The 72089-nt window shown below is 45.3% G+C and overlaps 1 long non-coding RNA gene across 1 annotated transcript; it reads right to left on the bottom strand.

The window, feature by feature from the left end:
- Positions 1-35619: 35619 nt before the first annotated feature.
- On the bottom strand, positions 35620-61618 carry LOC141141491 (uncharacterized). Its single transcript, XR_012244100.1, has 3 exons — positions 61408-61618; positions 54449-54515; positions 35620-35739 (listed from the first exon to the last, which is right to left on the bottom strand). It is a non-coding gene; the product is annotated as an uncharacterized lncRNA (long non-coding RNA).
- Positions 61619-72089: the final 10471 nt, after the last annotated feature.

The raw sequence follows: 72089 nt of genomic DNA, 5'->3' as shown, positions 1-72089 counted from the left end.
AAAAGTATGTTTGCTGTAAATGATTATAAAGTGTTAGCTGGAGTTTGGCTTCAGTTTGTCAGTGTATTTAAATCTGCTACTACATTTAACCCCCTCCCCCTGTGCTCCTTTATCCAGAGTGAGGCACTCTTATGCAGGAGGTGTCACTGTGTGTTGCGGGTTTGGCAGGAAGATGGTGGTTGGGAAGAGGGAGCTGCAAAATGCACCTTTGCAGCTCTACCGGCATCCCCCCTTCCCTCTCCCGCCGGCTGCTGGAAGGGGCCGAAAGATATGTAATTTATCTGCCCCTTCTTTTTCCTTTTCTGAATACAGAGCTATTCTTGTCCACTCATTCTATGCAGCTGAGGCTGCAGAGATGGAGATGAAGAACTGTGTCCTCAATCTCCTTTCTCTGTCTCAAAGGTAAAACATCAGAGGTTTGTTTAGACCCCTGATATCTCAGCAAATCCCCTCAATGGGACTCCTAAAAAACTGGTAAAAATAAATAAAGTTTAAAATTGTAAAATAAAATGGTAAAAAATAATAATAAAATAACAAAAATGTAAAACTACTGACCCTGTCCACTGTCCTACTGACCCTGTCCACTTTCCTACTGACCCCATCCACTACCGTACTGACACCATCTACTACCCTACCGACCCCGTCCACTACCCTACTGACCCCGTCAACTACCCTACTGACACCGTCCACTGTTCTACTGATCATGTCCACTGCCCTACTGATTATGTCCACTGCCCTACTGATTATGTCCACTGCCCTACTGACCCCGTCCACTGCCCTACTGACCCCGTCCACTGCCCTACTGACCCCGTCCACTGCCCTACCGATCACGTCCACTGCCCTACCGATCACGTCCACTGCCCTACCGATCACGTCCACTGCCCTACTGACACCATCCACTACCATACTGACCACACCCACTGCCATACTGACCACATCCACTGCCATACTGACACTGTTCACTACCATACTGACCACATCCACTGCCATACTGACACCATCCACTACTATACTGACCATATCCACTGCCATACTGACACCATCCACTGCCATGCTGACAACGTTCACTGCCATACTGACACTGCCCACTGCCATACTGACACCATCCACTACCATACTGACACTGCCCACTGCCATACTGACACCATCCACTACCATACTGACCACATCCACTGCCATGCTGACCACATCCACTGCCATACTGACACCATGACACCATCTACTGCCATACTGACAACGTCCATTGCCATACTGACACCGTCCACTGCCACACTGATAACTTCTACTGCCATACTGACAACATCCACTGCTCTACTGACTGACACTATTCAAAGCCCACACTGACACTAGTAGCGGAACTACCAGGGTTACACAGGTCGCACTTCTGACTGGGCCCTGGCTTTCCGCCACCATGGCAGGGCCCAGGAATGGGGTCCGCTGCACAACATTTGAAAGGGATCCGCTGTGGGACCGTAAAGGCTCCTGGGATCAGTGGGAAGGGCTCTGGGCTTGGAGGGAAGGGCCCAGGCCGAAGGACCCTTAATGGTTTCTTGCACCAGGGCCCTGAAGGTTCTAGTTGGCTTTGGGCAATGTTTTGCTGTGAAACCTTGGGTCCTGCCATTCATGTGGATCTTACCTGACACGTACCACCTACCTAAACATGGAAACAGTATTCCCAGAAGAAGAATTTTAGGAACATAATTAGGCTTTAGGTGATGAGCTGTTAAGGTTTTTAATATGTTGCCAATTTACAGTTTTGGGTAGAGTCGTTTTTCTTGGTTTCACAAGTGCACGGGATATTGAGGATAGATATATTCATTATTTACTAATACTAATTACTTGTGCTTACTAAAAAAAATGAGTTAGTGTATTTTGCACAAATATCATTGTGTGACATAAAAATTAAGACTACCATGCTTTTACTCTATAAGTCCTCCTTCTTCAGAAAGTGTAAAATTTCAGATCAATAATGTGCATTTATAGTATGTTTGTGATAAAAGAAAAATTGTTCCGACACGGTTAATGGCTTAAACTTTTAGTCTCTTCTTTAGGACCCGATATCATATACGTATGTGTGTTTAGAGAACTGGAAAGTGCCACAAGAAGAGGCATATATGGAATACTGTATATGAAATATACTGTGTGTATATATATATGGTATCTCACAAAAGTGAGTACACCCCTCACATTTTTGTAAATATTTTATTATACCTTTTCATGTGTCAACACTGAAGAAATGACACTTTGCTACAATGTAAAATAGCGAGTGTACAGCTTGTATAACAGTGTAAATTTGATGTCCCCTCAAAATAACTCAACACACAGCCGTTAATGTCTAAACCGCTGGCAACAAAAGTGAGTACACCCCTAAGTAAAAATGTTCAAATTGGTCCCAATTAGCCATTTTCCCTCCCCGGAGTCATGTGACTCTTTAGTGTTACAAGGTCTCAGGTGTGAATGGGGAGCAGGTGTGTTACATTTGGTGTTATCGCTCTCACTCTCTCATACTGGTCACTGGATGTTCAACATGGCACCTCATGGCAAAGAACTCTCTGAGGATCTGAAAAAAAGAATTATTGCTCTACATAAAGATGGCCTAGGCTACAAGAATATTGCCAAGACCCTGAAACTGAGCTGCAGCACGGTGGCCAAGACCATACAGCGTTTTAACAGGACAGGTTCACCTCAGAACAGGCCTTGCCATGGCCGATCAAAGAAATTAAGTACACGTGCTCAACGTCATATCCAGAATTTGTCTTTGGGAAATAGACGTATGTGTGCTGCCAGCATTGCTGCAGAGGTTGAAGGGGTGGGGGTGGGGGGGGGGGGTCAGCCTGTCAGTGCTCAGACCATACGCTGCATGCTGCATCAAATTGATCTGCATTGCTATCGTCCCAGAAGGAAGCCTCTTCTAAAGATGATGCACAAGTTAGCCCGTAAACAGTTTGCTGAAGACTACTGAAACCATGTCCTGTGGTCTGATGAGACCAAGATAAGCTTATTTGGTTCAGATGGTTTCAAGCGTGTGTGGCGACAACCAGGTGAGGAGTACAAAGACAAGTGTGTTTTGCCTACAGTCAAGCATGGTGGTGGGAGTGTCATGGTCTGGGGCTGCATGAGTGCTGCCGACACTGGGGAGCTATAGTTCATTGAGGGAACCATGAATGCCAACATGTACTGTGACATACTGAAGCCGAGAATGATCCCCTCCCTTCGGAGACTGGGCCGCAGGGCAGTATTCCAACATGATAATGACCCTGAACACACCTCCAAGACGACCACTGCCTTGTTAAAGAAGCTGAGGGTAAAGGTGTTGGACTGGCCAAGCATGTCTGCAGACATAAACCCTACTGAGCATCTGTGGGCATCCTCAAACAGAAGGTGGAGGAGCGCAAGGTTTCGAACATCCACCAGCTCAGTGATGTCGTCACGGAGGAGTGAAAGAGGACTCCAGTGGCAACCTGTGAAGCTCTGGTGAACTCCATGCCCAAGAGGGTTAAGGCAGTGCTGGAAATAATGGTGGCCACACAAAATATTGACACATTGGGCCCAATTTGGACATTTTCACTTAGGGGTGTACTCATTTTTGTTGCCAGTGGTTTAGACATTAATGGCTGTGTGCTGAGTTATTTTGAGGGGACAGCAAATTTACACTGTTATACAAGCTGTGCACTCACTACTTTACATTGTAGAAAGTGTCATTTCTGCAGTGTTGTCACATGAAAAGATATAATAGAATAATTACAAAAAATGTGAGGGGTGTACTCACTTTTTGTGAGATACTGTGTAGATATATATGTATTGTTGATTCTCACTAAATGGACAGTAACTGTATTTTTCTGTTGTTCTGTTCACATCCAATTGCCCAAGTGCTGTGTGTGAGTGTATTACAGCTATCATAGCACATATACTGAATACTGTATAAATATATGTTGCACCTGTTTTTTTCTATTTATCTTTCCATAATACTCTTTCCATGTAGTAATCTCAGTTTACTACAGATTCTCTTGAAGGAACAAAATGAGTGTAATCCCCACAAGCATTCAACAACAATTATAACCATTTGGTTATATTTGTCTCCTTAGTGCTTGTCTCCTGGCGTTTATGCGTTTTGTCTGTGTCTGCTAGCAACAAGGATGGAGCTAAAAGAAGACAGGACAACTGTTCCTCTGTTAGTAGGATACAAGTATATTAGAATATGAATAAGAGACTAGTTTCCCTTATTCATGGTAACTATCACACTTTACAAAGATTCATTTAAACATGGCATTAGCATCCAATTACATTGTTCATGTTGAAAAACTTTGTATAGATTGGAAGTGGCCACATTTTTCCAAATTGCAGCATGTGGTTTAAATGGATAATTGCTTTACACTCAGGAACAGAGAAAATATTAGAAAGCATTAGGTGGAATCCATCCATTCGTGTACACTGTAAAAGCAAGGCAAGCATTTTAGTCCCCTGATGATGCTGTTTGATGGCGAAATATGTTTGGTGGGGCTTAACTTGTGACATCAGAGCGCTAACCGTGTGGCCAGCGGCAAGGCATCAGTACATGCTGTGACATGCTTTTACCTCTGTTTGGTGGTTTAACACTGTGTGTGGACTCTATGAGTGAGGATGCAACCTGATCTGACATGCTGATCCTTGGAATCACTGAAACCAGAAGTTGGTGTCCTGCTTTTGCCATTAATGAATGTCTGGAGGTCTGTTAATTACATGCCTGGCTGATCTCTGTGGTGGGGATCTTTCATATTTGGTAAGAGGCCAACCTCATTTGTGGTGAAGGGCACGAGTGTCTTGGTTGTCTCTCCAAGGTACATTCACAAAGTGGAGAAATGAATGATTTCACATGTTCTTGGACTTTACTGTTTTTTAGAAGATTTGCACATCACTGATGTTTTCACTTGATGTTTGTTGACTTTTATTTGTGTGAATGCACACTCATTGTATGTGTATAAATAGATTCTGACATCCAATATTCTGATGTTTAGTGGGTGCTGCTCAGTATATATTTTTTCACACTAAGCGCACAATAATATTTTTATATTATTGTAAGCATCTCATTAACACTTGCTGACCGTCTAACAGGGAAAATACATCATTACTTTGATGTTCAATACCGGGGTTATGGCTGCAGCTAGATGCCATAACCACAGTATTAAAATTTTCAGATAAATGTGATCTGAGCAGCTGATTAGCCGCTGGATAACTTTTAGAAGCAGCGGGAGGGGTCTTGGCCCCCCGAAGCCCTAGATCTGATCCGGCGGTTGTGGCGGCGGGCCATAGGATAAGCAGAAGAAAGATACTCATCTCTATTGCCTAGGAGGCTTGGAGTGATGTCATTATGTCAATTCCAGTTCACGGCCGATGTAAACAAGGTCTTTTTTTTTTTTCTACAGCAGCAGATAATTTTTATTTTTGATCTGATGCTCTCCATTGTAGAAGAGAGATGTGGGGTCTTACTGACCACAGATCTCTCCATAAAGAGGACCTGTCATACCTTATTTAAATGTGATTAAAAAATAAAAATAAAGGGACAAAAATTTAATAAAATAATGAAATAAAAATTTCTTAAAGCACCCCTGTGCTTGCCCGCAGAAGCGAATGCATACTTAGATCATGCCAGAATATGTAAACGGTGTTTGCACCACACATGTGAGGTATCAATGCAAATGTCAGAGTGAGAGTAAAAGTTCTAGCACTAGACCTCGCCCCAAAAATTTGCATTTGAAAAACCAATACGCAAATACATGTAACATAAAAAATTTCCACGACCTCCATTTTATTCTCTAGGGGCTCTGCTAAATAATATATAATGTGTGGGGGTGCTAAGTAATTTTCTAGCAAAAAAAAAAATGATCTTTACTTGTAAACAAAAAGTGTCAGAATAGGCCTGGTCCTTAAAGCAGAGTTCGAGTCATTTTTGTGTTTATTAAAAGTCAGCAGCTACAAAAAGTGTAGCTGCTGACTTAGAGGCTGGGTTCACACTATTGCAAATTGGATGCGGGTTTCCCTGCATCCAATTATCATGACAGGACACTGTGACCGGTTCTCAATGGAACTGGTTCACACATCTCCAGGGCCACCGCAGAACATATTGCACAAGAGTCCTGTGTGTCTTTGGCTCTGTTTCAGGTCCGAATTCAGGCAAAAATTCAGGCCTGATTCCTCCCTGAAACGGAGAACAGGGACGCACCGGACCCCTACTGTGAGCCACGTCTGCACACAGTGTGAACCCAGCCTTAATAAACACACACTCACTTGTCCCACTATCCAGCGGTGTGCTCACCCTAGAAAAATCGACGACGCTGGCATCTTCACTATGGGCACCTGGCTGTGACAGCTTGCGGCTTCACAGCCGGGTGCCCACTGCGCATGTGGCGCTGCCCTCTCTGACTGGCCCCGAAGCCTTCTAGGACCTGTCTTGTGTCTCAAAAGACTTCAGGAGGGAGTGCGGAAGGAGAACTTCCTCTTCCGATCGGCTAAAGCGACCGGAACGGAAGCGGGAGCGGGTACCTGTCAAAATCGGGTACATGCTCCCCCTCTCCTCCCCAAAAGCTCTGTTTCACAAACAGGAGTCAGGGAGGAGGTCTTAAAGCAGAACCTCCACTTTTGGGTTGAACTCTGCTTTAAGTGGTTATATACACATGAAGTTTGCATATAACGGGCAGGGGTTGTCCTGGAAAGGAAAATAGTAATCGACTAGGGATATCTACCCCGGTGGATCGATTCTTCTTTTGAACAGGCTTGGCCATGAGGCATTAGGAAAGGGCTACAGACATACAAATGTTTCCTTCGCCAACAATAAACAGTCACATCAGGAGAACATTCCTAATATCTGTAGGTACATTTACTGCACTAACAATGCATTGCAAATGAAAGTGCATGTAAATCCTAACAATAAACTTCTATTATTTGCTTCTTTTTTGTTTTGTTAAATATATCATTTAAAGTGTTTAATTATATCTGCTCAATAAGTGCAAAAAAATACCTGTCGATCCTGCTGGATATCTAGTGAGCTGATAATCGGTACGCTCTGCCTCTACTGCATAAAGTTTGCATTGTGCCCAGCTAGCTCCGTAAACTACACCTTCCCCCTATGTTATGGTGAAGAAGAGAGGGAGGTTTCAGTAGTCATGTCCTGTTTCTGTTGCCTTGATCTAGTATGGTGAGTGAGCATTGTTACCTTAAGGCATAAATTGTATTGCTGGCAGGATCCCCAGGTGTAAATAGAGGGAAAAAATGTCTGGGGGAAAAAAAAGAAAGCTACTGCAGTTACCATATCTAAGGACTGGTAAGCTGTAACATTCTTGTTCTTCGGCTTAGATAAACTTTACTCAAGGGTCTCATTTGCAAGTAAGTATATATGTACTTGTTTCTGCTGGTAAATCACTCTCCAGTATGCAGTAAGGTGTAGAGCAGGGATATGCAATTAGCGGACCTCCAACTGTTGCAGAACTACAAGTCCCATGAGGCATAGCAAGACTCTGACAGCCACAAGCATGACACCCAGAGGCAGAGCATGATGGGATTTGTAGTTTTGCAACAGCTGGAGGTCCTCTAATTGCATATCTCTGGTGTAGAGTATGATGTTTGCTGGGTAAGACCCAATATCATGAAGTAGTCAAGCACAAAAGAAAAAGATGGCCACAGTTGTTAGTTGGGATCATACCTACAGCATGTGTGTATTTTCATACTGTCCCAGTATTTGTACATTGAACTGACATATCTTGGCTGGCCATATCTTGGGAAACAGAAGTAATCAGTTACAAACATCCAGCAGAGCTGTCCCACGGGACATGTCAGTCTATGCCTGCTCAGACCTAAAGGGTGCCTATAGTCATTGCAAACACCAAATTACAACTAATCCTGCCAAAATGGTCTTCTGTATATCATGCAACAATTTATATCAATTGCCATGCAGGAAAAACACTACTACTAAGACAAAGTAAAATTTCCAGGTAACGCATAAAATGGATAACGCTCTTAAGCTGATCATTTTTTAGGTAATGCGATGTTTAGGTTAACTGAAAGCTATTAAGTGTATTCTTTACCCTGATAAGGTTCGACTTTTTATTTGCAGGAATTTGTTCCTTAACCACTTCAATACTGGGAACTTTTACCCCCTTCCTGCCCAGGCCAATTTTCAGGTTTCAGCGCTGTCGCACTTTGAATGACAATTGTGCAGTCATGCAACACTGTACCCATATGACATTTCTATCATTTTTTTTCACACAAATAGAGCTTTCTTTTGGTGGTATTAATTCACCACTGGGTTTTTTATTTTTTGCTAAATAAACAAAAAATGGCCAAACATTTTGAAAGAAAAAAAAAAAAAAGGTTTTTCTTTGTTTCTTTTTCAAGATTTTGCAAATAAATACGGTAATCCTTTCGGTAATACGGTAATCCTAATTTAGGCCAAATTGTATTCTGCTACATTTCTTTGGTGGAAAATAACCCAAATAAGTGTATATTATTTAGTCTGTAGGAAAGTTATAGAGTCCACAAACTATGGTGTATATCTGAAAATTGGTCAATCCTGATGCACTGACGGCCTATCTCATTTCTTGAGGCCCGTAAACGCCAGGACAGTACAAATACCCCCCAAATGACCCCTTTTGGAAAGCAGACAGTCTGAGGTAATTAGTAATAGGTATGGCGAGTTCTTTGACATTGTAATTTCTTGTCACTTTTTTAGAAAATGAAGAATGAAGAAAAATTTTTTTTCACATTTTTTTGTTATTTTATACATACTGTCACCAATGCAGTACAGTGTCATCATGTAACTGGTGTGGCGGGGACCAGGGACACTGACTGGTGATAGTATGTAAAAAAAAAAAAAAAAAAATTTTTTAATATTTTTTCTTATTTCTTTTCTTTTTTTTCCATTTTATTTTAATATACTGTGACCAGAGCAAGACAGTGTTGCCATAGTAACACTATACCACTCTGGGGAGTTGATCAGGATTTTTTTTTTTTTACATGCTATGTTTGCTTATAGCAGTGAATTTCGCTGCTATAACCAAATCTTTTTACTGAATAACAGTGTGTAGACACTGTCTATTGTGATTAGCTATGATTAGACAGCTAATCACATGGCTGTGATTGGCCCTGTCTGTACCATGTGATCACTGTGACCAATCACAGCTAACAACATAATTGTATACAATGAGTATACAATGAGTGGCATAAAAGGAAGCCATTCATTGTTTACAATTGTCATGTGGTCTACTGTGATTGGTCACAGCAATCACATGACACTGGCAGCGGGCAGGTATAGTGATCAGTCATCCCGCTAAAGTGCAGCCCGTTCTCAGGAAGACGTCATATAATGTCCTCCCAGAACAATAGAGTTCCCGCCCACCCATCATTTTACAATGACGCGGGTGGGAAGCAGTTAATAAACTAAACCAACCTTCCTCAACCTTTTCAACACAGAGGAACCTAAAATAACTTTCCGGTCTCAGGGAACCCCTGCTAAAAATGACAACTCAACAACTACAATTATATCTACAACTCATGATACATTAGTGTGAAGGTCAGTAGGTCAGTAGGAGGAATGCTCCTTACAGTACACCTGTGGACATTGGGAAGAATTACCCCCTTACAGAAAGCTTAAAAGATCAACGGTGTCAGTGGGAATTTATCCGAGAGGAAGAAATCGATCTTTGCTCACTGGAACTTCTAGCAATCTCTGGAGGAACTCTGGTTGAGAAACCCTGCACTAAACTCTCTCTGACTGGGACACTTATCTCTGGTATTCAGGTATGTATTCTTAAAGAGGTTGTAAAGGTTCATTTTTTTTTTTTTAAATAACAAACATGTCTATACTTACCTGTTCTATGCAAGGGTTTTGCACAGAGCGGCCCCAATCTTCCTCTTCTGTGGTCCCCCAGCAGCGCTCCTCCTCTTCTTGAGTGTCACGTTGGAGAGCCGCTTTCCATGCTGCTGCTGCGTCCATTGACACAGACAGCAGGACTCGGCTCTGCCCCCAGCTCCTGTGTCACTGGATTTGATTGACAGTAGCGGGAGCCAATGGCTATCAATCTATCCAATGAGGACCCGCGACAACGGCTGGAGCTGCTGTGCTGGTCCCCGTTGATGGAACGATCGGGTTCAGGTAAGTAAAAGGGGGGCTCTGGACTACAGACGGTTTTACACCATAATGCATAGAATGCATTACGGTGAAAAGGCTGAGGGTTTACAACCCCTTTAACTCAAAATAGTCCCTTCTATTTCTCTCAGCCTCCTCCAAAACTCCAAATTCCTTTTTTTTTTACTGATCTGACTTCCTGTTAGAGGCTACGTTTTTTTCTCCATAGTCCTACTGTATGTAGAAATGTAGCCACCCTCACTTGCTCATTCTGATACAGACTATGGACTGTAGGATGTGTAGTGTGCATAGAGCAGTGCACTGCTGGTTCCAAAGAAACGAAAGTGAGGGGAAAAGAAAAGGTTCAGGAGCTCACAGAGGACTTCACAAGGAGGCCGAAAAACACAAAAAACTATTTCATGAAAAATAGATTACAAGGCTATTAGTAGTGGATGTGTATGGATTATTTTTAGAGAATAAGAATATTGTTTAGTGCAATTTGAAGTTTGCTAGTAATGTATTAAAATGAGAGTGGGACATGCCTATAAATACAGGCTGCATCGTATAGTAAGAGGCCCTGGGATGTCTGATGGTGGGGACTTTATGTGAATTATGTGATTTCTTATATCTATTCTGCCATAGCATATTAGGAAAGTAATGACACTTTGTTGCAAAAAGTTTTATTATTTGGTGTAACGATTTCTAATTTTGGTAATAGCCGACCAGCAAATTGAGTCATTTATTTGCAGAATGTTATTTTTTACTTCTGAAGACGATCATCTGGAGAAAACTGACTAGAATATTTAAACAGATAAACCTGACTAGAGAAACTGTGGGTGTAAGAGAATGACAACTCTTCACAGAAACTCTGATGTAACATACATGTAGGTGGCCGTAAAGAAAATGTTGCAGCTCCTTGACAAAGAAAAGACAGCAGTAGGGAAGATAATTCAAGGTAAAAGGCAAAGATGTTAAAGTAATACACATTACGCACTCTGATAATAGTGGTTAAAGTGTTTGTTCACATTTTTTTGAAATAATAAACATATCATACATACTGTACTTGCTTTGTGCAGTGGTTTTGCACAGAGCAGCCCAGATCCTCCTCTTCTCCAGCCCTCGCTGGCGTTCCTGGCTCCTCCCTTCTGCTGAGTGTCCCCATAGCAAGCTGCTTGCTCAGGGGTCACTCATGCATGCTTGCTCCCAAGCTTCCTCTGTGAGACACACAGAGCGCAACTCGGCCCCATCGTCAGCTCCCTCCTCACTGGTTGTGATTCGCAGCAGCAGGAGCCAATGGCTCCCACTGCTGTGTCTAAGCCAATGAGGAGGGAGAGACCTGGGAGAGCTTCTGCTCTCGTGCATTTCACTGGATTGGGATCAGGCTCAGGTGAGTATAAGGGGGATAACTGCATACTGAAAGTTTTTTTACCTTCATGCATAGACTGCATGAAGGTAAAAAAACTTTTAGCCTTTAGAACCACTTTAACCATTTCCCTACCGCTGACGGCTACAGCGCGGTTCTCCAGTTCTGGGAGGGTGTCCATGGAAAACCTCCCAGAGCCACGCCTCCTGTGCACCCCTTGTCCTTTGGACACAACTGATCACAGATCGTGGTAAAGGGTCAATCACAGCGGCCCTTTACTATGTGATTAGCGGTGTCCAATCACAGTTGTTCACATGTGAACAGGCTTGCAGGTTATCAGCATTTCATTTCCTCACACAATATCTCTGTCCTGTCCTGAATCCTGTCCCTCTACTCGCACTGCCCTTGGAGTTTCTCAAATCTAGTATTTGCAACAACTTAGACCCCCCCCCCCCTTGGGCCTGGCAATAGGTCATTCGGCAATATGAGGGGTGGGGGGCCTTACTAAATTTGAGCTGCAGGGGACAATGATGATAAAAGTACCATCCTGAACCCTAATGTGTCTATTTGTTCTAACATATTTTATGCAACTGCACGTTCACTTTACATTGCCGATTGTTCAACAGCACAAGAGACTTCGCTTTACACTTTTTACAGGATTTATATTTACTTTCCTTTGTGTTGATCATTTAGTTTGTGTTATTATGGATATTTAAGATGGGGTATATTGCAGTCCTGCAAAACGTTATTTTCTGAAATGACATGTTAACGTGATACTAAGATTTGGCTAAAAATATATTCTATTCAAGTATGCATTCTTAAAGTGGTTGTAAAGGTAGAAGGTTTTTTACCTTAAAGAGTAACTCCACTTTTGTTGAGAAAAATACATTCCCCTCTGGGTGATCTATGTACATTGCAGGGGTTTTAACAAACTTTGTTGCAGATTCCTACCTTTTGTTATTCTGAAGAAATAGCTGTTTGTGTCTATGTGCAAAGTGTATGTGAATGGGAGTGATTTTATAATTATCAATAAGCTGCTGCACCTGCAGGGCGCTAATGAAGAAAGTGGTAGGATCTGCATCCCTTTAGGTGTGATTTCACCATCGGGATTGACCCCACATGAGTGCCCCCATAGCAAGCGGCTTTCTATGGGGACACTCAGAAGGAGGGAGGAACCAAGAGCGCTGGCGGGGGAATGGGACCTGATGGAAAATCACAACATTCTAAAACTATTCTGTCTCACCCCTACCCAATACGGCATGTCCCATCACGTGCACTCTGACAATTGGAGCAAGGAGTTGCAATAATCAAGAGAGGAAAAAAGGTCCGGATGGCTGCACTCCCAAAATGAGGTCCAAAAAATGCCTTTAATAAAGTAATAACATGAAAAGCACAAAATGTCATGTTAATACTTTAAAAAGGGCATTTTTTGGATCTCATTTTGGGAATGCAGCCAGACTTTTTTTCCTCTCTTGATAACTGCAGCTGTGACTGGGCGGCACCCTATACACAGAGATCATGCCATTTGTGCCGACTCACCTTAGTGCAGTGTATGTACAAAAGTTGTGTAGAAGTTGTGTAGACTATGAATGGCCGATATGCCGGAGCGGACCTGATGGGAAACTAGGACCTTTTTTTTTTTATACAAGGAGCACTAGCTCCTCCCCCACCATCCCCATTGAATGAATGACTCATTTGGCCAACATGTAAAATCAATATCGTATAATCAGCACTGCTGACTTACACATTGTTGATATTTACAAATCGGCCCTGAGCAGCACAATGGAGTACTGTACACTGTATGTTGGTATGGATGTAAGCAGTGCACAAATGCATACATGCATACATTGGTTATTATGGCAATATGCAGTTCAGATGTACGCTGCAAGGCACAGTTGTGTGTATGGTCCCATACACATCCTTAGTACTGCATTCTAGTGCATACACAACTATACACTGTACTCATCTGAATGCAGCATTTTCTATGTCCTTGTGAATAAGCCATTTAGGGGAACTAGCATAGGATATATATTTTTTGATAAGTGCATGCATGCTAAGCAATTTGTGAGGGTCAGAGCCACCCTCAAGGCAACCTAGGCAAGATGTCAAAGCAGGCCCAGCTCCAACCTTCATGACCCTGTAGTAAACCATAGGGATAGTACAATTGGTCAAACCTGTACACCTGCTTGTAGGGCTGCTTTTAGAAACCACGGGGCCCCATACAGCCAACCTGACAGGCTCCCCCACCAAATAAACACAGTTTACTATGCTACAGTTATGAATGAACACAGTGAGTAATTGGTACCGATCACTCATTGTGTTCATTCAGGAAAGGAAGGGGCTGGTAAATATGACATATTTACCAGCCCCTTCCCTTACTCTCCATCCTGAAGAATCCTATTGTATGTTTGCAACTGCCAGTGAGAAGGAGAGGAGGGAAGCCAGCAGCGTTGTAGGGGAAGGGGAACCTGGGCGAGGGGTGAATGTATAGTGCACAGGGAGGGTGATCAGTGCGGCAGGGGAGGAATTACTGGAACCCATTGCTTGTATGGCTCTCTTTGCAGCAGCTGAAAGCCAACAGGAGGGAGAGGAGAAGATGTCAGCTTTCAGCTGTTGCAGAGGCAGCCATACGAGGGGGTCGGTTCCAGTAATTACCCTTCCTGCCCACATCCAATTCACTCTGCTGCCTGGGCCCCCTGCTGGTACAGGAGGACTGGTGGTACACCCTTATCCACAGCCCTGCCTGCCTGTCACTCTACCAGGGGGAATGCACTTGTAGGCAGTTGTCTGATGGGATGGGTCACCCCAGTACAGAAAATGCATGCAAATGGGGCAGCTTCCTTCTGACTTTTGTAATCCTTATCAATGGCAATCAAAACTGCCACATTACCTAGATAGCATTTACAGGTATTTATTAATTCTCATAGAGAATTACTGGGCGGCACAGTGGTGTAGTGGGTAGCACTCTCACCTAGCAGTAAAAAGGGTCGCTGGTGTGAATCCCAACCACGACACTACCTGCCTGGAGTTTCCCCCTGTGCCTGCGTGGGTTTCCTCTGGGTACTCCGGTTTCCTCCCACACTCCAAAGACATGATGGTAGGTTAATTGGCTTCTGTCCAAAAATTGGCCCAGTATATGAATGTGAGTTGGGGACCTTGAATTGTGGGCTCCTTGAGTGTGTGATGTATGTGTGGAGCGCTGTGTAAATTGACAGCAATACCAAAAAATAATAATAACAGGGACAATTGTAGACATGCATCCACACTCACCCAGGTTGAACTAGATGGACTGGTGTCTTTATTCAACCATAATAACTATGTAACTGTGTAACTATGTAAGATCATAGTGTTCCCCTTTACATTGTCTTCGCCTAGTTTTCTCTTCAAATGGACAGCCTCATCTTTGTTCAGGCGTCATCTAGGGTCAGTATCTGCTTCCTGGACAGAAACGCTGTGTCAGAAATGACACAATCACATATAACCTGCTGACTGTACAGATCTTGTCTGTGCTCACAAATGTCTGACACAAATCAGCCCCCTGTTGCAGCATCTCTCTACAATATTATAATGTTACAGTCTGGTCACTTGAGGAGAGGACTGAATCCAGTATACTGATGATGCCATTGAAACCAGCTGCCTGGGACTCAAGCACTGGTTAATTAATAAAAAGGTCAGCTTTTTTGAAAAATGTTACTGTTGCTCTATATCGAGACACAGTAGCAAAGTATTCATGCAGAATTATAAAGTTACATTCGTCCACTTTAACTCCAAACATCTTACATTCATCTATGTCTGACATGGTACAAAACTTTGCTAATAATGAAATGTTCTATAAAATGATTAATGATGATTTTTATGCTTTATAGCATAACCTGGGTAACAAACAGGATCTTGGCAAAAATCATTTTCAAACCTTCAAATTATTTCAAATATTATCCGGTGATTTTTGCAATTATTTTCTTTCTTCGCTGTTTCTGTGCAACCAAATCATCATGTAGATATTAAGGTAATCTTTCTGCATATTTGGAAATGTATGTCATTCCATAGACACAGTCCACTATAACTGTGCAGTTTTTACACAAGATGCACACATTTTTTCCACATAAGATTTAACTAGAATGTGTGACTATTGGCTGAAAGTTATGTCAATATTTGGTGAAAGTTGCGTGAATCTTGATTGAAAACATTGATAAATAGACTTCCTAAAGTTCAAACATTGCTAAAATAAAAAATAAAAACATCAAGAACAAGAAGTTATTTTTTAAAATAGTCGTGTGTTATGTGCTGTTGGGTGGTTGTTAATGGCCTTCTCAAAATGCAACTGTTAAAAAAAAAAACAAAAGACGGGATTTAACTTGCAATGTCTATAATTTTTTTCCAAGCGTTTGTCTGCTCTGAGAATAATAGATGGAGGTTCTGCCTGTCTGTGTTCATCTTTATATTAATTCCACAGTCATTAAAGAAAGAGATCTTGGAACCCCAAAAGATTGGAAAGCGGTGTCAGCAGAGGCGCTCGAATGTAAAGGAGAAGCCGATTCTTTAGAAAGTTGATATTATCCATGTAATAATATGAAAACAAAGGATCTGCGTTCTTAGTTCAATGTGAAAGGAGTAATACGGTTTGTGATTGGCTTTATAGCAAGAGAGTTTTTGGTCTCTTCTTTACTCATCAGGAAACTCAACCCACTTGGTGTAACTATAGAGCATCAGATCTTGCTGTTGGAAGCTCAGTGGAGTACAATGTAGACATAACTGACAGCAGAAAAACTACTTCTGTGCAGGAGAAGCAGAAATGATATAATATTCCACATGATATAAAACATGCAAAAATGAAAATAAATAGCTAAAATAAAAAGAACATAATTGATTGAATGTAAAACACAGATTTAAAAGCCTCTGTATGCTAATATACTAGAAGTACTGAATTCAAACAAAACAACTGACAAGTGTATCCATTTAAAGCTTGATTCTAGGCAGATATAAAAGCTGCAAATTAACACAGCTATGTGTTTGTAATAAATCATGAATGTTTTTAATTGTACCTGGTGTAACTACTTAAAGTGACACTAAACTCAGGTTAACAAAATATTAATTATATGAATATTATTCAAATATTAATCACTTGCCTATTGGGCACTTTCACCCCCTTCCTGCCCAGGACAATTTTCAGCTTTCAGCGCTGAATGACAATTGTGCAGTCATGCAACACTGTACCCATATGACATTTTTATCATTTTTTTCACACAAATAGAAATTTCTTTTGGTGGTATTTAACCACTTGACGACCGCCTCACGCCGATGTACGTCGGCAAGGTGGCACGGACAGGCAGAATCACGTACATATACGTGATCTGCCTTCCGCGAGTGGGGGGTCGGACCCCCCCCCCCCAGGTGCCAGAGGCGGTCGCCATTTCTTCCCGGGCGATGAGAGGTGAGGGGGAGGCCATCCATTCGTGGCCACCCCCTCCCGATCGCTCCCGGCGAATGAAAATCCTTCCTGTGCCTCTGTAATGTAAACAGAGGCAAAGGAAGTGATGTCATCCCTCCTCGAGCCGGTCTTTTCGATCCGGCGCCGAGGAGAGAAGACATCCAAGTAAGTGCACCAACACAACACGTTCAGTAGAACACGCCAGGCACACTTTTCACCCCCCGATCAACCCCCTGTACCCCCTGTCACACTGACACCAATAGCAGTTTTTTTTTTGCATTGGTGTCAGTTTGTGACAGTTATAAGTGTTAGGGCAGTTAGGTTAGCCCCCTTTAGGTCTGGGGTACCCCCCTAACCCCCCCTAATAAAGGTTAACCCCTTGATCACCCCCCGTCGCCAGTGTCACTAAGCGATTGTTTTTCTGATCGCTGTATTAGTGACACAGGTGACGCTAGTTAGGGAGGTAAGTATATAGGTTCACTGTCAGTGTTTTATAGCAACAGGGACCCCCATATACTAACTAATAAAGGTTTTAACCCCCTGATTGCCCCCTAGTTAACCCTTTCACCAGCGATCACCGTATAAGTGTTACGGGTGACGCTGGTTAGTTAGTTTGTTTTTTATAGTTTTAGGGCACCCGCCGTTTATTACCTTATAAAGGTTTAACCCCCTAATTGCCCGGCAGTAATATAAGTTAAGTTTTTAGGGTCAGATAAGGTCTGCGTCGCCCCAGGCAGCGTCAGGTTAGCGCCAGTACCTCTAACACCCACGCACGCAGCATACACCTCCCTTAGTGCTATAGTATCTGAACGGATCAATATCTGATCTGATCAGATCTATACTAGCGTCCCCAGTAGTTTAGGGTTCCCATAAACGCAGTGTTAGCGGGATCAGCCCAGATACCTGCTAGCACCTGCGTTTTGCCCCTCCGCCCAGTCCAACCCAGCCCACCCAAGTGCAGTATCGATCGATCACTGACACGTACAAAACACTAAGTACACATAACTGCAGCGTTCGCAGAGTCATGCCTGATCCCTGCGTTTGCTAACAGTTTTTTGGTAGCATTTTGAATCAGTCGCTGACAGTCAGGAGCTTTTTTGCCTGTGAGTCTCACTAGCGTACCCCTAAATTTAGAGCCCAAAATGGCAAATCGAAGGTACACTAGTGAAGAGGCCTACACGTTTCCGAGCATGACAGATAGTGAAGAGGAAGTCACTAATCTGTCAGATTCAGGCTCAGAATACGATCCTGTAGAGGACAGCGGCTCCATGACAGATAGCTCTGACGACGGAGTTGTGGTCCCTGCTAAGGTCAGCCGTACCAGACCCCAATCTTCTTCTTCTGTCCTTGAAGTGCAAGAACCGCAGGTCCCTCGTATGGAGCAGAGAAGTACTAATGCCGCTATTCCTTCTGGTGAACTGGCAAGCACCAGCGGCCTAGTACACCCTGGTCGTATATCCAGCACTGCAGTAACACTTGGTGACGTGGCGAGTACCATAAGTGCAGTTCAAGCTGGCGAGGGGGCAAGCACAAGTAGTGTCCCGCTGCCACCAAGAAGACAAAGACAAGCCCATCGTGCCCATAGTGCCCTTCCTGCTGCATTCCCCAATCCGAATTGGGAACCCACCACTTCTGCAGCACCCGTACTTCCCCCATTCACTGGCCAACCCGGAATTCAGGTGGAAACAGTTGATTTTACGCCACTGGATTTTTATTCGCTGTTTTTCATCGCAGATCTCTATAGATCTATTGTGGACCGAAGCAATTTATACGCTGGTCAATTCATCGCCGCTAATCCCCAGTCCTCCCTTGCCAGAGATTGGAGACCAATTACGGTCTCCGAATTTAAGATCGTTCTGGGCCTTTCCCTCAACATGGGCATAAATAAAAAGGGTAAGTTGGGGTCATATTGGTCCACTGACCCAATTTACCATATGCCCTTGTTCTCTGCTTCCATGGCCAGGGCACGATACGAGCAGATTTTGCGGTTCATGCACTTCAACGACAATGAACTCTGTCGTCCTCGTGGAGACCCTGGATACGATCGGCTCTACAAAATTCGGCCCCTCGTAAACCACTTCAACCAACATTTTGCAGACTTGTTTACTCCCCATCAAGTTGTCTGCATTGATGAGTCCCTGATTAAATTTTCTGGCCGCTTGTCATTCAAACAGTACCTTCCCAGCAAGCGTGCCAGATACGGGGTCAAGATGTATAAGCTCTGTGACAGGGCCACAGGCTATACATGTAGATTTATGGTTTACGAGGGCAAAGATAGTCACGTAGAGCCGACAAACTGCCCTGACTACATAGGAAGCGCTGGCAAGATAGTGTGGGACTTGGTGTCACCCTTATTCGGAAAGGGGTACCACTTGTACATGGACAATTATTACACGAGCGGGCCACTTTTTAGTCACTTGTTTGATCAGCAGATTGGAGCATGTGGCACCGTGCGACCTAATCGCCGGGGCTTTCCCCAGCGGCTTGTAGATTCCCGTCTTAGGCTGGGGGAGAGAGCCTGCTTGAAGTATAATAATTTGCTCGCTATGAAGTGGAGGGATAAGAAGAATGTTTTCGTTCTTACCTCCCTTCATGTAGACACGACGGCCCAAATTACTACGGCGACTGGTGTTGTGGAGAAACCCCTCTGTGTCCACGAATATAATCAAAATATGGGAGGGGTGGACCTCAACGACCAGTTGTTGGCGCCGTACCTAGTTGCCCGTAAGGCCAGACTCTGGTACAAAAAAGTGTCTGTTTATTTATTTCAATTGGCTTTGCTGAACGCTCATGTGCTATACAGAGCTTCAGGATGGACTGGATCCTTCCTTAAATTCCAGGAAGAGATCGTCAGAGCCCTTCTGTATCCAGACGGTGCTCCACCTCACCATCCCCAACCAAATGCAGTAGGCCGGCTGCATGAGAGGCATTTTCCTTATGCCCTCCCGAGTACCCCTACCCAACGAGCCCCCCCAAAAAGATATTGTGTCTGTAGCAAGTGCGGATTTAAGCGTGACACCCGGTGTTATTGTCCCTCCTGTCCTGGCAATCCTGGTCTTTGCATGGGTGAATGTTTTGAACGCTATCATACACTAGTTGAGTATTAGCGTAGGGTACAGCACTGCACAGACTAGGACACACTTTCACAGGGTCTCCCAAGATGCCATCGCATTTTGAGAGACCCGAACCTGGTACCAGTTACAAAAGTTAAAGTTACTAAAAAAAGTGTAAAAATAAAAAAATAAAAAATAAAAACAAAAAAAAATAGTTGTTGTTTTATTGTTCTCTCTCTCTCTATTCTCTCTCTATTGTTCTGCTCTTTTTTACTGTATTCTATTCTGCAGTGTTTTATTGTTATTATGTTTTACCATGTTTGCTTTTCAGATATGCAATTTTTTTATACTTTACTGTTTACTGTGTTTTGTTGGTAACCATTTTATTGTTTTCAGGTACGCCATTCAGCTGCAGAGCGGATTTATTTATCTTGACAGCAACAGCGTTTGCTCCCACGATACATAAAGCCGTGACTCCAGCTCTGTCGGAGGTGATTTCACCACCACAGTTACATACTTCAGCATATATGCCGAAGCGTGGGGGCAGCAGTGGGTGGAGGAGCGATTTGCTCCTGCCTTTTGTGGGAGGATGCCCCCATGCTTCGGCATATATATTTTAGGCACAGGTTGCGTTAAATGTTTTATTTTTTACTATGTTTTTTTTTGTATTTGCTTTGCAGGTATGGTAAGTCTTACTGTTATACTGTAATGTTACTTTGTTTTATTGTTAACCATCATTTGCTTAGCAGGTACGCCATTCAGTTGCAGCGCCGATTTATGTATCTTGACAGCAACAGCGTTTGCTCCCACGATATATAAAGCCGTGACTCCAGCGCTGTCGGAGGTGATTTCACCACCACATTTACATACTTCAGCATATATGCCGAAGCGTGGGGGCAGCAGTGGGTGGAGGAACGATTTGCTCCTGCCTTTTGCGGGAGGATGCCCCCATGCTTCGGCATATATATATTTTAGGTAGGCACAGGTTACGTTAAATGTTTTATTTTTTACTATTTTTTTTTGTATTTGTTTAGCAGGTATGGTAAGTATTACTGTTATACTGTAACGTTACTTTGTTTTTTGGTTAACCATCATTTGCTTAGCAGGTACGCCATTCAGTTGCAGCGCGGATTTATTTATCTTGACAGCAACAGCGTTTGCTCCCACGATATATAAAGCCGTGACTCCAGCGCTGTCGGAGGTGATTTCACCACCACAGTTACATACTTCAGCATATATGCCGAAGCGTGGGGGCAGCAGTGGGTGGAGGAGCGATTTGCTCCTGCCTTTTGCGGGAGGATGCCCCCATGCTTCGGCATATAAAAATGGTGTATGTATGCCCATCATTAGAAGTGGGTGGATGAAGGGAGGTATTCTAATGGTGGGCATACCCACCGATCAATATCTTTTTTTCGTTCAGCCCACAGGCTGCATGAAAAAAAAAGTTTACAATATATGCCCAACAAGGACCAGCAACGTACTGGTATGTTGCTGGACTTTGAGTGGTTATACCAGAATGATGCCTGCAGGTTTAGGTATCATCTTGGTATCATTCTTTTCAGCCAGCGGTCGGCTTTCATGTAAAAGCAATCCTAGCAGCTAATTAGCCTCTAGACTGCTTTTACAAGCAGTGGGAGGGAATGCCCCCCCCCCCCACCGTCTTCCATGTTTTTCTCTGGCTCTCCTGTCCCAACAGGGAACCTGAAAATGCAGCTGGTGATTCGGCCAGCTGACCATAGAGCTGATCAGAGACCAGAATGGCTCCAAACATCTCTATGGCCTAAGAAACCGGAAGCTACGAGCATTTCATGACTTAGATTTCGCCGGATGTAAACAGCACCATTGGGAAATTGGGAAAGCATTTTATCACACCGATCTTGGTGTGTTCAGATGCTTTGAGGGCAGAGGAGAGATCTAGGGTCTAATAGACCCCAATTTTTTTTTAAAAGAGTACCTGTCACTATCTATTGCTATCATAGGGGATATTCCCTGAGATAACAATAAAAATGATTAAAAAACATAAAAATGAAAGGAACAGTTTAAAAATAAGATAAAAAAAATAAAAAAAATAATAAAGAAAAAAAAAATAAAAAAAAGCAACGCAAGCGTCGGTCTGGCGTCAAATGTAAACAGCAATTGCACCATGCATGTGAGGTATTACCGCGAAGGTCAGATCGAGGGCAGTAATTTTAGCAGTAGACCTCCTCTGTAAATCTAAAGTGGTAACCTGTAAAGGCTTTTAAAGGCTTTTAAAAATGTATTTAGTTTGTCGCCACTGCACGTTTGTGCGCAATTTTAAAGCATGTCATGTGTGGTATCCATGTACTCGGCCTAAGATCATCTTTTTTATTTCATCAAACATTTGGGCAATATAGTGTGTTTTAGTGCATTAAAATTTAAAAAAGTGTGTTTTTTCCCCAAAAAATGCGTTTGAAAAATCGCTGCGCAATTACTGGGTGAAAAAAAAATGAAACACCCACCATTTTAATCTGTAGGGCATTTGCTTTAAAAAATATATAATGTTTGGGGGTTCAAAGTAATTTTCTTGCAAAAAAAAATAATTTTTTCATGTAAACAAAAAGTGTCAGAAAGGACTTTGTCTTCAAGTGGTTAGAAGAGTGGGTGATGTGTGACATAAGCTTCTAAATGTTGTGCATAAAATGCCAGGACAGTTCAAACCCCCCCCAAATGACCCCATTTTGGAAAGTAGACACCCCAAGCTATTTGCTGAGAGGCATGTCGAGTCCATGGAATATTTTATATTGTGACACAAGTTGCGGGAAAAAGACAAACTTTTTTTTTTTTTTTTTTTTTATGCACAAAGTTGTCACTAAATGATATATTGCTCAAACAGAGCCATTAAACAGCACTTCCGCATTTACATGTGAACATCTGTGATTGGACACAGCCGATCACATGGTTAAAGAGCCACGTCATCGGCTCTTTACCGAGATAGGGGTCACACGGCGTCCTAGGAACACGGCACGGCCGCAATCGCCGCACACCCCAGTGTGAGCGGATGTTCTGGGGCACCGTCATATGACGTTGTCCTAAAACAAGAGCTGCACTGCTCTTCTGCCATTTGACAGTGGGTGGGTTGCAAGTGGTTAGTCTCTCCTCATTGCCTCACTGACTTTGATTGACAGCAGCGGGAGCCAATAGCTGTCTCAGCCAATTAGGGAGAGTCCCCAGACAGCCGAAGCTCTTGTGCAACATTGCTGGATCGAGATGGGGCTCAGGTAAGTATTAGGGGGGCTGCTGCACACAGAAGATTTTTTATCTTAATGCATAGACTGCATTAAGATAAAAAACCTTTAGAACCACTTTAACTCAATGTACAGTCTATTGCTCTTGGCCTCCTCTAAATTCCTTTTTTCTTACTGCTGTGATCCGACTTCCTGTTAGAGGGTGGCTATGTTCATTCTCCATTGTTCTACTGTATGTAGTACCATAGCCACCATCTCTTGCTTACTTGCGAGATGGACTCTGGACTATGAACTATGGGATGTCAGGTGTGGATAGAGCAATGCACATAACCCCAACTAATGTGCACTGTTCATTTCAAACAAATGTGGATATGTACTAATTGTTTTTAAAGAATAAGGAAAGAGTTTAGTTAGCACATTAAATCAGCCTCTTGAAATCCCCTGTACAGATTGGGAGTGGGGGGGGGGGGGGGGGGGGCAGTATCAGGTGTGCTGTATGAAAATATGTTACCAATTAAAAAGTTAAGAATTGGAAGAGAGCAGACTGAGTAGAGAGATTTTATTATTAGTCTGCTGCTCCTTTACTGTCCAATCTAAAGACAGGGTGCCAGCAATATATTACTTAAAGGGGTTGTAAACCTTCGTGTTTTTTCACCTTAAAGTGATACTAAAGCTTTGTTTATTTTTTTTTTTTTTTTTACATAATAAACATGTCATACTTACCTCCACTGTGCAGCTCGTTTTGCAGAGTGGGCACGAACCTAGTCTTCTGGGGTCCCTAGGCAGCTCTCGCGGCTCCTCCCCGCATTAGATAACCCCCTAGGAGAAGCTCTCTCTGGAGGGGGTTACCTTGCCGGCATGCTCCCGAGTCATTCATTCGGTGTCCATTGAACCCGAATGTATGACTCGGCCCCCCAGTGCCCAGATCATTGGATTTGATTGACAGCAACGGGAGCCAATGGCTGCACTGCTAATAATCTAACCAATCAAAGCTGGGACTCCGTGGAGAGAAGGGTGGCACGTCCCCGCTGAAGAAGATGAAGGGGCTCAGGTAAGTAAAACAGGGGGGGGGGGGGGGGCTAGGGGGGCGGTCACTGCCAGGTGTTTTTTCACCTTAATGCATAGGATGCATTAAGGTGAAACAACACGAACCTTTACAACCCCTTTAATGCATCCTATGCATTAAAGTGAAAAAACACCTGGCAGTGACCGCCCCCCCAGCCCTTCCGTTTTACTTACCTGAGTCCTGGAACTTGACCCAGCGGGGACGCGCTGTCTCTCTGCAGGGGTTCTCAGCTCTTGATTGGATAGATTGATAGCAGCACAGCCATTGGCTCCCGCTGCTGTCAATCAAATCCAATGACGCGGACGCCGGGAGGCGGAACCGAGTCATACATTCGGCGGCTATGGACACCGAATGCTGGACTCGGGAGTGTGCCCGCAAGGTAACCCCCTCGGGAGAGCGCTTCTCCTAGGGGGTTATCTGATGTGGGGAGGAGCCATGAGAGTCCGGGGGACCCCAGAAGACGATGTTCGGGGCCATGCTGTGCAAAACGAGCTGCACAGTGGAGGTAAGTATGATATGTTTGTTATTTTAAAAGAAAAAAAAAACCCTTACAATCACTTTAATTGTGACAGAGAAAGTGATGTCACTTGCATCTAAATCTCAGGGCTATATGGACAGATATGGATATCCTTTTGCAGGTAAAACAATTGCAAGTTGTAGAAGGGACAGGCTAAGTTGATATCCGCAGTGGTAAACCATGCATGAGACAGGGACACCCAGGAATGGTTCAAGCAGGCTTGTCCTGCACTTGTATTCATCAAGGCAGGAAACAGTTTCAATGCAAGAGGGCTTTGTACAGCAAGTCTATAGCATAAATTCCATAAAACAAACAAAACATCTGCTCGTCTGAGCTACTAACTACACTCAAGTTAGTTTCTATATGACCCAGTGCCAAATAGGAAGCTCTGGTACCTTTTTAGTGTTCTAATAGCAGTCAGTCTTTTCCCCCAGCAGCAGGCTTCTACAGAAGGGAGAAGGGGAGAATAAGCCACAAGCATCAGTCATCAGCCAGCTCGTATATATAAAGGTTTGTGGACAGCTGAGACTATTAATAATATCTGGTTACCAAGTGGTAAGCTGTGCACCTATAAATAGAGGCTATATCCTTCTCAAAGCTCTACAAAATCTCTAAGTTCCAGGGCCCAGAACTTACTGAAATTCTAAGAAAACAAAAAAAAAATTTGTTGTTTTCTCCACATCAGATATAAACCCTGGAGTCACTTACCATGTGTACATGAGACACCTAAGTGAAAAATACACATCATCTACAATCCCTCCAGCCATTGCCTCACAGTAATTTCTATATGTAGCACACCCCATGTAGGAGCTGCAGATTAAAGGGATCCCCCACTCCTGCATAGCCAGGGACACCAAATTTTTACAAGTATCCCAGAGACAGAAAACAGTCCATAGCCTTGTTTTTATGTTTTAATTAGGGAGTTTCAACTTGGATAGGGATGGGAGGTTATGGGTTGCCCACTTGACTTCAGCAACTTCAGGGACAACTTTCTATATGCAGTCTCTACATACAGCTTCCACTTTCCCAGCCACCTGCACATACTTGGTTCCCTTTTCTCAGCATCTGCTGGCTCACTCCTTGAAGGGAGATGACTGGGCCTAAATGTTAGCTCAGCAATGGCCCATTACAGGCAGGAACTCGCAGTCCCTTGACAAAAGCACACTGGAGTGACACAGCTTAGACTTTCACATCACTTCTTCCCTGTGGTCACTGAGCCCAGCACTACATCTTCAGGCAATGCCAACCCACCTGGCTGCATCTTCCCCTCTACACCAGTCCACTCAACTGATTCTTCACCAGCCCTTCCGGCTGACTCTCAGGAGATCTCTAAGAAAAGGCCTGAAGACCTAAGCACACTACTGTCTTCAAGGGAGACTAACTACATGTGGCAGTCTCCATAGTCCTACTCAGTTTGTCCTCTCTTGCTCCCATGCCTCCAGGAAGACTTCCTCCTCTGTGTTTTAGCAGAAATCCTCCAGCACCAGAGCCCTAGCCCAAGGTCATCCCCCAGACTAGGGGGCACCCCTGAGGACCACTGACAGCCTCCTCAGTGTCAGCTCACCTGAGGCCAGGTGACAGATGCGCACTGTTGGGGTCAGGAGCGCACCGCTAAGGTAGTGGACCCTTTGGCTGACTGCTGCAGATGGAGCTCTGTGTGGTTCAGGAAAGCAGGTCCACTGGAGCACTGACACGGATCACACTGGGAGCTAGAGTGTGAGATTCCCCAAGGCACGGAGTCTAAGAGCTGGCAGGTTTTCACCAAGGCCTCTGATGGTGAGGATGGCCTTCGCTGCAGCAGGTCGCAGCCCCAAGGGTGAGCAGCAGTAAACACACCGCTCCTTCACCGCCCCAAAGAAGCTGCTGGCAGGACTTTTCCTGACATCCTGCCAGCGCACTGCATCAGTGTGAAAGCCCTCGGGCTTTCACATAGGAGACTATGGAGCAGCTGTTTGAGGGCGGATTGCAGGCGCTATTTTTAACGCTATAGCGCCTGCAAAACGCCCTCGGTGTGAAAGGGGTCTTAAGCACATAGGTGAGAAGCACACCATACCTCCCAACTGTCCTTGATTTCGAGGGACTGTCCCTGATTTGGAGCAATGTCCCTCTGTCCCTCTTTCCCCCTCATTTGTCCCTCATTTTGGTCAGATCCATATAGGTGTATATAAAATGCACTTTTTATCTTTCAAAAAGTTTTTCCCAGTGCTAAACCTTTCATCTGATTTCTAAATTGCTGCATTTGTACATTTTAAAAGACAATATAAATGAATAGTAGTGGTTAAAAAAAGTCCTTGTTGATTTAATTACCCTTTTTTTGGTAAATTCTCCTGTAAGGGGGTGTGGCAGGGGGCGTGCCCTATGCCTACATACGTTTGTTAGTAGGTGTCCCTCATTCCCATCTCAAAATGTTGGGAGGTATGAGCACACCGTCTCTAAGCTGAACACAAGCAGAGAGGTAAGCAGACAGACAGGGCATGAAACATTACTGCAGATTCATGACACTCAGCACTACATCTCCATTTTCCACCCGACTGCTCCTGCTGACATGGCTAATGTCTATTTATGATGAAGTCCCGCCTACGGACGTAACGCGTATGGGGGTCAGGTGTTCGCATGACGTCACCCGCGGCCATCTCGTTCACTATCAGTTTTGTTTGTCCGCCGGCACTCGGACCTAAGTGCCGTTATATGTAAGTGCAACTTATCTTTTTTACCTTAATAAAAGATTGAACATACAGAGAGCATTAGATCGCTTTGTTATCTCTTTCCACATGCCATATTATGTTGACTGAGACGCATCCTGGAGCGGCTATGTCCGGAGTGTTTGCCTGGATTGCTGTGTCAGCTACACTGACTCTCGCTGTGTGACCTGTTTCAGGTCGAATTTGGGAGGTGAGAGGCCATCTGTGTGCGGTGGAGGGATCACTGACACCCATCTTTGAGATTTGTTTCCTGCGTGTCACTTGCACTTCAATTTGCTCGTTTATCTACACCAACACCACTTGTGTTTTTATCAATTTATGGACTCTTATGAATTGCGCAGCACTTTATTTACTGATGTTTATATGAGGTTTTTATTGAATTAGCCTTTAGCATCTACTAGCAGTTTATTATTGCCTGGGTCCTCCTGGTTAAGTGCTGGATACTCTTTTTTGTGTTTTTCCCAGTGCTAAACCTTTCATCTGATTTCTAAATTGCTGCATTTGTACATTTTAAAAGACAATATAAATGAATAGTAGTGGTAACAAAAAGTCCTTGTTGATTTAATTACCCTTTTTTTGGTAAATTCTCCTGTAAGGGGGTGTGGCAGGGGGCGTGCCCTATGCCTACATACGTTTGTTAGTAGGTGTCCCTCATTCCCATCTCAAAATGTTGGGAGGTATGAACACACCGTCTCTAAGCTGAACACAAGCAGAGAGGTAAGCAGACAGACAGGGCATGAAACATTACTGCAGATTCATGACACTCAACACTGCATCTCCATCTTCCACCTGACTGCCCCTGCTGACATGGCTAATGTCTATTTATAAGGTAAGCTCTGCCCCCTGGCAGCCCACTACTGGGGATTGGCTGAGGCTTCATAATTGTGCATGGCAACTCCTCTCTACTCCCACCCTCTAGTTCTGGAAGTTTCTACAAACTCCCAGACCAGGGAGAAGTGCCAGAGATAGCTGCCAGATGAGTCATCCAGCCCTGAGTCACTGAACCCTGACCCTTTTTCCATAGCTCAGGCTTAGTCCTGAGCTAAACTAAAATGACCTATTCTAACACAATCTACACTACTTCTAGCACACACTAGAGGGTGCTACATGTATTTGGATGTTTGCTTGGCGTTCACCTATAAGGTTGTAAAGATGCACATACAATATTTGTAGTGAAGAAAACCAAATTGCATCATCAATTTAGTGTTTGTACTGCATGTTTCTCTGTGGTATGATCTATTGTACATTATACCACATATTATATCTATTTTTAAATTATTTAAATGTAATTGCAGAGACAAAAAAAAGAGTTTTGTAGAAATTGCACAATCAACATACCTAATTTTGGAAACCAATATTTATCTACACATGAATTAAGCAACGTGCCTTTTCATGACTTATTTTGTCACCGCTCTATGCTTTGAAATTTATAGAGAGAGGAATTAAAGCGGAAGATGCTAAACTGAGGAAAGAACAAAATGCTGTGCTTGTCAGGCTTGTGGTCAGTTGCAGCGTGCCGCATGTTGACAAGCAATTATACGGTATTTTGTTTCTGCAGCATGACAGTTTATTCACCCTAAATGGATAAATAGCAACACTAACAAGCTTGCTAGCAAAAGTGACTGGCTGGGACTTTGTATACTTCCTGCTATGACAAGATTGTATGGAAATAGTGATTGAGAGTAATATGAGCCCAGTTATTATACCACAATTTACATTTACTATTCGCCATGATGTGGGCATGTTGTGCATCACTGCAGTTCCGCCCTCACTGTGCAGCCGTGGGCAGCAGAGAGATTACATCATTTCTCTGCTGCCTGACTTCACACTGGGACACAGCAAGTGACAATCCGCACCTTAGCAGGCAAGTGACACAGCAAGTGACAATTGTAGCAGGCAAGTGACAATCCGCAACTTGTGGCAGGTGACTTGGCAAGTGACAATCCGCAACGTGTGGCAGGTGATGTGGCAAGGCACAATCCGCAACTTGTGGCAGGTAACGTGGCAAGTGACAATTCGCAACATGTGGCAGGTGACGTGGCAAGTTTCAATCTGCAACGTATGGTAGGTGACATGGCAAGTGACAATTCGCAACGTGTGGTGAGTGACGTGGCAAGTGACAATCCAAAACGTGTGGCAGGTGGCATGGCTAAAGACATTCTGCAACTTGTGGCAGGTGGCGTGGCAAGTGACAATCCACAACGTGTGACAAGTGACGTGGCAAGTGACAATCCGCAACATGTAGCAGGTGACGTGGCAAGTGACAATCCGCAACTTGTGGTAGGTGACGTGGCAAGTGACAATCCGCAACTTGTGGTAGGTGACGTGGCAAGTGACAATCCACAACGTGTGGCAGGTGACGTGGCAAGTGACAATCCTCAACGTGTGGCAAGTGACAATCCGCAACTTGTGGCAGGTGACGTGGCAAGTGACAATCCGCAACGTGTGGCAAGTGACAATCCACAACGTGTGGTAGGTGACATGGCAAGTGACAATATGCAACGCGTGGCAAGTGACAATCCGCAATGTGTGGCAGGTGATGTGGCAAGTGACAATCCACAACGTGTGGCAGGGGACGTGGCAAGTGACAATCCGCAACGTGTGGCAAGGGACAATCCACATCTGGTGGCAGGTGACAATCCGCATCTGCTGGTGGATTCCGAATCAAAACTGTAAGTACAAACACACATCACAAGTTGTATGAGACATGAGAGCCTGAGAGGGACTTGCCTTGCCCTAACCACATAAGGACCGTCAGAATTTACCCCCTTAATGACCAGGCCATTTTTTCGATATGGCACTGCGTCGCTTTAACTGACAATTGTGTGGTTGTGCGACACTGTACATCCTATATACATGTAAACAACCATGACAGGTCCTCTTTATACTCCTATATACATGTATAGAGCCATGATAGGTCCTCTTTATACTTTTATATACATGTATAGTGCCATGACAGGTCCTCTTTATACTCCTTTATACATGTATAGAGCCATGACGGGTCCTCTTTATACTCCTATATACATGTATAGAGCCATGACAGGTCCTTTTTATACTCCTAGTCATGTAGATTGCTATGACCGGTCCCCTTTATACTCCTATATACATGTATAGAGCCATGACAGGTCCTCTTTATACTTCTATATACATGTATAGTGTCATGACAGATCCTCTTTATACTCCTTTATACATATATAGAGCCATGACAGGTCCTCTTTATACTCCTATACATGTAAACATCCATGGCAGGTCCTCTTTATACTCCTATATACATGTATAGTGCCAAGACTGGTCCTCTTTATATTCCTATATACATGTATAGAGCCCTGATAGGTCCTTTTTTACTCCTATATACATGTATAGAGCCATGACAGGTCCTCTTTATACTCCTATATACATGTATAGAGCCATGACAGGTCCTCTTTATACTCCTATATACATGTATAGAGCCATGACAGGTCCTCTTTATACTCCTATATACATGTATAGAGCCATGACAGGTCCTCTTTATACTCCTATATACATGTATAGAGCCATGACAGGTCCTCTTTATACTCCTATATACATGTATAGAGCCATGACAGGTCCTCTTTATATTCCTTTACATGTATAGAGCCATGACAGGTCCTCTTTATACTCCTATATACATGTATAGAGCCATGACAGGTCCTCTTTATACTCCTATATACATGTATAGAGCCATGACAGGTCCTCTTTATACTCCTATATACATGTATAGAGCCATGACAGGTCTTCTTTATACTTCTAAATACACGTACAGAGCCATGACAGGTCCTCTTTATACTCCTATAAACATGTGTAGAGCCATGACAGGTCCTCTTTATATTCCTTTAGAGCCCTTTTACATTGAGCCACGGGGCGCATTAGCGGTAAAGCGCTGCTAGTTTTAGTGGGAGCTCGGCAGGGAGCTCGGCAAGGATCCGACCAGCGGCATCCTATTCCTGAGACACAGTGAAAGATTTTGTCACTTCAGGTTTCCGTCATTACTGGCTTGTACAAGCATCAGATCAACTGTACAGAAACCCAGGAGGGCACAAATGCCTAATGCATTACCACCAACACCGTTTTTATTTTATAAAATTGTCAAAAATATACTCACAAACATGAGAAGGTACAAGCATATCAAGTCACAACTCCAGCTCAGGTGATGTCCAAATCGCTGTGGTTGGAAATCCGACGCATTTCAGGAGCCAAGCCCCCTTCATCAGAGCTGATCCAACCTGCTGCAATTCCAGCATTTATACTGTATGTTAACATATTGTAGAGAACCTCCCCTTCACTGGCCTGTCTGGGTGGGCCCATCTCACCAATCAAACGACAGGGCCCATTTCTCTCTCCTCCCCACAGCTGACCTAATTAGCCGCTGCATAAACTTCCTGTAGCCATATTACATGAGACATTTGACCACATATTAGACCTCTTGCACACCGCAGCTTGAAAAGGCTCTGTTTAACTTTTTTTTTTTTTTTTTTTTACTGAGCTAAAATACAGCCAATTATTGGTGATGTGCCTATGCACACAGGCACTGACCTAGATCAAACCTTGATCTAAGTATTTTTCCTTAATTTTTTATTTTCTTTTATTTATTTATTTTTACACATTGTTGCTTATTTCTAACTCTCTGCAAGGAGAGAGAGAGACACGGATACAATGTACAGGCATACCCCGCTTTATGTACACACGCGAGTACGGACACATTGGCGTCTATGGGAAATCTTGGTCTGCTTGAGGCACTGCTCTCGGTTTTTAACATTGGCGTCTATGGGAAATTTTGGTCAGCTTGACATGGCACTGCTCCCAAATCATAAGTGACAGGGACACCAAACTTGGGGAGAACTTAGAGGGGAGCCAGGACTACAACATTTCCGATTTTGGGGTCAGCCAGCTTGCCTAGGTAATCAGTTATGCCTGTAAATTACTATTACAATGCAGTACATGCTTTAAAGCGGAAGTCCACATAAATTTTTAAGTTCACCTTAATCCCATCCTCGCATGTCACAGATGTTCAAATGAAATTAAAAAAAAAAATTCTTACTGGGTACCTGTCTAGCCTTCTTTTGTACGTTACTTCTTGTGTCTGACCCCCCGCGGGTATGGGCGTGTGTCGTCGTCATCCCCATCGGTGCACTGTCTCCTGGAAGCTAAGTGTCAGTATTCCCAGGAGTCAGTGCGGATGGCCGCGAGATCCCAAAACCGGAAATGATGCGATGACGCCGGCCTTCGTCTGTGTTTGTTTTGTGTTCTCTCTGTTGCCATCACAGCGGGGCGGGAACTTTCGGCGACGCTGCCCGTTGTGATGGCAACGTGGAAGTTTACGGCGCTCCACGCCGTACAAACTGAGCATGCGCGGAAACGAGTGCTGAATGCTGGTGGCTCAGCATTCACTGCATCCAGGAAGTTTATGCTTGTGGGCTTCACATGCCCACAAGCAAGATGAAACCTCCCATCCACACATTTTTAAACTACGTTTTTTGAATGAAACCGGACATCGGGGGATATATTTCACAATACAAGTGAGTGTAACTGTCGCGTATCTGACGGTAGAGCCTGATATGCAGGCCTCTCTTACTCCTCTGATTCTGGCCCCCTGATAGAGTAGACAGGAGGTGTAGAAATGCAGAGTCGCACGAGTGGCAGACAGTTCGTCTTCTGTGTAACTAGGAACAGCGGCAGGTGGCACGGTGCTGGCGCAGGGTTCTCCAATGAGCGGAAGATGCAGGTTAGGCAGACCGGGTCAAACACTGGCAGGAACGTCAGGAGCAGAAGCGGAGGCAGAAGCATGGTCAGGATACAGGCTGGGTCAGCAACGGGCTGGCAGCGTGGTAGTAGAAGGAGCAGGCAGGTGCGGAGGTCAGAACAAGCCGGGTCAGATGCTGGCAGCTGGTAGCGGAGTCAGAGGCAAGCCAGGTCGGTAAACAGGTACAGGTATCAGAGGTTAAGCAGGCAGGAACACACGGGAATGCTGTAGAACGGACAGCACAGGATGCAAGCACAAACAGAGTTTAAATAGCCCCTTAGGCACCAGGGCCGTCACGGGCGCGCGCGCGTCAGTGCACCCTGGTGCACCGGCAATCTAACTGAACAACCAGGCCGCTCTGGAATCCCATCTTGAGTACTGGCGTACCCTTCTTGGTCCTGTGCACGCAGGTGCACCAGAGGTGTTCTGGCAGGAGCTGAGGTCACAGGTCGTCTTCTCTGTCGGCCATCTTGAGTGCTGGCTGGTCTTCCCTGACATTGCCCCCCATAACGGGCAGCCTCCGGATGCCCAATCTGGCTATCTTGTCCAGATAAGTCCTCTTTAGCCCTGTTTCACACTTGTGCGGTGCGAATTGAAGCTCAGGTTTCACTGGGGAGATAACAATCTCCTGTTCAACGGATTCATTGCGTTTTTGCTCAGGATTAGAAAGCAGGGAGAGGGGGAGGGAGGGGGGGGGAGAGGGGGAGGTGTAGTGAGGAGAAAGAGAAAATCCTTGTTCAGAACGCAATGCATCTGCGAATCAGATGCGTTCCCATAGGAGATAATAGGCTTGTAGTTCGCACCGCAATGCCCAAAAAACGCACACGTTTTTTGTGCAATGCGCATTGCGAATGCAACGCACATATGTGAACCAGATGCATTCATATGAATGTATTTTAAAATGTCCTGCGAATTAGATGCGGTGTAAGCCGCATCTAATTCGCATAGGTGTGAACCCGGGCTAAAGGTTTGGATCCGTTCTTGGGCATGAATGTTGGTTTCCCACGAATTGTAAGCCTGAGTCTTGACCATCGTCTCTTGTAGCAGCTTGTTGTTGGAGTTAAAGAAATCCAACGTTTCAAGTACAGCGGGTACAGGGCATTCCGGAATGCTGGTAAACACAAAGGAAGGATGAAAACCGTAGTTTGCGAAGAAGGGAGATTGTTTCATGGCTGAATGAGAAGAATAATTGTAGGCAAACTCGGCTAAGGGAAGTAGGGACACCCAATCGTCTTGTGAAAAGGAAGAGAAGCAGCGCAAATATTGTTCCAGTGTCTGGTTGGTTCTTTCTGTCTGACCATTAGTTTGCGGGTGATAGGCTGAAGAAAATGAAAGTTCAATCCCCAAAGATTCACACAAGGATCTCCAGAATCTGGAGGTAAACTGGACCCTTCTGTCTGAGACGATGTTTGCCGGAACCCCATGGAGTCTTATAACGTCTCTGATAAAAATCTGTGCAGTCTCTTGTGCAGAAGGAGTGCCCTTCATGGGAATTAAGTGGGCCATCTTGGATAATCGATCGACGATTACAAAGTTAGTACTGTATCCCTCAGATGGGGGCAACTCCACAATGAAATCAATTGAAATCATTCTCCACGGTCTGTTCGGGACAGGTAATGGCTTCAACAGACCCCAGGCTCTGGATTTGCTGTTCTTATTACAGATACAGGTGGTGCAAGATTCCACGAAGAGTGCTGGCTGGTCTTCCCTGACAGTAACATTGTCCATGTGTAAGCGTCTGAATGGTTTAAAAAAAAAAAAAAAAATTGTAGGTGGACCTCCGCTTTAAGACGTGAAAAAAGGTATTGCTTCACTTTAGTATAGTATATTATAGTATATTTTTGTTTCAGATACATGCTCTGGTCCCATTGTGTACTTAAATGTATGCCTACATCTTCATTTACAGAGAAAGAAAGACAGGGGCGGCTTTGCAGTGACTGATCACTGTGATAGCCAATCAGAGGCTACCAAAATGATCAGGTGACCTGCAACTGGGAGTTTCAGGTCCTGAACGTTAGTACAGGACCCGGGGCTCCCACTGAGACGTGCTCCCAGCACAAAGATAGATATGCATATATGCGGCCCCACAGAAAAAAGCCTAGGCCAGTGAGGACGCATATCTGTGTACTGTCACCGTGAATGAGTTAAGCTGCTTGTAGGTGGTGCCAAGTCAACAGGTGACAATGCTGTCCGCAGAGACTTGGTCTAAGAAAGTATTTCAATGCCTAAAGCCACATCTGAAAAACAACACATTTATCGATAGTTCTTTTTAGCACCCACCATCTTAGAAGTGGATTTGTAGAATGGCATGGATGCAGTAAAGCAGAGGATAATTGAAAATGATTACATATTAACATCAACTTAAAATTTCAACTGGAATTTCACAAAAGATAAAGCATAAAGGCCATTCATGTTGTACCTTTGTCTGAGACCTTTGTCTGGATAACCAAGCAGAAGCCTTCATGGCCATGGCAGCATTGGAAGCAGATCTCCCCGCTGGGGCCATTGAGACCTGGCAATAGATGGAATTCTGATGCACACTGTCAAGAACTGAAAATAAATATAAGTGACTATAATAAGTGTCCATTCTAACCAACAAGCATAAAGCCAAAGCATTGTTTACCCACAGCATCCATTTACACTAGGAGTGTGATGTGCTTGAGACTCTTTGGGGTTTATTTACTAAAGGCAAATCCACTTTGCACTACAAGTGCACTTAGAAGTGCAGTCGCTGTAGATCTGAGGGGGACATGCAAGGAAAATGTAAAACCGCATTTTTGTTTGTACATGATTGGATGATAACATCAGCAGAGCTTCCCCTCATTTCAGATCTTCTCCTCAGATTTACAGCGACTGCACTTCCAAGTGCACTTGTAGTGCAAATTGGATTTGCCTGTAGTAAATCAACCCCATTGCGTACTCTCAATCAGAAATGGAACTTTTATGCTTCATGAAGTTAGCATGTTTTACCTACGATACTGTTAAGACACAACTTGGCAGAGTATGTGTTTTTTAACAATGAAGGCAAAACTTTTTATTTTTTTATTTTTTTTACATTTTAGATATCATAAAGGAGGGATATGGGAAACAGGGGACGCAGACATCAATAATAATCTGACTAATCCCTCTCCACTCTCTGCAAAGCTAAAAAAAAATAAAAATAAAGTTTTACCTTTTAGTTATTACTGTAAGCACCCTAATAATAACTGGAGGTCTCTAGATCTCTGTACTGTAGATATTCCCCACCAAAAAAGAGTGGAGAGGGGTGGACTGGGGTGTTTTTTTTTAATGTGTGTGTGTTTTATGATTTCTTGTGCATAACAAATGCTAATCTAATTAAACTTTTTGCTTGATCTGACCAAGTTAGGATTTGGCCTATACTGAAACTGGGGTGCCAGGCTCCAAACAATAGCACTCCATAGGCAACATAACAGCATAGGGATTGGTGGAAATTTGCTATTTTTTACAAGAAAAAACTATGACATGACAGGACCTGTATTGAAATAGTGAAACAGGTGTTACTCAACTCTTAGATTTTTTTGTCTTGTAGCGCCCCTAATAAAATCAACTTGAATTTGTGTTGACAGGTTTCTGCTGTCTACTACTACCCTCTGCTGCTATACTGTAGAATTGCAATAATAAGCTTTCCAGACATTAACTTTCCTTGAGCTCTTTCACTAGGTACTTTGGAAGTATCATACATTTACAACCAACATATATTTATTACATTACTGGATATATCACTAATAAATTCTACAGCACTTAATAAAGTACAAAAATTCCGATCAGCTTTTAAAGTAAAGGAGCTAACAATCTAACGCTCCTTTATAGTCATACAGGGGTTAATTTACTAAAACTGGAGATCGCAGATTCTCCCACAGCTGTGGATGGTAGCCAATCAGCATCTAACTTCAGCTTGTTCAATTAAGCTTTGACAATAAAACCTGGATGCTGATTGGTTTCTATGCAGAGTTGCACTAGATTTTGTACGCTCCAGCTTTAGTAAATCCCCCCAACAGCTTTTTAGCCTACAAGAATGATTGTGAGCTGTCAGAAGTAACTGCACTAGCCAGAGATAAGCTCTAACCATGGGTGGTCGCAGCCTATTGCATTAGGGTGTGCACCCCAAAGCATAAACACCTATGCCTTTCTCTACAGCCTCAGCTGCATTGGACAGTGAATGAATGGGAAGTGCTCTGTGCTGAGCGCCTTCATGTTCAATAACAAACTGAAGCATAGTAAACATTTACTAATTAAAACACTTTAGTATGCTTCAGCTATGAATGAACACAGTGAGTATCAGTGGTGGCTGGTGCTCCATTGGTCGGGGGGCGGCAGACAGACCTGACCACAAACCCTACCCGTCGCTCCAGCCCGCCACCCCCACACTAACCCCCCCTTTCCCGTCGTTCGAGTCCGCCACACCATTGACAACACCGAACCCCCCCCTTCTAATGTCACACAACAGGGTGGGATCAGGGTGCAGTGCTCTACTCCCCAAGCCCACCATTTTTTGGAGCCAATTAGAGCTTCAGTGCTTCTAATTAAAAAAAAAAAAAATCCATAGAAATCCATGCGTCTGGCGCCCTGCATGTAGATTAGCGGGCCGGGCGCATGGATTGGGGGGGGGGGCGGCATGAGCGGCCGCCATTGGTGATTATGTTCACTATGTTCATTTAGAAAAGGAAGGGGATGGTAAATTACATACTGACTAGCCCCTTCCCCTGCTCTCCAACATGAAACATCCTTGCAGCAGCCGGGGGGAGAGGACAGTAGGGAAGCCAGCATCACTTTAGGGGCCACAACACAGCGGAAGCCTGGGCAGTAGTGAAAATCAGGACCGCATAGAGTGATTAGGGTGTGCCCAGGCATTCCTGGCACACCACCTGCGCACTCCTATGGCCCTCCAGCTGTTGCTACAAATTCAACTATTCCTCTGTCTTTGGGAGTCAAGCTTGTAACCGTCAGCCTTGCAATGCCTCGTGGGATTTGTAGTTCTGCAACAGCTGGAGGGCCACATATTGTGCACCCAACGCTTACAGACTCCTAGATTGAAACTGAACCCAGAGCTTTTAACCAATCAGCTTCCGTACTGCACACAGAAGAAATAGATAAAAGTATCCAAATATTAAAATTTTTACAAATATCCAGGCTGATGACTATTTTGCCAAGTTAAACTACAACTGATTTGAAAAAATGAAATAAGGAAGCTTACTTTTATTTCAAGTAGACCTCCAGACAAAAATAAATATGAGTAGCCCAAATGAAATGATAAAAAAGTAGCTTCTGCTTTTCTCACCATCAAGTCAGATGTCCTTAGTTTTCCAGACTGAATGATGACCAGCATCATTAAACTCATTTTTCTCAGAGCCCAGGTAATTATGGACCCACCCACAGCTTGTGTCTGGACAGTGAAAGAAAAGCAGCATAGCAATGAGCGCATCTCTCTGTCACTCTGCCCTCCCCTCCTATCAGCTTCTCGTCAGCACAGGAACTAATATACAGTATATACAGTATATATTAGATCAAATTTAGGCAGACTAATAATAATGAATCACTGATAAGAATATAGAAAGGTTCACCTAATACACTCCATGCACATATATCTGTGCCCTCAGTGCCTAAGAAAATGTAAAGCTTTTAAGGCCCATTTACATCTTTCAGTTGCAGTAATACTTGATACGTGTGCTTTACCAGTACAGTAACATGCAAGGCACATGTTGAATGGCACCCCGATGCATTATTACAGCAGTAGAAAACATAAGCACACAGCAGCAGCCTACAATGCACATTTTTTTTTAAATTGTAAAAATGGCATGGGGTCCTCCCCAAAATCCATACTAGTCCCTTATTTTAGAAAGGGGTCTGGTATGGACTTTTAAGGGTGACTCAAGGCAAAAAATGACATTGCTTTCCACCCTAAAATCCATACCAGACCCTTATCTGGGTATGTAGCCTGAGGAGGGGCAGCTAGTATGCTGTCTGTGTCCCCATCAGAGTGATTTCTGTTCTTCCTGTCACAGAAATATGAAAGAAAGTGAGTGGAATTCTTGATAAAGTGACAGCTGTTTTTTACAGATGTTGCTGGCACAGTGACATCAATGGCATTTTGGATTTTTTTTTGTTTTTTTTCTGGCCCAATAACAATGGGCAACAGTACAAATAGTGAGTATCAATGTCCCCATGACTTATGCTTTAACCACTTGACCACCGAAAGGTTTTACCCCCTTAATGACCAGAGCCTTTTTTGTTATTTAGCACTGCGCTACTTTAACTGTCAATTGCCCGGTCATGCAGCACTGTACTCAAATGAAATTTAAATCATTTTTTCACACAAAGAGAGCTTTCTTTTGGTGGTATCTAATCACCACTGGGTGTTTTATGTTTTGCTATATAAATTTAAAAATGCAGAAGATTCTGAAAAAATAAGCCCAAATTTTTCTCACTTTCTGTTTTAAAATTTTGCAAACAAATAAACTTTCTAGATACATTTAGGCCAAAATGTAGTCTGCTACATTTTTTTGGTAAAAATAACCCAAATCAGTGTATATTATTTAGTCTTTGTGACTGTTATAGTCTACTAATTATGGCGTATACATATTTGGAAATTGATCATTTCATTGATCCTCTTGTACGGACGGCCTATCTCATTTCTTGAGGCCCTAAATGCCAGGACAGCACAATTATCCCCCAAATGATCCTTTTTTGGAAAGTAGACAGTCCAAGATATTTAGTCAGAGACATAGAGAGTTTTTTGAAGTTGTATTTTTTTGTCACAATTTTTTGGAAAATGAAAAAATTAAGAAAAAGTTACTTTTTTTTCTTCACAATTTTTTTTTCACATGCTGTCATCAGTGCAGTACAGAGTCATCATTTGGCTGGTGTTGCAGTGATCAGGGATACTGAATGGTGACAGTATGTTAAGAAAAACAAAGTTTTTTTTTCTTTATTCCATTCCATTTATGTAAACTTTTTTTTTCTTTTATTTTACATTTTTTTTGGCATACTGTCATCAGAATAGTTCAGTGTCAACATACTCACACTGTACTACTCTGGGGGGGGGGGGGTGATCAGGGATTGTCTTTTGCACTATTATTGCTTTTAGCAGTGATGATCACTGCTATAAGCAATAGTTTTAACTGTCATGAATGGCTTTCATTCATGACAGGGATGCTCTGATTGGCTACAGCTAAGCACATGGTACAGGGTGCCAGATACCATGTGATAGCTGTGGGCCAATTACAGCATCACAACAGTAAGCAAGCTGTCATGCTTGGAAGCCATTCATGATTAGGGGTGCGCATCTTCACTGGCCTCACGATTCGATTCGATTACGATTATCAGGTCCACGATTCATGATGCATCACGATTACTGCGCGCGGTTTTCATCCAAAAAATTTAAGTAGTTAGAAGAACTCCATTTTTTAAATTTTACCTGTTCTTAAAAAAAAGACAACACTCCCTGCATGTAGCAAAGTGTAAACACAGCAGACAACTTAAAGAGGAGCTCCAGACTGCCCCCAAATGACTACAGAAGATGGTCAGAGACTGCAGACATGATACAGGAGATGGTCAGAGACTGCAGACATACTACAGGAGATGGTCAGAGACTGCAGACATGATACAGGAGATGCTCAGAGACTGCAGACATAGTACAGGAGATGGTCAGAGACTGCAGACATGGTACAGGAGATGGTCAGAGACTGCAGACATGATACAGGAGATGGTCAGAGACTGCAGACATGGTACAGGAGATGGTCAGAGACTGCAGACATGATACAGGAGATGCTCAGAGACTGCAGACATAGTACAGGAGATGGTCAGAGACTGCAGACATGATACAGGAGATGCTCAGAGACTGCAGACATAGTACAGGAGATGGTCAGAGACTGCAGACATGGTACAGGAGATGGTCAGAGACTGCAGACATGATACAGGAGATGGTCAGAGACTGCAGACATGGTACAGGAGATGGTCAGAGACTGCAGACATGATACAGGAGATGGTCAGAGACTGCAGACATGGTACAGGAGATGGTCAGAGACTGCAGACCTGCTGGACGTGGTAAGGGTGGTGCCAGACTGTCCTATCCAAGACGACTAATACCCCGCCGCCCTCACCACTAACCTGTCCCATATAATACTATTACCATAGCGCTCCCCTGCCCAATGTCACCACGGACCAATTCCCATCCTTCTCGACCAGCATCCACACAGTCCTCTGCTCTTCCCCCACTTCTACACTGAGCATGCAGATAGGGCAATAAAACAAAAAATTGTGTGCAGTGCTTTGTGCTGATAATAAATGCACAAAAAAAGTCTTATTAAGTAGTGAATAAATATAGCCCTGAAATATATAATCTGTGATCTGATTAAAAGAAATCTTTTGTGTATTCAAAGTAATTCCAGTGCTGAGTGTTCTCTGCTGTGTCATTCCTGATTTCTGGTGAATGATTTGAACACAGCAGAGCACACTCAGCACTGGAATGACTTTGAATACACAAAAGATTTCTTTTAATCAGATCACAGATTATATATTTCAGGGCTATATTTATTCACTACTTAATAAGATTTTTTTTGTGCATTTATTATCACCACAAAGCACTGCACACAATTTTTTGTTTTATTGCCCTATCTGCATGTTCATTGTGTAGAGGTGGGGGAAGAGCAGAGGTGTCCTCCATGCGGCCCCCTCACCTGGCTTGATATGCCGTAGCTCCACTCTCTTCCTCGTCTCCGTCACACCTGCTTGACATGCCGCGACTCTACTCTCCTCCTCGGAGCTCCGTGCTCCACAAGCCGGCCGCCGCCACTCTTAGCAGCAGCAGCTCCAGCCACCGGTGCTCCATGTCCCCGCGAACATGCACACAGCGTCGCTCCTCGCAGGGCAGCAGGGGGATGACGTCAGTCAGGGGCAGCAAGCGGGAAAAAGCCGGCGTTCGGCTCCGTTCGGTCGCGGAGGCGGATGACGTCATCCTCAATCGATGCCTTAAAGCTATAGCATCGATGCCGCATCGTGGACGGTCGAAAGCCGATGCATCGATTCGGCGATTAATTTCAACAGCCCTATTCATGATGGTTTTGCTTACATTGTAATCATGTGATCACTATGATTGGTCATAGCTATCACATGATACCCCAGCTGCTCACAGCGGCCAGCTACCGAGTGCCATGATCTGCTGTATCCACCAGGGGGCACACCAGTGTGCATGTGTTCTGCAATGTACCAGTTTGTCACAGTGCGTGGAGCTGCCACCCACTCCCAGTAAATGCATAGTTGCCAACAGCCCCGATTTTCCCAGGACAGTCCCAATTTTGGGACCCTTGTTCCGATTAAAGTTTGTCCCGATAGTTTTCCCGGGATTTTGGTTTTGTCCCGAGAAAATTGGGAATCTTTTTGGCAAAAAACGACAACGGCTACACAAAAATGGCCACCGTCGCCTCCACGAGTGTATTTCCCCCTTGTGTTCAGTGCAGGGGCCACCAATCGGCTTCTCTCTTCAGTGTACAAATAGAAAATTCTATTGTACACTGAAGCCTGTTGGCTGAAGGGATTGGCGACCCCTCCCCTCTCTCCACTGAACACAAGAAAATGTTCAGTCTCCACACGCCACCGCCGCCAACCTTCCGCTCCGCCCTGTGTGTCTGAAGAGCTCCACTAATGGAAGGACCGGGCCTCGCTGGTGGGGACAGTGCACTGATGGTCCTGGCTCCCCCTTGTGATGAGCGGGGGGGGGACACAGTCACACTGATGGAAGAACCGGGGCTCCGCTGGCTGGGGACAGTGCACTGATGGTCTTAGCTCCCCCTTGCACCCTGTCCCCCCATGTCACCACCATACCTGCACCCCCTCCCCCCATGTCACCACCATACCTGCACCCCCTCCCCCCATGTCACCACCATACCTGTTTCCCCCCTCCCCCCTGTGTCACCACCATAGCTGCCCCCCCTCCCCCCGTGTCACCACCATACCTGCACCCCCCTCCCCCTGTGTCACCACCATACCTGCACCCCTTCCCCCCATGTCACCACCATACCTGCACCCCCCTCCCCCCCCATGTCACCACCATACCTGCACCCCCCTCCCCCCATGTCACCACCATACCTGCACCCCTCTCCCCCATGTCACTACCATACCTGTTCCCCCCCCATGTCACCACCATACCTGCTTCCCCCCTCCCCCCTGTGTCACCACCATACCTGCACCCCCTCCCCCTGTGTCACCACCATACCTGCACCCCCTCCCCCTGTGTCACCACCATACCTGCACCCCCTCCCCCCATGTCACCACCATACCTGCACCTCCCTCCCCCATGTCACTACCATACCTGCTTCCCCCCCTCCCCCCTGTGTCACCACCATACCTGCTTCCCCCCTCCCCCCGTGTCACCACCATACCTGCACCCCCCTCCTCCCCGTGTCACCACCATACCTGCACCCCCCTCCTCCCTGTGTCAACACCATACCTGCACCCCCCTCCTCCCCGTGTCACCACCATACCTGCACCCCCTTCCTCCCCGTGTCACCACCATAGCTGCACCCCCCTCCTCCCCGTGTCACCACCATACCTTTACCCCCTCCTCCCTGTGTCATCACCATATCTGCACCCCCCTCCCCCCTGTGTCACCACCATACCTGCACCCCCCCCCGTGTCACCACTATACCTGCACCCCCTCCACCCATGTCACCACCATACCTGCACCCTCCTCCCCCCATGTCACCACCATACCTGCTTCCCCCCCTCCCCCCGTGTCACCACCATACCTGCACCCCCCTCCCCCCATGTCACCACCATAACCTGCAGCCCCCTCCCACCATATCACTACCATACCTGCCCCTCCATGTCATCACCATACCTGCTCCCCCCATGTCGCCACTATACCTGCACCCCCTCCCCCCATATCACCACCATACCTGCAGCGCCCTCCCCCCATGTCACCACCATACCTGTTCCCCCCCATGTCACCACCATACCTGCACCCCCTCCTCCCCATGTCAACACTATGCCTGCACCCGCCTCCCCCCCATGTCACCACCATGCCTGCACCCGCCTCCCCCCCATGTCACCACCATACCTGCACCCCCTTTGGCCTAGTCACCACCATGCCTGCACCCCCCCGGCCTAGTCACCACCATGCCTGCACCCCCCAGGTCACAATTATGCCTGCACCCCCAAACCACCACCATGCCTTCACCCTTCCCCAAGTCAGCCTGTAACACCCCAAGTCACCATGCCTTCACCAACACACCTCTCCCCCCTTGTCACCACTCTTGAGGAGATGTAGATAGACTGCAGCCAACACTCCATCTGCAGCCAACACTCCGTTGGGGACACCTGACGTAAAAGGCACTCCACTGGGGGCACCTGACGTAAGAGGCACTCCACTGGGGACACCTGGCATAAGAGGCACTCCGCTGGGGACACCTGATGTAAGAGGTACTGTACTGGGGACACCTGATGTAAGAGGCACTGTGCTGGGGACGCCTGATGTAAGAGGTACTGTCCTGGGGACACCTGATGTAAGAGGCACTGTCCTGGGGACACCTGATGTAAGAGGTACTGTCCTGGGGAGACCTGATGTAAGAGGTACTGTCCTGGGGACACCTGATGTAAGAGGTACTGTCCTGGGGACACCTGATGTAAGAGGTACTGTCCTGGGGACACCTGATGTAAGAGGTACTGTCCTGGGGATACCTGACGTAGGAGGCACTGTCCTGGGGACACCTGACGTAAGAGGCACTGTACTGGGGATACCTGATGTAAGAGACACTGTACTGGGGACACCTGATGTAAGGAGGTACTCCGCTGGGAATGCCTGATGTAAGGAGGCACTCTGCTGGGGGCACCTGATGTAAGGCCGGACTCTGCGGGGGGCACCTGATGTAAGGACGGACTCTGCTGGGGGCACCTGATGGCATCTGGTGGCAGGTGACACTTTCAGGGGTCCCACTGATTCTGCATTATGGTGAGTTGAATGATTTCATCCTATATTACAATGTAATAATAAAAATAATGCGCTTCAATCATCCTGACACCATAACAATCATGGTGCCGAGATGATTGAAGCGCTAACATCAGGTGTTTGGAGTATCTTTATCTGCTGATTGTTAAACTCTGGAATACACATTGCTATTGTGGTGTAGGAGCTGGGTCTGCTGTCCCTCCATCCCTCTCCCTCTACCCCCCTTTCCCCCTTTCCCTCTCCATCCCTCATTCATCTCAGACTCTAACCACACCCCTTTTTGAGCCACGCCCATTTAAACCACGCCACTATTTTGCGTAAACCACATCCATTTTTTGGCGCGGCACGCAGCATTTCTTCTTTTCCCTATGCCACGCCTACAAACACATGCCCCGCCCCCTAATTATAGTGTGACTCCGCCTACAGCCAAAAAAGTGTCCCGAAAATTTTTTTAACAATGTTGGCAACTATGTAAATGTACTGTGGTGTTTTTTTAGATCTTCTGGGAGTTTAGATTTAAACATATTGGCACTTAAGTTATATCTAAAACCAAAACATTTTTGTTCATTTTGGATAAAACATTAACCATTTGAATCATGGTCGCAGTTTTAAAATGGCGCAGAACAGGGGCTATTTGCCCCATCGCTGGCTGTGTCACGTGTTTTTTGACCCTCTAGATTCAGCGGCTCATGTGGGCACCCAATGGCATTGTCCCTGGAACCACTGACTTTCAGTGACAGTCAGGGTCCAGCATTTCCAATTCTCCTACAGTATTCTATAGAATACTTCTGCATTGTGTTCACATCAGGAATGTAGTAAGGTACGGCACTTCCTGTCAGTAGGGAGGCTTGGGCAAAGCTGTTGTAGCTCTGTCCTGCCTCTCCAAACAGCAGTAGATCCTGTAAAGAAGGATGTGCTGGAACTTGTAAAGAGTTCAGAGAAGGGCAACAAAGCTAATAAAGGGACTAGAGGATCTCAGCTATGGGGAAAGACTCCAACATTAAACTTCTTCCCTCTGGAGAGGAGACACTTGAGAGGGGATATGATACTGATATACAAATACCTTACTGATGACCCTAGCATAGGGAAACAACTTTTAAGTGAAAGAGAGTTTAAAAAGACATGTGGCCATTCACTGAAATTGGAAGAGAAGTGGTTTAACCTTAAACTGCGTAGAGGGTTCTTTACTGTCCAAGTGGTAAGGATGTGAAATTCTCTTCCACAAGAAGTGGTATCAGCACGGAGCATCGATAGTTTAAAAAACTATTAGATGGGCATCTCAATGATCACAACATACAGGGATATGCGATTTACTATTACTACACATGCACACTCACACACCACGGGTTGAACTGAATGGACTGGTGTCTTTTTACAACCTTACTGACTATGTAAATATTAATCGTAGTAGTAATAATAATCTATTGCTGGCTGTTTGCATCCAGCAATGTCAAAATTAGAAGTGATCAACTGCTGCACAGCTGCATGGGTGTTCTGGATCTTTCCAATGACTGTATCCAGACCCCCTGTAATGAAACGAAAAATGTTAAAATAAATAAATATATATATTGTGGCAGGTCGAGCCCATGACCCTGATAAAAATGGATGTCTGGGCCAGGTTTTCTGGGTAAAACAGGAAAAAACTGCACTATAATAATAATGAGAAAAACCAGTGTGTGAATACATAAAAATCAGTTAGTATGTAAAAATGAAAAAAGGTCAGTAGGTGAGTGACCATAAAAATCATCAATGAAGACAGAGAAAGTCCCAATAAAAAAGACATGAATCACTCAGTAATTCCCAGTGAAGGCTATGTAGGAAACATGGGATAAAACACCACTCGTTGTGATCCACCACCACATAGATTTTGCGCTTACCAGAAGGCAAGCTAAGTAAGCCTGTGTGTAAACTGAAGGTCCGGATGCCAAACCAATGGCGCTACTTCTCCGTGCTCAGCGTAGACTTGGAGGTACAGCAGATGATGGCCCATACACCAACCCACGCTCGGGATCATAGAGGTAAAAGAAAACTGGCCATAGTGTAAATCCGCTTATAAAGTTTATTTAAAAAGAAATTGCACTTACAAGGATGTGTAGTATAAAAACAGTCGGCGTTGCATGCAACGTTCACATCAAGGTCGCGATGACGTCAGAGCCTCAACCTCCCGACGTACATTTCGTCTATAACTGACGACGTCAGTGTGTAAAAACGGCGAACTGTTTTTATACTACATATCCTTGTGGTGGTGGATCACAACGAGCAGTGTTTTATCCCATGTTTCCCACATAGCCTTCACTGAGAATTACTGAGTGATTCATGTCTTTTTTATTGGGACTTTCTCTGTCTTCATTGATGATTTTTATGGTAACTCACCTACTGACCTTTTTTCGTTTTTACACACTAACTGATTTTTATGTATTCACACACTGGTTTTTCTCATTATTATTATAGCGCAGTTTTTTCCTGTTTTATTGTTGTTTTTGTGTATATCCCACAATTTAAACTGCTGCTGGTAGAGTTTTTGGTAGCGCGGTATTTTTCCTTTTCCAGGTTTTCTGGGTAGCAAGCACACTAATGGCTCAGGTGTGTGCTGCATCATCTTAGAGCCAGAGTTATAGGTCAGTGACCCCACCCTCCCGAGGGGGTCAGTGTGTGGAAGGAGCTGTGAGGTGCACATCACACCATACTAGCCAGGTCAGGACAGACAAAGGCCCGAGCCTGTGCAATTGTAGTAGCTGGAAGCTCCAGGAGAAACAGTCAGAGCTGACAAAGATACTGCGTTTTGTGCATGAGCACTGGGACTGTGTGTTTGACAGTCTGGAGGACCAGGGCAGGAGGCCTGAGCAGTGAAGCTGCAAAGAGAGCCACGAGGCTTAATTCTATTTTTTGTTGCATTGATGGTGAGAACCCTCTGTGTGGGAAACTACTCAGGTGTGAACTTTTTGTTTTGTTTTAAATAGAAGTGGGCAGCCCTGAAACGTACTTCTGGCATGGTGTAAACGATGACGTAACGTGATGTAAACTCACTGTTTGACGCTACCAATGAGCTACAAATTCCCCAACTTTTCGCAATTGGTGAAGAAATGCAATTGGCATAGATGGCAGAGTTCCAGACCCTCGCATACCAAAAAATGTGAGTTACCAGATACTGTCTGTGCTTTGCTGGGTGAGCAAGGAAATGTGTATTGTCTCGCAAGCCTTAAAGAGACAGTACACCCAAAAAAAGTTTCCGAGGAACTACTACAGCCAGTGGGAGAGTGCTGTAAAAGTTCTGCTGGGAGAATGCAGCTCCCCGCGGCAGCAAGAGAGGAAGTGTCATCTGGATGGTGGAGCTAGAGCGAAGAGGTGGCTCATTGTCCCCACAAAAAGGGCTGGGGTGTCCAAAAGCCCGTGACATCTAGCAGGGTGTTTGTGGTTTCATCCTGTACTTGCATGGGGAGATACACCCAGAGAAACGCCAGATGGAGTGGTAAGACTGATCTTGACAAAAATGTGAAAGAGACTGAGTATGTGTCTAATACTAGTGAAGTGGTGGCAACTGGCAAGTCTGGTAAGGAGATACACTTCCAAGAAGGACTTGCTGTTGTATAGTAGTACCCTGTAAGGTGGGGAAACACGGGGTAAAACTGAGTATAATGTTTTGCTCACTAATGAGATTCAGGTGAATAGTGGGTTAATGAAGCCAGCTGAAAATGCAAATGTGTATGTAATGCATGAAGCACTGCTAGTGCACAGTGGTGAAACGGTGGTATTGCAACCAATGTTGTCTGAAGATGAGTTAATGCAATGTGATCCTAAAACAGACCGGGATGAGTGGCGCAAGGAAGTACTTGCATTACTAGACAAAGTGTCCGGGTGTAAAAGTGAGGTGGACACTATTGCTGCTGTGCCAGGAGAAGGGTCTGCTGAACAGCCTATAGACCAGGGTGCACTGGCTGCTGCAGAGATTAACCCTCTCATGACAGAAGGACCAAGTGAGCGTGAACGCACCGCAGAAATTTTGCCTACAACACATGAAGGAGTTGATAATGTGGTATGTCTTGTGATGACAGACATGCTCAAAGAAATGTTAGAATCATGGAGTGTACAGTGAGTGTATATCTTGCCGTCCTCTCCTGGGTCAGGACAACTTGTATCACGGGGTACTGCAAATTTGAGATGGATGTTGCAGGCTGTACTGGGCAATGTAGCCAATATGAGAATTATGTGATACAATATTTTGTGAACATATTGAAAGTTGTCTCACAGTGTGGTGGATTGTTTCATACTGATGTTGTTTATGGGAAACACTCTGGAGCCCTGTTGACAGGTCAGAGGTATTGGTTGAAGTACCAGAGGACACAGAAATGGTTAAAGAGATTGGTGTGAAAAAATGTGGTGAAAAATGTTTGTTGGTAGGACAGTCGTAATTGGAGTGTTGGACGACAAGGGGCTGTGAAACTGTGTGAAGGTTCAATAGGGAGAAACTGCTTGCCTGTATGTGGTCCCTCCTCAGACACTGTCCTATCAAGCAGATGGGACAAGAGTTCCTGATGATATTGACAATAATGAATTTCTGAGAAATTGGTTGCCAAGGGTGACCACACAGGTGTTGGGGAACCTGGAAAACAAATGGTGATGGTTAAGGTTGGTACAGGTTGCGAGGGGGGTGGCTCCATATCCGATGTGATGGGAGTAGGCCCCCTACAGTTCTGGGAGAGTAGTCCTTTTAGAAGTAAGGTCAGAAAGGTTTGGACCCCTGAGGGTGGTAGCTGGCACAGAGGTGCCAGTGTGAAGAGTTGGTATGTTTCTGCCTCTGGTGTAAAACAAGATGATATGTGGCAGGCCGAGCCCATGCCACTGTTTAAAATGGTGGTCTGGGCCAGGTTTTCTGGGTAGGAAGCACACTGATGATGCAGGTGTATGCTGCATTCATCTTAGAGCCAGAGTTAGCCTTTGAGGATGTAGCAGCTGGGAGCGCGGGAGAAACAGTCAAGCTGACAAAGGTACAGAGTTTTGTGCACGAGCACTAGGACTGTTTGTTTGATGGTCTGGAGGACCAAGGCAGAAGGCCTAAGCAGTGAAGCTGCAAAAGAGAGTCAGGAGGCTGAATTATATGTTTTGTTGCATTGGAAACTATTCAAGTGTGAACTTTTTGCTTTGTTTTACATGAAATTTGGCAGAAAAAACCCTGAAACGTACTTCTGGCATGGAGTAAACTCACTGTTTGGCACTACCAATGAGCTAGGAATTCCCCAACTTGTTACAGTGTATAATATATAAATATAATTGGATGACATTTGCGTTCATTGCGCAAGCATCAAAAGCTCATGTAAGCGAATGCAATTTCATTTGAATTGTTAGTGATCGCAAACCTGTAAAAAAAATCTCTGTTGGTAATTTGTGTTGGTAATTTGTGCCCTTATCAACCTGATCTTAACAGTACACTAACAATTTACGCCAACCTGTTTTTTCTTCCTGTGTGCATTACAGGGTAATAAAGCTCCCGTAAAGGAAAAAAACGCACTTTCACTTTGAGCTTTACCATTGATTATATTTGGGGTAAATATATGGGGGTATGCAAAATACAAAAAACCTTGTAGTGGGAAAAAAAAATGAATACTTTTTTTTTTTTTTACTACTTATTCACAATAAAAATTTAGGAAAATATATGTATCCAAATTTGCTACCACATTATTGCTCTATCTGTACTGCAAAAAAAAGCTGTAAAATACATTGGAGTAGACTACAAATGTTGAAAGGTAAAAAGTCTGGAACCATAAACAAAAAAATTGCTCTGGGACTCAAGGGGATTAGGGTAGAAAGCAGAAAACCTTTTTTTTTTTTTTTTGTGCCATATGTCTCATTAGGGAGATTCCCTTGATGTCCTGTACACTCAATGGAAAGTGAAAGGAAATCTGTCCAATGGGGGTAAAATCCCCTTTTAGAGAGTAGCCATAGTAAAACATGGAAGATTTCCCCTCTATTCCTGTTCTGGTGGCAACTCAAGTTTTGGATCTACTCTCGCTTTCATTCCTGGTGACAGAGAGGATCAGGACAATTAAAGAGAGTGGGTCTACTTTTCCAGATACAGGGAGCAATAAACACCAGACAAGGGTTCTAGCCCCCCATCACCAGTGATGGCTGGTGGTCAAAATTTTGGGGGGACTAGAACCCTTGTCTGGTGTTTATTGCTCCCTGTATCTCGGATAGGTAGACTCACTCTGTTTAATTGTCCTGATCCTCTCAGACCTGGCCCCCTCACTTGCACCAGCAACATCCCCCCCGTGGCTCTCGGTCGATCCTCTTGCAATACACACTCCCCCCTGGCGCTTGATCGATAGCTCGCAATCCTCTGATGCTAACACCACCACCCCCACCCCCTGAGCGCGATCCATGGCCTTACCTTACTGCAAAAGAGGTGCAGGGAGGAGGACAAGGTGTTTGCTGATGCTCTGCTGAATCAGGGTAGGGCTCCTAGGAAAGACTGCTGCTGCCAGGGCCCTTGCTTCTCTTCCGGGCCGAATAGGAGGCGGATCCTAAGAACCGTCCTAAGACTCCTGGCCAATCGGGTCTCAGGACCGGCTTCCTGATTGGCCAGGAGGAAAAGCAGGAAGACATTAGCGAATATTAATTCACTAATGTCAGACAAGTGGGTGGGCTCAGGGTGCAGTGCTTTGCGCCTCCCGAGCCCACCATTTTTCTTTTTTGAAGTCTATTAGAGCCTCAGGCTCTAATCATGTGCTTTAAAGAAAAAAAAAACCCACTGGAATCCATGCGTCCGGCATCCTGCATGTAGATTAGGGGGCCAGACGCATGGATTAGGGGGGGGCGGAAATACAATTTCACTTAGTCCAGCCATTCAAACCGTGTAACAGTGTGCTGCAGGCTGAATGTACCAAGTTGATCGATCAATCAACTTGGATACAACTAGCCTGCCGCATTCACTTGCGATTATCGCTAGCTGCTTCTATAGCAATAATCACTGACTTCTTCTGGCAAGGATGGCTTCCTTCGCCCGCTCCTGCCTCCCCATTGCCCCCCCGCCGGGAGCACACAATTGCTCGGCAGGAGGGATTCCCCTGTCAGCACTGTCTGTGTTGATGGGAGAATCGTGCGAATTCTTTTCTGCAACCCGTGGTTGCAGGAAAGAAATTTGCACCATCTATGGCCTGCATTAGGCATGTTTTGTTACATTGTTATCTAACCAGACACATACATTTTAGTTGTAATAACACTGTAACTGAAATGTCCTGTCTATCGATGGTATTTAAATATCTTGGTGTGATTTGCAGCTAGTACCGGTAGAGGGATGTCTAGCCACCCTTCCTTGTTACATCAGTAGCTGCTAAAAATATCTTCAGACAGACAAAACACACTTACATGGCTTGTTATGAAGACACTGAGTACTGTCAGTCTGTTCTTGTCAGAAGTAATCATTTGTATGCATTGTGAGATATATATACATTTATGCATAAGGTTTAATTCACAAAGCTTTACCAGCCTAAGCCACCATTCACATCTGAACTGAGTGTTTTTCTGATGATTTTTAAAGCTTTTTTGGTGCATTTTTGAAGTGTTTTGCTAGCATTTTTGCACGTGTATACAAGCTCAGGCGTCTTTGCTTGGGCGAATGGAAAGCAGTATAATCTGTGATATCTGTGTCTTCCTGTGTCTTCTACCTAGTTAGAAGCATAATGTTGTCTTCTGCTCCCCGAGGCTTTTAAGTTATGGACGCTATTCTAAGTACAGGCGGTCCCCGGGTTACAAACTAGATAGGGTCTGTAGGTTTGTATTTAAGTTGAATCTGTTTGTAAGTCGGAACAGGTACATTTTTAGCTCCAGCCAAAAAAAACAATTCTTAAAGCGGAGCTCCACCCAAAAGTGGAACTTCCACTTTAAGCACTCCTCGCCCCCTTACATGCCACATTTGGCATGTCATTTTTTTGGGGGGGGGGGGGGGGGGGGTGCTCAGATGATTGCCTGCCCACTAGGAGAGCGCAGCCTGAATCGCGCATGTGCAGTGCGGGCCCAGCCATGAAGCTGCAAGCTGTCATGGCCGGTTGCCCACGGTTTCAATGGAGGCACCGAGGAGAGGAGGGGGAGAGGAGCTCCATGCGGCCGCATCGCTGGACCGTGGAACAGGTTAGTGTTCACTTTCTGTCCCAATGACAATTGGATTTTGAAAATGTTGGGTTGTTGTGGAAACAAGGCTTGGTGATAAAGCATCAGTGGAGGTACCTTTTTCCCATGATAACTCTTACAGGAGAGAATTTCCCTTCCTAGGGGAAGATTTCTTCTCACTTCCTGTTGTCTCCTTCCGTTTGTAAGTAGGAGTCATTTGTAAGTCGGGTGTTTGTAACCCGGGGGCTGCCTGTATCTTGGCAGCAGCTGCCATGCTATTGTTAACCTTCCTGAAGGTAATCCCGAGTGTGGCTCGGGGTTAAATTTCAGTACCATTAGCGGTAACCCCGAGCCACACTCGGGATTGCATTGCAGAATCCTGGTGCAGCGTACTCACCCCAGGATCCTGCGATATCTCCCCGCTGTGTCCGCGGGCTGTGTCCTCTGCCCGATGTACTGTGTCCTGGGATCCGTTCCCTGCGAGCGTCGCAACGCATGGGGGCGGAGCTGGGCAGCAAATTCAAAAAGTACACAACATATACAGTACACTGTAATCTTACAGATTACTTTACTGTATCAAATCATCTCACATCTCATTTGTCCCTAATGCTTTATCCAGTGCCCTGCATGCACTTTTATATTATATATACTGTTCTATCTGCCTGGAAACTGGAGATTGTCCATAGCAAACAAAAAGTGTCCCTTTACGTCAAAAGTGGTCTTAGACCAGCTAGAAAACAGTGATAATAAATTAGAACACTTGCAGAATTGAGCGATAGTGAATTGTGGGGAAATTCATTTTATTATTATTATTATATTATTTTTTATAATTATTTATAGTTATTTATTATATTATAATTTATGATTTTGTGTTTCAAACTTTATCATACACGGGATGTCTACTAGACTCTTGGTGGACAGATTTAAGTGTGTTATTGCTTAAGAATTACAGGCCTACAATATAAAATGCCAAATTTCTATGCAAAACAATGTACCGCTTTGAGATGCAAAAATCTGACATAATCATACTGCCAGGGTGGTTAATGGAGGAAAGGAAAAAAAAATGTGGCGATGCTGGATTCATCATGTAACTGCTAACAGAGAGCAAAGAGAATGGTTTGGGTTGTGCCGGCACCTTACAGATCAATGCCTCCATATCCAGCATAGTGAGGCCTTCTTCCTCTATTACCTTACCTGGGCTTCCTGGGTGAGAGGAGTGCAAAGTCACTAGTGTCACGCATTTACAGGTGTTCTTTGAAGTCTGTGGGGACAAAAATGTGCAACACAGCTCAAAACAAATTCTCATTTACCTTTTCAAGCTTCAAGCAAAAGAGTGTAGAGATGTGAACAGTCAAAACAGAAAAAAAAATGGTCCTACAGTCCTGCATTACAGTGGTGGACTCTGAGGGCCTGCCCACGATTCCGAGCGTTGAACAGTGGATGCCAGTACCAGCTGCCAGGAACGAAGAAATAAGGTAAGTATAACCTTACTAATCATCCCTTAGGAAAAACAAGCAGATAACCCTTGCAGTGGAGAGGGGGGTAAACTGCAAGAATATAGATACTTCACCCCCAGAGTTCAGCTTTAAACAACAGCCTTGATGGTAACAAGTACAGCATAAAGACATTTGAATTATGTCATTTCATGCTGTAGAAACCGCACAGTACTGGTAATATGCCCAGCTGTAATAATATGACCACTATAATGCCAGCATTATCTTGTTACACATGACATTTACTGCCAAGTAGAAACCATATTAATAGTGGTAAGATACTTAAATCTTGTTATATTATGTGTCCGCTTCAGTACAGATCTGGAAACACTGACGCTGTTTACAAGAGTCACTTCTTCACAGCTTCAATCCAACAGTAAAATTACTTACATCACCTACATCCAGCAAGCTGGAATATAATTATGGGCAACAGTCTGAAAACCTGTCAGCAATTGCTGACTTCCTGAAAATTCTAGTAGCTTGGCTGTAGCTGATCTTCTGGATTTTATTATTTCTTCATAACTGACTCAGAACAGAAGTCAGAACAAGTATTTAGCAACTGAACACAGAACTATTGATCTGAATACTTTTTCTGGGTCAGTGAAATTAAAGCATTACACATGACAGCCAGGCAACTAGTATTTTCAGAACATTTTTACTGTGACGGGTTTCCATTCATACAGGCATACAACTCTGGGTCCAGGGGCTTACAACTTTTCACATGCATGGGTTTACACAAGTAGCAGCGTAAACCCGCGTACAGCTGCATGCGGCCATTCTTTACTATGGTCATCTGTATGCAACAACTGCATATCCCCAACGCTGTATCCTGGCCTAGGCCGACAAGGCCCAGACCTAGGGCAAGACTTTGCAGGGGGGCAGCACGAAAAGAGTCCCCGCCAGCTTGCGCTACACTGTTAGTGTAGCACCAGTCTTCTGGGGCGGACTGGGCTGAGAGGCAAATTAGTCTAGCACCCCCATAAAGCAGCCGCACTGCTTCCGGTATGCGGGCGGACAGCATTCCGCAACTGTGGGGGGGGGGGGGCACTGCTTCTAATTTTGACTGTCCTATCATCCTGGACCACAAACCTTCCTCACTGTGCTATGTTTTCTGCTGCACCATTGGCGTGGTTATATCTTCTTAGTCCAATCCATAAAATGATCAGAAATTGCTTAACGTAGAACTACAGGCAACACTTTTTTTTTCTTCATTTTGGATAGAGTAAGGGACGGTTAAAGCTCCTGTCAGTTTATTTTTTACCATCCCTGTCCCATTGCAGAGATTTCCCTTCACTTCCTGCCCCATAGCCAAACAGGAAGTGAGAGGAAATCTATGCAAATTAAGGAAATCCATTGCTCCCCCTCCAGGCCCTCAGAACTAGTGTCCCCACTCGAAATTTTCAGGGCGGGTCTTAAACAGCAAGGGGTGTGGCCTTGACAGGAAGGGGTGGGTCATATTTAAATTAGGGGGTGCACGAGTTTATTCAGGCCTAGGGCAGCACAAAACCTAAATACACTACTGCGTGCAGAAATACGCCAGCAATTAATGTTTATACTGTGGAAAGTTTAGAGCCCTGATTCTCAACCTGTAGTCCAAAGGCCATATGTGACTCAGTGGTACTTGTTGTGTGGCCCTTGGACCCCAGCATTCTCTAATTAGAGAGGGAGAATTGATTTCTAAAGGGTTATTAATGGTCATCTCTACTAGCCTCATGTGTCCAGTCCCTTAGAGCCCTTGCACACTGGGGCGGGGGCGGCGTCGGCGGTAAAACGCCGCTATTAATAGCGGCGTTTTACCGTCGGTATGCGGCCGCTAGCGGGGCGGTTTTACCCCCCGCTAGCGGCCGAGAAAGGGTTAAAAACCACCGCAAAGCGCCTCTGCAGAGGCGCATTGCCGGCGGTATAGCCGCGCCGTCCCATTGATTTCAATGGGCAGGAGCGGTAAAGGAGCGGTATACACACCGCTCCTTCACCGCTCCGAAGATGCTGCTAGCAGGACTTTTATTACCGTCCTGCCAGCGCATCTCTCCAGTGTGCAAGCCCTCGGGGCTTTCACACAGGAATACATGCAGCGGCACTTTTGGGGCGGTTTGCAGGCGCTATTATTAGCGCAATAGCGCCTGCAAACCGCCCCAGTGTGCAAGGGCTCTTACTGTTCTTTGCAGCATATCTCCAATCTCCAGCCAAACCTCTATTATGTCCATGGTCTCTGACCATCATTTCCTCTAGTATGTCGGTAGGCAGGTGCAATATACTTTCTCCACTGCAGGTGGCACTCTTACGCAGCTCCACTGTTGTGGGAGAGGAAGTCAAGAGCAACAGGGTTCCTTTAGGCCCCTTTCACACTGGGGCGGTTTGCAGGTGTTATTGCGCTAAAAATAGCGCCTGCAAACCGCCCCAAAACAGCCTCCGCTGTTTGTTCAGTGTGAAAGCCCGAGGGCTTTCACACTGAAGCGGTGCGCTGGCAGGAGAAGAAAAAATCTCCTGCAAGCCGCATCTTTGGAGCGGTGAAGGAGCGGTGTATTCACCGCTCCTAAACCGCTCCTGCCCATTGAAATCAATGGGACAGCACAGCTATACCACGGTAATACCGCGGCTATAGCCGCGCTATACGAGGGGTTTTAACCCTTTTTCGGCCGCCAGCGGGGGGTTAAAACCGCACCGCTAGCGGCCGAATACCGCGGTAAAACAGCGCTAAAAATAGCGCTGTTTTACCGCCGACGCCCCCTACCGCCCCAGTGTGAAAGGGGCCTTATGGTTTCCTGGGTCACTGGGGAAGCTATCCTATTAGATGCCACTGCCCTATGAGATTCTAGCAGCCATCTTCAGTCAGGCAGTGCCTATTTAAGGCCCTGGCTCCCAGGTTTGGGAGCATTTTGCGAGTTGGTAGAGTAAGGACAGGTATCTCATCTGTTAGGGACAGTATTAGCCTTAGAGAAAGGTTCCTGATGAGGAGGGGAAGCGTAGGGTCGCAACTCTTCTGAGCAACTGCCCAATTGGGCACTAGATGGCCAGGCAGCATTCTGCCCCTCTCAAGAGACGGTGTCAGCCCGGTTGGAATCTGCTCCTTTCACGTTACTGAAATCTGTGAGTGCACCTGGCCAGGTAGCCCACCAGTATATTGTAACTGTTGTTGAATCATTCCAAAGAAGTTCTGCCCTGCACCTGTCTGTGTGAATTATTGCCACCGCACACGCTGCACCCCACCTAGGTATATGGAGGCTATGACAATCTTCTCCAGGCTCCAGCATTACATAAACTGAACATCATGTGTGACCCTTTAATAATATTAGGGGCTGCAGTTGAGGTCCCATATACCTCATAAGTTGACAACCACTGGGTTAATGCCTTTGACAGATTTTTACTTCTGTTTCTGTAAAGATTTCACTTTACTTCTTAGCAAGATAGGAAGTGACTTGAAAGCTCTCCAGTCGTGACACAGACAAAAACACATTTTTGGAAGAGTGGGGAAGCTTAAGAACTTCTAGCAATACATACTGTATGTGTATGTATGTGTGTATATATATATATATATATAATTATTTAATTTTTTTGCTATCTGTGACAACCACAGCCCCTGTTTCTTCTCCTGGTGTCATGGGGACAGCAAGTAAGGTAAATCACTCTAGTCTGGTCACAGAAATTAAAACTAGAGAAATTAACACTTCACCAATCTATCCAAAACTAAAGCAGGGTATGCAGATTGATTTTTTTTACATTTAACCGCTTACAGACCAGAAGATCTGGCTGCTTAATGACCAGGCCATTTTTTGCGATACAGCACTGCGTCACTTTAACTGACAATTTGCGCGGTCGTGCGACACTGTACCCAAACAAAAGTAACGTCCTTTTTTTCCCACAAATAGAGCTTTCTTGGTGGTATTTGATCACCTCTGCTGTTTTTATTTTATGCACTATAAACAAAAAAAGAGCGACAATTTTGAAAAGAAAACAATATTTTTTTACTTTTTGCGATAATTTTCTTCATCAGTTTAGGCCGATATATATTGTAAAAGTTATAGCGTCTACAAACTATGGGAAAGATTTATGGCATTTTTATTTGTTTTATGTTTTTTTACTAATAATGGCGGTGATCTGCGATTTTTTTTTTTTTTTTTTTTTTTTTTTTTTTTTTTTATTGCGGCAGGCAGATCGCACACTTTTGACACATTTTTGGGACCATTTACATTTATACAGTGATCAGAGCTATAAAAATGCACTGATTACTGTGTAAATGTCACTGGCAGGGAAGGGGTTAACACTAGGGGGCGATCATGGGGTTAAATGTGTTCCCTAGTTAGTGTTTCTAACTGTATGGGAATAGGACTATCTGGGGAGGAGACATATCATAGCTCTCGTTCCCGCAATCGCGGGTGGCCGGTGGCGATCTCGCCTGCTGGTCACACGCATCGGGTCCCCCACTGTGCCCCTGGCAGCTCTTTAATGGGAAGATGTACCCGTATGGCAATTCATGGGGAACGTGCCACTTTGCCAACCTATATCGGCATGAGCCGGTCTGCAAGTGGTTAACCAGTGGGTTAAACAAAAAAAACTCTCAGATACCTGCATAAAAACATGCATGTTGGCACAGGGATCTCTCCTGCTGTGTCTTTTGTATTTTGAAAGTAGGGACTCCATATTAGAAAACAAAGATCAGCGCTGCAGTCATTGCCTGCATGCGCTGATCAAATGTTGGTTTTCCAGCAGGAACATTTGAGAGAAGCTGGTCAATAGACTGGCCAATTTACAGTCCGTGTATACTCTGCTTAAAGTGGTTGTAAACCTAGTTACACCACTTTTACCTACAGGTAAATCTATATAAGGCTTACCTGTAGGTACTGGAAATATCTCCTAAACCTGCACAGTTTAGGAGATATTTACCATATACGCTTGCGCCAACGTCATCGGCGCAAATGCACACTGAAGAAAGGGCACGATCGTGCCATTTCTAAAGGGCCCATGCCGTGACCGGCAGCTCCCACGCGTGATGTCACGTGACTCTGGCCAGTCACAGTGCCGGAGTCCACGGCCCTGGAAGGAAGAGGGGTGAAGATGGATGCGGCCACCAGCGGGGACATTTCGGGCTTTGTTTAAAAGTAAGTGCAACAAAATGGGAAAGAGGAAGTAAAACCCATCAGGGTTTACTTCCTCTGTAGCCTCCCTGGTGGTTTTCCCGAGTGTGGCTCGGGGTTAAAATTCAGTACCATTAGCGGTAACCCCGAGCCACACTCGGGATCACATTGCAGGATCCTGGGGCGGCGTTACTTACCTTGTCCCCGGGATCCTGCGATGTCACCCGTAGTGTCCGAGGGCTCCGTCCTCCTCCGAAGCCTCTCCTACCAGGCTCCGTTCCCTGCAAGCGGCGCGACGCACGGGGGCGGAGCCTGGCGGCAAATTAAAAAAAAAGTAAAAATCATAACACACACAGTACTGTAATCTTACAGATTACAGTACTGTATGAAATGATTTCACATCCCTTTTGTCCCCAGTGCTTTGTCCCATGCCCTGCATGCAGTTTTACATGATATACACTGTTCTTTCTGCCTGGAAACTGGAGATTGTCCATAGCAACCAAAAAGTGTCCCTTTACGTCAAAAGTGGCTTTAGACCAGCTAGAAAACAGCGATAGTAAATTAGAACACTTGCAGAATTGAGCGATAGTAAATTGTGGGGAAATTTATTTTATTACTATTTTTTTTTTTTTTAATTATTTATTTTTATTTATTATATTATAATTTATGTTTTTGTGTTTCAAACTTTATCATACCCGGGATATCTACTAGACTCTGGTTTGGACAGATTTAAGTGTGTTATTGTTAAGATTTACAGACCTACAATATAAAACGCCAAATTTCCATGCAAAATAATGGTTCCGCTTTCAGCACCTAAAATCCGAAATAATCATACCGCCAGGGAGGTTAAGAGTTAGGTATTATTATTATAATATAGAATTTATATGGCACCAACAGTTTGCGCAGTGCTTTACAAAATGAAGGCAGACATTATAGTTACAATACAATTTGGTACAAAAACAGAGGGCCCTGCTCATCAGAGCTTACAATCTAAAAAAACATTTTCCTCTTTGAAACAGTACATCTTTGGCAAATGTCCCCATTTTTTCTTTAGAACTAGTTTAGTAACTTGCTATTTGACAGCTTGTCCTCTGACAAAAATAACTTCCTTTAACATACCAGGTGAAACTAAACCTGGGCGTATATCTGGGTGTGTATTATCAGAAATACATTAACGTTCCAAGCAGTGTGCTTTTATTGTCATTCCTGTTTACAATTGTTACTATGTCAGCAAGCAGGAGTTGAAGTGTCAATGATACTACTTGCTGTTAAGTAATCTTTTATTGTGCTAAATGTCAGCATAAGTATTCATATAAATCGTACTTCTTTGATTTAGTATCACAGTTATAGTTTACAGTAATAATGTCATATAAAAGTCAAATAAATTGATAATTTATTAATTACCCATGAACAAAATAAAATAAACATACCATATGGTATTTGGTGAACGGTGACCATTGTTACCCAACATTGTTACCTAAGCAAAATGTATTAAAATGTTTTTTTAATTGCCTATTGTTATTCTAGGATGATACAAAAAAAATACCTGGATAGTTTAGATGTGCTATTGCTAAACTGTGTCACATACCTCAGTGGTGAGGTGTTTCGCTTTTTCTGGTGGGGCACGCAAGAGAGCTACAAAGCCGGTTGCACATTGAGTTGCCAGACAAACAGGAACATTATTGCCTACTGTGTAAATATGTCACAGCACATTGGAATTATTTATTTACCCTTTGCCATGGCGAGCAGGGAAGATTCATACACAAGGCTAGACACATTTGCATAGATTTCTCCAGCTATGTTAAACAGCTTGGATGGAGAAATCTCCCCTTCTGGTGATTATTTTCAGACAGATAGCACCCTGTAGATTGTGTTTGCAATGGGGAGTCAGGTGTAGATGCAGCTGGCTAAGTTCTGCCTTAGGAACAGTTTGTGTATTATTTCCATGGCTACAAGGGGCATGGTTATATTACATCATTGAGGGGAAGGTAAGGTCTGCTCTGTTTACATTGATCGGACATTCCGACAACAAAATCCATGGATTTTTTCCGACGGATGTTGGCTCAAACTTACACACGGTAACACAAAGTTGTCGGAAAATCCGATCGTTCTAAACGCGGTGACGTAACACACATACGTCGGGACTATAAACGGGGCAGTAGCCAATAGCTTTCGGCTCTTAATTTATTCTGAGCATGCGTGCCACTTTGTGCGTCAGATTTGTGTACACACGATCGGAGTTTCCAACAACGGATTTTAGTGTCGGAAAATTTTATAGCAAGCTCTCAAACTTTGTGTGTCGGAAATTCAGATGGAAAATGTGTGATGGAGCCTACACACGGTCGGAATTTCCGACAACAAGGTCCTATCACACATTTTCCGTCGGACAATCCGACCCTGTGTACAGGGCATTAGGCAGAAGGCCAACATGGAGGACATAAGATAATATGGACAGAGTGAGGCAGAAGGTGAATATAGTGGATGAAAGATGGTATGGACAGCGTGAGGCAGAAGGTGGACAAAAGATAATATGGAGGGTGAGGCATTCGGTGGTCATAGTGAACAAAAGATAATATAGACACAGTAAGTCTGAAGGAGGAATAGTAGAAAAAAGATAGCATGGACAGAGTGAGGCAGATGGATATAGTGCACAAAACATTGTATGGACAGATTGAGGCAAAAGATGATCGCGTGTCTAAATTTACCCTTAGAGTCAATTTTTAGTTGACTTTTCTAAAAGAAGCTGGGTAGAAAATTATTGGCTTAACAGTGCCTGTATCTAATCAGAGGCAGACACTGTTTGGGTACTCTGACAGCCGGTGGCACTGGCTGTCAGAATACAATAGCCCTAAGAGCCCTTGCACACTGGGGCGGTTTGCAGGCGCTATTGCGCTAATAATAGCGCCTGCAAACCGCCCTGAAAGTGCCGCTGCTTTCATTCCAGTGTGCAAGCCCCGAGGGCTTGCACACTGGAGCGATGCGCTGGCAGGACGGTAAAAAAAGTCCTGCCAGCAGCATCTTCGGAGCGGTGTGTATACCGCTCCTTTACCGCTCCTGCCCATTGAAATCAATGGGACGGCACAGCTATACCGCCGGCAAAGCGCCTCTGCAGAGGAGCTTTCCGGTGGTATTTAACCCTTTCTCGGCCGCTAGCGGGGGTAAAACCGCCCCGCTAGCGACCGCATACCGACGGTAAAACGCCGCTAATAATAGCGGCGTTTTACCGCCGACGCCGCCCCCCGCCCCAGTGTGCAAGGGCTCTAAGCAGGAATCTGTTCCATTTCCTTTGTTCAGCCTGCAGGCTGAACAAAAGAATTTACAGATGTATGGCCAACCTAGGGGTTTAAAGGTAAACATAGGGGTATGATGCAAGTTCTGAGGTTGCTGTACTGACCCTTGCTACAGTATTTAGTCAGTGGCTTGGTAATCAGTGAAGCATTTAAAACAGTGACAATTTACTGTTTTCTGTGTTCTGTACAATTCACTGCACTCATATTCCAAAAAGCAGTATACATTTAAAACCTGTCCTATGAAATTCTCTCTCTGCTTTCTGCATCACCAATGACATTCAAACTTTGTTGGCAAGTTTGAATTGAATTTGTGAGTGAGAATCTTCTTAGTACTGACTAAAGCAAGTGGAGGGGACTGAGGCAATACAGCTATACCTGGAGGAAAAAATGAACTATTCAGCATGCTGTGAAATCTGCATTCATTTCATACCAACGTTTTCAGTTTTGACTGCGCTATATTTGCTTTCATATTTTTTCAACCTTTGATTTTTTTCAGTCTTTATTTAACTTTGTCTAAAGTATTTTAACAAGGCTTAATACATTTTTACCTAAGTAAATAACAACATGCATTTTCTATTTAAGGGTCCATTCACACGAGCAATTACACACACTGCAACTTCCAGCAGTAAGAATCTGCAGATTCCTGCGGCTGGAATGGACAGGTGTGTGCGAACAGCGGCTATTCATGACTGTTCGCACAGCCAGCTATTACCTGAGGTGATTGTGGCTGGATGCGTTTTGTGTGCGTCCATCCACGATCACACAGTTAAATCACTGGCTGTGCAAACAGTCACAAAGAGCTGTGACAGCCTGCCATTGCAATGGATGAGCTCAGCAACCACAGCTATTCACACACCTGTCCATTCCACAGATTCTTACCTCTGGAAACTGCAGCGTGGGTAATTGCCTGTGTTAATGGACCCTTTTTGTTCATGTGCAAGTTATAGTGTCAAAGTTTTAATATGCATTTTATATTGTGGCATCTCTCTCTCTCTCTCTCTCTCTCTCTCTCTCTCTCTCTCTCTCTCTCTCTCTCTCTCTCTCTCTCTCTCTCTCTCTCTCTCTCTCGTACAGCTGTTCTATTGCTTGGTAACACAAATTGCTAATCAGTCAATCACATGGCAGCAACTCAATGCATTTAGGTATCTAGACGTGACGAGGACAACTTGCTGAAGTTCAAACGGAACATCAGAATGGGGAAAAAACGGGGTATTAAGTGAACGTGGCATGGTTGTTGGTGCCAGATGGGCTAGTCTGAGTATTTTAAAAAAACTGCTGATCTCCTGGGAACCATCTCTAGGGTTTACAAAGGATTGTCCAAAAAAGAGAAAATACCCAGCTGTGTGGACTAAAAGGCCTTGTTGATGTCAGAGGTCAGTGGAGAATTAGCAGACTGGTTTGGGATGATAGAAAGGCAACAGTAACTCAAATACCCACTCGTTACAACCAAGGTATTCAGAATACCATCTCTGAACGCACAATACATCGAACCTTGAAGAAGATGGGCTACAGCAGCAGAAGACCACACTGGGTGCCACTCCTGTCAGATAAGAACAGGAAACTGAGACTACAATTCGCACAGGCTCACCAAAATTGGACAATAGAAGATTAGAAAAACGTTGCCTGGTCTGATGAGCCTCGATTTCAGCTGTCATTCAGATAGTAGGATCAGAATTTGGTGTAAACAACATGAAAGCATGGATCCATCCTGCTTTTTATCACCGGTTCAGGCTGGTGGTGGTGGTGTAATGGTGTGGGGGATATTATCTTTCCACACTTTGGGCCCCTAAGTACCAATCCAGCATTGTTTAAACACCACGGCCTACCTGAGTATTGTTGCTGACCATGTCCATCCCTGTCAGAAGAAGCCTTCGTTCCGGTCCGGTCGTTTTTCACGCATTCCCGGCAGAACGGCGTTCCGGCGCATGCGCGTTCGCGGCTCGGCGCTACGGCACTCGCACACGCGCACTGGTGCACACCCAACGTGATTCCCTGGGCAGCCTATAAAAGGCGCTCAGAGAATCAAACAAGTTGCTGGTTTGTCTCAGCTTCCTGTGTTATCTGAACCTGTATCCTGTATCGCTGCTTGACTACCTGTTGTGACCCGGATTTGCCTTTGGACTTCTCTGCTTCTCTCCTGGACCTGACCTCGGCTTGTTTATCGGATTCCTACCAATCTCCTGTGTTTGACCCTCGGCCTGTTACCTGGACTATTCTCCTGTCTCCTAGCCTGACTTCCTGCTTGTACCTGGACTCTCCATATCTTGTCATCCTACCCTGCAAATCCTGCAAGTGCCATATCACCGTCACGGTGTTTGACCTTCAGCCTGGTTCTGGACTTCCTGCCTGTTATCTCTGGCTGCACCTTGCTTACCAGTACCTGCACAGCGGCTCTTCTCTGCCGAAGACCCCACAAGCAAGTCACCCACAGTCCATTGGGGTAGCCTGTGCCTCTTCGTGCCGTTCCCTCCCTGTACCACCTCCAGGGGGCAGGCTGCGCTTAGTCGCAAGGGCGAACTGCTCTCGGCCTCGGTGAGTACTGTCAGTGACAGTACAAACCAGCCATGTCAGAGGCCGACAGAGCGCGTTCCCCACTGGAGATCCTGTGTCAGCAGGTCTCGGCTCTCACTGAGGCTGTCCAAAAGTTGCAAAACGGCTACGCCCAAATTGACGGCCGCCTTCAACAACTTTCCAGACCATCTCCAGCTCCTGCCGAAGCCTCTGTACCTCCCAGCGGAGGTCCCTCTTCTCAGATACCAACTAATCCCACCGTGGTCATGGCCGCTCCAGAACCCAGGGTTCCCATACCAGAGCGATTCTCCGGCAATCGTAAAAAGTTCAGGGCTTTTAAAAATGCTTGCTCCCTGTATTTGGCTCTGCTACCCAGGACTTTTTCGTCAGAGGTGGTAAAAGTTGGCTTTATCATCTCCCTCTTGGCTGATGAACTGCAAGCTTGGGCTCATAGCCTAATGGAACAGAGGAACCCCATACTGAATTCAGTAGACACCTTCGAAGGTATGGCACAACTATACGACGACCCCCAGTGCACGGCCACGGCCGAAGCCTTATTGCATAATCTAAGCCAAGGACGAAGACCAGTAGAGGACTATATCGTAGACAGGGCCAGATTAGCCACAAGGCCACCGAGGCCAGGCCTCGGGGCGGCAGTGGTGTAGGGGCGGCGCCGCTCCTGCAGCGACTTCGCGGCCACCCCCCCTTTCGTGCTGCCCATTAAAGTCTATTATGGGCACCAGTGCCCATAGAAAAGATGGCCACGAGCCGACCACGCAACTGCGCATGCGCCGTTCCGAAGCCGGCCGGGCTCAGGAAAGCTCTTAAGCGCTCGGCCGGGCGGCGCATGCGCAGTAGCGTGATTGCGCCGCCCGGCGCCATTTTAAAAAAAATTGAGAGTAGCTAGTAGTGTCAGCGGTGCGGCGACGTGGGAGAAAGATGACATCTCTCATTGCCCGCACCGCTGTTCCGCCCTCCTCCTTCTGATGGCAGGCAGCATGGCAACATTGGCAAGGGACATCCCCATCTGGTGGCAAGGGACATCCCCATCTGGTGGCAAGGGACATCCCCATCTGGTGGCAAGTGACATCCCCATCTGGTGGCAGGCATGGTGGCAAGTGACATCCCCATCTGGTGGAAGGCATGGTGGCAAGTGACATCCCCATCTGGTGGCAGGCAGCGTGGAAGGTGACATCCCCATCTGGTGGCAGGCAGCGTGGCAAGTGACATCCCCATCTGGTGGCAGGCAGCGTGGCAAGTGACATCCCCATCTGGTGGCAGGCATGGTGGCAAGAGACATCCCCATCTGGTGGCAGGCAGCGTAGCAAGTGACATCCCCATCTGGTGGCAGGCAGCGTAGCAAGTGACATCCCCATCTGGTGGCAGGCAGCGTAGCAAGTGACATCTCCATCTGGTGGCAGGCAGTGTAACAAGTGACATCTCCATCTGGTGGCAGGCAGCGTAGCAAGTGACATCCCCATCTGGTGGCAGGCAGCGTAGCAAGTGACATCCCCATCTGGTGGCAGGCAGCGTAGCAAGTGACATCCCCATCTGGTGGCAGGCAGCGTAGCAAGTGACATCTCCATCTGGTGGCAGGCAGCGTGGCAAGTGACATCCCATCTGGTGGCAGGCAGCGTGGCAAGTGACATCCCCACCTGGTGGCAGGCAGCATGGCAAGTGACATCCCCATCTGGTGGCAGGCATGGTGGCAAGTGACATCCCCATCTGGTGGCAGGCAGCGTAGCAAGTGACATCCCCATCTGGTGGCAGGCAGCGTAGCAAGTGACATCCCCATCTGGTGGCAGGCAGCGTAGCAAGTGACATCCCCATCTGGTGGCAGGCAGCGTAGCAAGTGACATCTCCATCTGGTGGCAGGCAGCGTAGCAAGTGACATCCCCATCTGGTGGCAGGCAGCGTAGCAAGTGACATCCCCATCTGGTGGCAGGCAGCGTGGAAGGTGACATCCCCATCTGGTGGCAGGCAGCGTGGAAGGTGACATCCCCATCTGGTGGCAGGCAGCGTGGAAGGTGACATCCCCATCTGGTGGCAAGTGACATCCCCATCTGGTGGCAGGCAGTGTAGCAAGTGACATCTCCATCTGGTGGCAGGCAGCGTGGCAAGAGACATCCCCATCTGGTGGCAGGCAGCGTGGCAAGTGACATCCCCATCTGGTGGCAGGCAGCGTGGCAAGTGACATCCCCATCTGGTGGCAGGCAGCGTGGCAAGTGACATCCCCATCTGGTGGCAGGCAGCGTGGCAAGTGACATCCCCATCTGGTGGCAGGCAGCGTGGCAAGTGACATCCCCATCTGGTGGCAGGCATGGTGGCAAGTGACATCCCCATCTGGTGGCAGGCATAGTGGCAAGTGACAAGAGATGGTGGCAAGTGACATGCTCAGGGCTCCCAATGATTCTGCATTATGGTGAGTTGAACTATTTCAGTTTATATTCCAATGTAATGATAGAAGTAATGTGTTTCAATCATCCTGACACCATAACAACCATGGTGCCGGGGATGATTGAAGCACTAACACCAGCCATTGCCTTGAAAAATTGCCTGCGAAAAATCCTTACCCCTCGCGCGCCTACCCTGAAGTATTTTTAGTCTGTACAATTAAAGACAGTTATTTTCAGTGTTCTCGTGTATGGAGATATGTTTTTAATTGATCTATTGTAGAAGTCATCGATAAAGGACGTGGTGGGTGTGTGTGTGTGTGTGTGTGTGTGTGTGTGTGTGGGGGGGGGGGGGGCGGCATTGAAAGATCCGGCCTTAGGGCGGCAAAGGGAGTAAATCCGGGCCTGATCGTAGAGTTCCGGAAGTGTTCAGCTGATACTGGCTGGAATGAACCTGCCCTCAAATACCAGTTCCGTCAAGGGCTGTCTGAAGCGTTGAAGGATGAACTGGCCAGGATTGAGACCCCTGATTCCCTGGAAGACCTCATCCAAATCACTACTAAACTGGATCGTCGCATGCGTGAGCGACGTGCAGAGCGCTTCCAGACTCTTCGCCCTACCTGGATGATGCCTAAACCGACTCCTATCCATCCATCCTACACGGCTCCACCAGTCTCTACCACTCCTGAAGCTGAGCCGATGCAGCTTGGTCTAGTCCGTGCCCCACTCACTTCAGAGGAAAGACTACGTAGGCGCCAGGGCAATCTGTGCCTTTATTGTGGGGGTTCTGGACATTTCCACCGTTCTTGCCCCGTAAGACCCAGTAAGTCCTACCTACGGTCTGCTATTAACCAACAAGTTTCCGGTTCTTCTCAGACTTATGTTACTCTTTTTGTCTCCTTACAGCTGCCGGAAAAGGAAGTTCACCTACCCACTATAGTTGACTCTGGAGCCTTAGCTGTTTTTTGGATGCCTCACTAGCTGCAAGCTTGCACGTTCCTTTAACTACTAAGTACCGAAGTCTACAGGTCCACCTAGCCGATGGGTCTCTTCCCCGCTCTGGGCCTATCACTCAGGAAACCAGACCAATCCTTACCACCACTGATACAGGCCACCAAGAATACCTGGGCTTTGATATCATCTCTTCCCCTATGTTCCCCATTATCTTGGGACTCCCATGGCTTCAAGCCCACGAACCACAGATCAACTGGAATAAAAAAGAAGTCTCTTTCTCATCCCAATATTGCTCCAGACATTGCCTTCTTCCGGCCCCAGCCTCTGTTTCTACCATTGCAACCATGTCCGATAGTCTTCAACATGTACCCGCAGGCTACCTGGAATTCAAAGATGTATTTGATAAACAACAGGCTGACTGTCTACCACCCCATCGGTCTTATGACTGCCCTATAGATCTTTTGCCGGGTGCTGAAATCCCTTTTGGCCGCATTTTTCCTTTGTCCGAAACAGAATTAAAGGCTCTCAAAACATACATTGATGAAAATCTTGAGAAAGGTTTCATTCGCTCCTCCTCATCACCAGCTGGAGCTGGTATTTTCTTTGTAGAGAAAAAAGATGGATCCCTCCGACCTTGCATTGATTACAGGGAATTAAATAAGATTACCATCAAGAATCGGTACCCGCTTCCTCTCATCCCGGAACTATTCCAACGTTTCAGATCCGCCCGCATCTTTTCCAAGCTGGACTTGCGTGGCGCATACAATCTTATCCGGATCTGAGTGGGTGATGAATGGAAGACCGCTTTCAGATCCAGGTTTGGACACTATGAGTACCTGGTGATGCCGTTTGGACTTTGCAATGCCCCAGCCACGTTCCAACACCTAGTGAACGACATCTTCCGCGAATATCTTGACAACTTCCTAGTAGTCTACCTAAATGACATTCTCATTTTCTCAGCCTCCATGGAACTTCATCGGGTACATGTCAAACTGGTTCTCTCGATCCTCAGAAAACACAAGCTATACCTTAAGGCGGAGAAATGCGAATTCAAAAAGACCACAGTGCAATTTTTAGGATTCATAATCTCAACTGACGGTGTCGCATTGGACCCCCAGAAGGTCAAAGCAATCCAAGAATGGCCAGCTCTTGTAGATAGAAAAGGGGTACAGCGGTTCTTAGGTTTCTCAAACTTTTACCGAAGATTTATTGTAGGGTTTTCAGCTATCGTAGCTCCCATCACTCAACTTACACGCCAGCATAATCGGTTTCAATGGTCCTTGGAAGCTTAGGAAGCGTTCTTAAAATTAAAAGCACTATTCTCATCTGCACCAGTCTTACGACACCCAGATCCAGCCTTGCTTTTCATTCTGGAAGTTGATGCCTCAGAGACCGCTACTGGTGCCATCCTCTCACAAAGACAAGGGCCCAAGGCTCTTCTGCACCCCGTAGCTTTTGCGTCCCGGAAATTAAGCAACCCCCGAAAGAAACTATGATGTAGGCGATAGAGAGTTATTGGCCATCAAGTTCGCCTTGGAGGAATGGAGGTATCTGCTTGAAGGGGCGTCCCATCTAGTCATGATATTTACTGACCACAAGAACCTGGAATACCTGCGAACAGCTAAACGGCTAAGACCCAGGTAAGCCTGATGGGCCCTCTTCTTTTCCCGATTTAACTTCCACATCTCTTATAGACCAGGTTCTAAGAACGGAAAAGCGGACGCACTTTCAAGGATGTTCCATGAAACTTCTCAGGTAACAGAGCCAAGCACCATCCTGTCTCCGCAAAATTTCCTCCTGGTTACCCAAGGGGACCTAATGTCCGCAATCAAATCCGCATCCGCTCAATGTTCTGAACCCCACGTATCTTCTATGGAGAAACGCAATGATCTATTTTGGTCTCACGGAAAAATCTTTGTCCCGCTGGAATCCAGGCTCCTAACCTTACAGTCCTTTCATGACCACAAGTTGGCAGGCCATTTTGGGTCACAAAAGACCATGGAATTGATCTCACGTTCCTTTTGGTGGCCAGGCTGGAGACAAGACTGCAAGAACTATGTTTCATCCTGCATTCCTTGCCAGCGCAGCAAGGACTCAAATACAAAGTCGTGGGGGCTGCTCAAACCCTTGTCCATCCCTGAACGCCCATGGGCAGAAATCTCCATGGACTTTATTGTGGACTTGCCTCCATCAGGGGGGTTTACGACTATCTTTGTCGTAATTGATCGACTTTCAAAAATGGCACACTTCCTGCCCATGGTGGGTACTCCCTCCACCTCTGCTACCGCTAACATGTTCTTTAAGGAAATTATCAGGCTTCATGGTACCTCTGACAGAGGGGTTCAATTTACTTCAAAATTTTGGAGAGAATTATGCAAAACCTTGGATATAAAGATTTATCTGTCCTCCGCCTATCATCCCCAAAGTAACGGCCAGACGGAGAGGACAAACCAGACCCTGGAACAATACCTCCGATGCTTCTGTTCCGATTCCCAGGATGAATGGTCCTCCCTCCTGCCATATGCGGAATTTGCATACAACAACTCCATCCATTCCGCTACCAACCAGACACCTTTCTGGTCTAATTTTGAATTTCACCCTTCCTTTCTCCCAGTTTCCATCCCAGAATTTTCTGTCCCTGCTGTGCAGGACCGAGTAAACTCTATCCAGTTAAATTTCCAAAGGATCAAAGCAGCTATGCAAAAAGCCCAGGAGGACTATCAAAAGTACTACAACAGGGGAAGGAAGGAGAATCCGGCCTTTAAAGTAGGCGAGGAAGTGTGGCTATCAACTATCCATCTCAGACTGCCAATTCCCTCCCGAAAACTGGGGCCAAAGTTTATAGGTCCTTTTAAAATAAAAAGGGTAATCAACCCAGTGGCTTTTGAATTAGCTCTACCTGATGCTTACAAGGTGCATCCAGTCTTCCATGCATCCCTCTTAAAACCTATTGTTCCCAGTCCTTTTTCAGACAGAGAGAGACTCCCACCGCCACCGGTCCTAATCGATGGAGAAAACGAATTTGAGGTGGAAAAAATTCTAAATTGCAGAAAAAATGGTAGACAGCTGCAGTACCTGATCAAATGGAAGGGGTAACCTTCTGAGGATAACTCCTGGGAACC

This window comes from Aquarana catesbeiana, linkage group LG04 (assembly GCF_042186555.1).
Source record: "Aquarana catesbeiana isolate 2022-GZ linkage group LG04, ASM4218655v1, whole genome shotgun sequence".
Lineage (NCBI taxonomy): Eukaryota > Metazoa > Chordata > Amphibia > Anura > Ranidae > Aquarana > Aquarana catesbeiana.
The sequence above is the reverse complement of the archived record's forward strand: the minus strand, read 5'-3'. Positions and strand labels throughout refer to the sequence as shown.